A 71309-nucleotide genomic window follows, 5' to 3' on the forward strand; every position below is an offset into this window, starting at 1 on the left:
AGGTGGACCCCGGGGAGGTCCTCCCCAACCACGACGGGACCTTCCACGTCAGCGTGGCCCTGGACCTCACGGCCGTCCCACAGGAGGACTGGGGGAGGTACGAGTGTGTGGTCCAGCTGAAAGGCATCGAGGACATCCCCACCCCCCTGGACCCCGCCCTCATCAGGACCAACGGGGGTAAGACTGGTGTTGGAGGGGATGGAGGTGGTGGATTGTGGGTAAATGAGTTCCATGAATAGGGCTAGGCTCAGATCAGTCCCTGAGTGACCCTGAGCTCCAGAACCTATTTTAGAGGAATAGTTACACTGACGTTGTGTAGCATCACGTGACCGTAGACATGGGGTTCAATGATGGACGGATGGACGGGCAGGGTCTGTAATAACATCTATCATTACACACCTGATTTTATTTTCTTGATTTACCTTCAAGGCAAGAGTCACCTCCTTGATTTCATTCTCGTTGGTGTCGCTGTTGCTGCTGTTGTTGTTGCTGCTGCTGTTGTTGGAGTCTTTGTGTACCAGAAGAGGAACGGTGAGTGGATCAAACTCTGCAGGAGGACAAACACCTGATCTCCACCTGCTCTTACTTCCTGTCCCCTTCCTAGAATCTGATTGGTTGTCTTCATACACTGGAGGTCTGGTGGTAGAAACCTCTCCACCTCTGAATGATGAACCTTCTCCAATGTCCACAGAGATGTTGTGGCATTAAGAATATGAAAGTATAATAACATGAGGATATTCACCACTGATACAACACTAATCATTTCTCTTGATCCTTAGATTCAGACAAGCGTCACAAACCAGTTGGTGAGTAAAATATGTTTTATTGCAATTCTGCTCTTATGATTAATGCTACTACCAATACAGAGACCTTGGTGACTTGTCAAGCTCATTGGACTATACAGCTCTGTAGATCTGGAAACATCTAGATACATCTATCTCACTGGACTGTACAGCTCTATAGATCTAGATACATCTATCTCACTGGACTATACAGCTCTATAGATCTAGATCCATCTAGCTCACTGGACTATACAGCTCTATAGATCTAGATACATCTAGCTCACTGGACTATAGAGCTCTATAGATCTAGATACATCTAGCTCATGACCTCACCTCCTCCCATTCTGCTACATCCCAGGTTCTTCTGACAGCTGCTCTGAGAACACTGAGGGGCAGAATCCGGCTCCTGAGGCCCAACCTCTGACCACAGTCAGTACTTTACCACTTTACAATACTTATTCAGAGTCATATGTTCAAAGTTAGATATTATCAGCAGCCTACTTTATCACAGTAATAGTAATACTTTAACAATAATCCATCTCAGTGATAGATTAACAGTCATATGTTAACGGAACTTCATCATTGTAATAGATTAACATTCATAAATTAACGGAATTTAATCACAGTAGGCAAGGCAAGGCAAGGCAACTTTATTTATATAGCACTTTTCATACACAAGGCAGACTCAAAGTGCTTCACATATAAACATTGTCATACAATAAAATAAAATAATAGATAAGTAAAAGAAAAACATATGCAAAGAAATGGGTAGAATAGAAAAAGGCATTTTAGTATTAAAATAGAAAATAAAGGCAAAGTTAAAAAAGCTTTTTAGAAAGTGCAATGTATTTAAGATTTTAGCAGAAAGCTATAGCAAACATAAAAGTCTTCAGTCTTGTTTTAAAGGTGCTCAGAGTTGGGGCAAGTCTTAAATCCTCTGGGAGTTTATTCCAGCTATTTGTTGCATAGTAACTAAATCCTGCTTTCCCATGTTTTGTGTTTACTCTGGGGATAATTAACAGATTGGTCTCAGAGGATCTTAGTGGTCTAGAAGGCTGATGTAGTGGAAGCATATCAGTTAAGTATTTTGGGCCTAAACCATGTAGGGATTTATAGGTTAGCAACATGATTTTAAAATCAATTCTCTGACCTACAGGAAGCCAATGTAACGATTTCAGAATTGGTGTAATATGATCAAATTTTTTGGTCTTTGTTAGAACTCTAGCAGCAGCATTCTGAACAAGCTGAAGCTTCCTCAGAGTTTGTTTTGGGAGACCTGTGAGGAGACCATTGCAGTAATCAAGCTTACTAGTGATAAAGGCATGTACAAGTTTTTGTAAGTCTTCGGTGGACATGAGCCCTCTAAGTCTTGCTATATTTTTAAGGTGATAATATGCCGATTTTGTAACTGATTTGATGTGACTGTCAAAATGTAAATCTGAATCCATGATAACCCCTAGATTTCTGGCTTTGATTGAGGTTTTCAGGGACAGAGAGTGAAGGTGTTGGGTTACTTTAAGCCTTTCCGTTTTAGAACCAAATACAATTATCTCTGTTTTGTCCTCATTTAGTTGAAGGAAATTTCGGCACATCCATTCCTTCACTTGCTCAATGCACTGGCACAGGAGATCTATGGGCCGATAGTCATTTGGTGATAGCGATACATAGATTTGCGTGTCATCAGCATAGCAATGATGGTCAATATTGTTATTTTGCATGATTTGCCCTAGTGGGAGCATGTAGATGTTGAATAAAGAGGGTCCTAAGATCGAACCTTGTGGGACTCCACATGTCACATTGGTTGATTCTGATACAAAGTCGCCAATGGAAACAAAGTAGTTCCTATTTTGTAGGTAGGACCTGAACCAATTTAAGACAGTGCCTGAAAGCCCCACCCAGTTTTCTAACCTTTCCAGAAGTAATGTATGGTCTACAGTGTCGAATGCAGCACTGAGGTCAAGTAGCATTAGTATTGAGGTTTTGCCAGAGTCTGTGTTAAGACGGATGTCGTTTACAACTTTAATAAGGGCGGTCTCAGTGCTGTGCAGGGGTCGAAATCCTGATTGGAAGGTGTCATAGCAACCAGTTGATGCCAGGAAGTGATTTAGTTGCTGGAGGACAACTTTCTCAATGATTTTACTTATGAAGGGTAGATTTGATATTGGTCTGTAGTTGTTAATAATAGAGGCATCAAGGATCCGCTTTTTTAAAAGGGGTTTAATAACTGCAGTTTTCAAAGCTTTTGGGAACTTGCCTGACTGGAGAGAGTTGTTAACTATCTGCAATATGTCTACTGCTAGGCAGTCGAAAACATTCTTAAAGAGGTTGGTAGGTATAGTATCAAGGCAACAGGTGGATGGCTTTAGTTGTGTCACAGTTTCCACAAGATTTTGAGAGTCTATAACATTAAAGCATGCCATCCTTGCCACGTAATTTTTGCCTGAACAGGGTGGTAGTCCAACATTTTTGTTTGACGTGGAGATATTGATGGCTCGTCTGATACCTTCAATTTTATCAATATAAAAAGCTGCAAACTCATTGCATTTCTGCGTGGAATGGAGATCAGGTGGAATTTCTATTGGGGGGTTGGTCAGTCTGTCAACAGTTGCAAATAGGGTTTTTGCATTATTAGTGTTGGTTTTAATGATATTGGAGAAAAATGTTTCTCTAGCATTTTTTAAGTCTAAATTGTAGGCACGGAGGCTCTCTTTATAGATATCATGGTGAATATGAAGTTTTGTTTTACGCCAGATGCGTTCAACCTTCCTGCATTCCTTTTTCTGTGCTGTTACAGAAGCAGCTTTTCTCCAGGGTGCCTTTTGCTTTCCAGAAATCGTTTTAACCTTATAAGGTGCAATGACATCTATGACTTTCAAAATTTTCAAATTAAAGTTTTCTACAAGATCATCAGCAGAACATGGGTTTAGAGGTGGTAGCAAGGAGATGGCCTTTTTAAAAAGTACATTAGAATCTTCATTGATATACCGTTTTTTGACAGTGTTTGATTTTTTCTGTATGTCGGGAATAAAAGATATGTTAAAGAAAACACAAAAGTGGTCAGACAAGGAAGGATCAGTCACAGAGAGATCAGAAACATTGAGGCCCTTTGTGATAACCAGGTCTAGAGTGTGCCCCTTACAATGAGTAGCCTCTTTCACATGTTGAGACAGTTCAAATGTGTCCAAAATGGTAAAAAGTTTTTTTGCACATTTGTCATTCAAATCATCAGTATGAAAATTGAAGTCACCAGTTATAACTAGACAGTCAAATTCTGTGGAGATGCTAGACAATAATTCTGTGAATTCATCGAAAAAATTTGCAGAATATGTGGGTGGCCTGTAAATAATTAATAGGAGAACTCTGGGGGAGCATTTCAATACAGTACTAAGGTATTCGAACGATGGAAAATCACCAAATAACATCTGTTTCCCCTGAAATACATTTTTAAATATAGCAGCAACCCCTCCACCTCTTTTTCCAGATCTACATGCATCAAAAAAGTTATAGTCGGGAGGAGCTGTCTCTATCAGAACGGTTGCACTGTTATTTTGTTCCAGCCATGTTTCAGTTAAAAACATAAAATCCAGTTTGGAAGTGTTAATAAAATCATTAACTAAAAATGATTTGTTATTAAGAGACCTCACATTAAGTAGAGCCATCCTGATGGTGCTGTTGATAGGCTTTAAGGTTGTTTTTGGTTTGGAGGCAATAGATATGAGATTTGTGAGGTTAGCAGTGTGTCTAAGTTTCCCTTTGTTTACTCTCTTAGTGGTTACAGCATGAATGTGAAAGTTGCCCTGCTTTGACGTAGGCAACCTTGGGTTCAGCAGATTATGAGAAACTTCCTTTATACTGTGTCTACGGCTGAACCCTTTTTTGTCTCAGTAATACTCAGGACTACTATCAGTACGGTGGTGGGGGTGGGGCGCCATCCTCCTGGGTGATAGCAGCCTGCGGCCATGACGTGGCGATGCTATCATTGACACAGATGCAAGTTTGATGCCAGCATATTCCAGTTTCTTAAATTCGGCTGGAAAATCGCAAAGGGAGACATCGGAGACTCTATCCCAGCTGGAGTTGTTGTTGTGGCTATGGGAGAGATGAGGCTGGAGGTCATCGTCGATGGGGGAGTGCAGAGGAGGGGGGTGGCCGTTCCTCGCCAAGCCAGCATCAGCGATGGGGGAGGGCACAGTGTTGATGGCGTTGGGCGGGCTGTTGTCTCTCTTCAAGGTCTGTGGGCTGTCTGCTATCTGTGTGTCAGATAGTGGCAGAGTAGTTGTGTGGGGGAGGCTGTAGTCTCGCTTCTTCTCAACCTGTGCTCTGATTGTGGCCTGTGCGTCAGACCATGGCAAGATTGTGGCCTGTGCGTAAAGCGAGAAGAGAAGATTGTCCCTCAACAGTTTTGAGCCTAACCTGTTTGGGTGTAGGCCATCTGCTCTGAAAAGATATTTGCGCCCCCAGAATAAGTTGAAATTGTCAATAAAGTCCCTTCCTCTTTCATTGCAGACTCTGGAAAGCCATGTATTCAGTGCAAGTAGACGACTGAATCTGTTTATTCCCCTGTCAACTGTTGGTATGGGTCCACTGATGGAAGACTTGATGTGTATTTTGTCCAGTGTATCCAATAGATCAGTGTAATCCCTCTTCAGAAGTTCTGACTGTTCTCTTTGAATATCATTAAATCCTGCATGCACAATAATCTGTGAGATTTTTTAATCAGTAATAGATTAATAGTTATATTTTAATAGCATTTCATCACAGTAATAGATTAATAGTCATATTTTAACAGTACTGCATCACAGTAATAGATTAACAGTCATATTTTAAAGATACAAGATTATTTTACAATGTTGTGTTGCGCGTAATGAACTGTATTGTAAATTGCCTCCATCTTGTCTCCTGACTCCTGTGGCACAAAACAAACATACCCACAGTGCACACACACTCACTCTCCCCTTCTCTCTCTCTCTCTCACTCTCACTCTCTCGCTCACACACACACACACACACACACACACAAACGCAAAAACACACACACACACACACACACACACACACACACACACACACACACACACACACACACACACACACACACACACACACACACACACACACACACACACACAGACCACATCTACGTAGCTTCCTGGTACAAGAGGACCTACAGTGTGTATATATCCTGTCACATTAGACTTCAGCAGTAATTGATAAATGTTCAGTCTAGTAAACCGATATCCAGCCCGCGTCGCCTCGTCTGAACCCACGCGGAGGAAAGAGTCACTTTCTCTTTCAGACGACCACGGGATTTATTTGATATCAGTACTAATGACTCAGAAAGAATCAACAAACTCCATTCATAGACTATTGGTCCAGAGTCGCCTTGGCCAGAGCCACAATGATATGCGAATTTGAAGCGTTCATGAGCGACAACAATACCACAAAATAAGATCTCATAAAGACGCCACATTGTAACATGAGCAGCTATGACTCAGAGGAGATAACTCCTCCCACTCTACGGCTCAGAGGAGATAGCCCCTCCCACTTTATGGCTCAGAGGAGATAACCCCTCCCACTCTATGGCTCAGAGGAGATAACCCCTCCCACTTTATGGCTCAGAGGAGATAACCCCTCCTACTGTCACTCTGCATTCACAGGCCGTGACTGACCTCTAGTGGAGGAGGTGAGAGCAGAGGAAGACGGGGCAGGATGGGCCTACAACTGGTGTACAGTATTATGTATAAATGTTACCGTTTGAGATGATGCTTTATAATCTAATGTTGGTTTATAAAGTAACTAATGTACTGTTACTGAAATTTACTGATGTTATGATGCAGTTTATGCTGTTTCGGGTGGATAATTCTCCATGTAATCTACAGTTGGTTTATAAAGTAACCAATGTACACTTACAAATACATTTCAGATGTTATTAAGCAGCTGTTTTAGGTGGAGAATGAGATTGCAACCAAACTATTAAATAAATAAAGAATTTTTGTACAGTGAGCTTTGCGTTGAATGAATAGTTGTTTTATTTTCCCACTAACAGTTAACGTTAAAACATACAGACGCAGGCGTATCGCCTCCAAATGTATGCTGGGTAATAATGTGTTAATCCCATAGCTGCCCACAGAGTCGATGCGTCCTCATCAATCACTTGTCAACAGAGCAGAATTCGGCCAACAACCCGAGCAGGTTATTAAAGAGACACAGGGACTGTCCAGTCTGAAACAAGATTAGAATAGTTCACATTCTATGGATAAAATAACATTCAAATTGCTTAATTAATTTAAAAAAAGTCATTATGAATCTAAAATAATATGTGTGAAAGCAGAGCTGGAGACTTGAGGCTTGACATGACCTGTGAGACTGGACTCTGACTCCCTGCTGTGAGACTGGACTCTGACTCCCTGCTGTGAGACTGGACTCTGACTCCCTGCTGTGAGACTGGACTCTGACTCCCTGCTGTGAGACTGGACTCTGACTCCCTGCTGTGAGACTGGACTCTGACTCCCTGCTGTGAGACTGGACTCTGACTCCCTGCTGTGAGACTGGACTCTGACTCCCTGCTGTGAGACTGGACTCAGACTCCCTGCTGTGAGACTGGACTCTGACTCCCTGCTGTGAGACTGGACTCTGACTCCCTGCTGTGAGACTGGTCTCAAACTCCCTGCTGTGAGACTGGACTCTGACTCCCTGCTGGGAGACTGTTCTGGACTTGACCTACTTGAGACTTGACTGCTTGGAGACTCGGGTCTCTCTCTCTGGAGACAGAAAGTAAAGATGTGGTCATGTTCCATAAGGGCTGTTTTAAACGATCAGTGTATCATATCATCACTGCATGCATCGTTAGTCTGTTGCATAATCATTCCAAAAAAACTATGCTTCCAAATATATCCCTTCTTTAAACTGGTCTCACGTGCCAAGCTAAGGTAGGCCTAGTGTTGATGAACCGAACATCGGAATAATAAGAAATATTGAGAGAATGAAGTACAGACAAGAAGAAGAAGAAAATAAATCAGTGAATGAAAAGTGACAGGGAATTGTGTGTGTGTGTGTGTGTGTGTGTGTGTGTGTGTGTGTGTGTGTGTGTGTGTGTGTGTGTGTGTGTGTGTGTGTGTGTGTGTGTGTGTGTGTGTGTGTGTGTGTGTGTGTGTGTGTAAACCAAATAAACGCATCATCGCATGACTGTCACAGACTCGGACACTCTGTGATGATAAACTGTCACTGTCACTGACACTATGGGATAACCAACACAGTCTCACTTCAAATTCCACCTGTTATCAAGGGCACCTTAGCGTCTGTCACTGACGGTAAAGGTGCCCTTCGGAGTATTCTGCAGACGGAGAGGGGGTTCAACTCACTACAATGTAACGCCATCCCCGGCAATGTTTGGCGTTCAGAGCGGGTGCTCCAGCAGCCCATTCACTCCTGTTTTAACCCGACTACGGCTCTAATAGACGCTGGGAGCATCTTTCCTATTGGATCATTTTTGATTTTTTTTTCTGTGAAAATGGCGGACATACTTTTTATTCTGGGTGGAAAATATGATAATTTGGGTTAGTATAGTAACGCCATTAAAAGTGTTTATGCAAACATTTCTAGCGAGAAATGTGCATTTTACCGTCATAGTCTTCGCTCGGTGAATGTGTAGGAGGATAAATATATTATTATGAAATATAATGATTATATTATTAATTATTATCATTCCGATGATAGCAATGTGAAGATAGTTAAAATGCCGTCACCTATGGAAGTAAACCTGTCTGAACGGTTCGGCTCCTCTGAACAGGAGTTTTCTGGTGTCGTACGTTTTCATCCATATCAGTCACGCGTCTTTCTACAGTCCTGGAAGACACGTCTTTAATCCGGAGATGAGGGTGGCTCTGTTTGGTGATCCATTAAAGATAACCTCTGAACTGCTCAGCCTCCTTCATGTGTCCTCCATCGGAGATCAGAGAAGGGCTACAGACAACGATTTCATAGCAAAGTACGCACACAGCTCGGTCCTTCAGGGAACCAATCAGACTTACATCCATACACATCCTCTCATAAACAGTAAATCATGCGCATAAATACAAAATATTGGAATAAAAAGGAACACACTGCAATCTCAGAAGAACTCATGGGTAAAAAATGCAGGATGCCTTAATTTATAAAATGCGCAGACATAAAAATACAAAAACATAGCAAAAGCATGTTTAAGTATTAAAAACAAATAAGTGCTGGCAGATAATGTGCAAAATAGATTAAACTGAGTAAATAAATAAATAAATGGGTACATAAAATAAAGATAAATAAGGCATAGTGAAGCCATTCACACATTCATACCATCCTTCACATAAAAGAAGCCTCCAACAGAATAAAAGGAAGAGTGAAAGAGGTGGAAGGCCTCAATAGATCATGATGTGAAGGATCAACTGTAAGGATAAAAACGTGCAACATATTAAAACGCACAGTCGACCCGACGCCATGCAGGGAACCCCCCAGGAGGAGTCCCAGGACCCCCCAGCGCCCCCAGCAGCGTCCCAGTGCGGCCCCCACTCCCTGATGTTCAGGCCCAAGGGGGGGAGGGTCTTAAGCTTGGCTCTCCACCTCTGCTCCGCCTCCTTCCTCTGTCTGTCCGCCCAGCACGCCTTCACCTCCAGCCCGGTGATGAACAGTGAGGTGATGGGGTGAGTTTGGAAGCGTTGGACGATGTGAGTGTTGAGTGTGCCTACGTGTATAGTATATAAGAGCTGTTTAAGTCGGGTGAGTATCGTGTGCTTTGTTTCGCTGTCATATATGACGTGGCATTGGGAGCATGTGACGGCGTAGAGGATGTTTTCGTCCTGCATGGTGAGGTTTAGTGTGACAGGTCTGGAGGTGGAGGCGTGCTGGTTCCAGACGACCGCCAGCTGCTGAGAGGGGCTTTGGTGTGGAGGGGGGGGGCTTCTGATATCTGGGGAGAAGCGGCCCCCACCAGGACATCCTGGAGGTCCTGTTGTTCCTGTAGGCTGATAGTGTGGGGTTGGAGTGTGGGGTTGTTGTGTTGTGCGCGTGTGAATGTGTGTTTCAGTGTGGAGTGTGTGTGATGTGTTGTGTCAATGTGCTGATGAGGGGTACGATGTGTGTGTGTGGCTGCCCCCCCCCCCCCCCCCCCCCCCCCCCCCGATCGTCTCCGCTCCTGATGTCAGCGGTCCCCTCAGGGAGCCTGTCGGGGAAGACCCCCTGACTCAGGGATCCAGGCCCTCCTAGTGGGGGCCCCCCCTCAGCCGGCCTGTGGACGGGGGGGACCCTAAGTCGGCCCCTCCAGGGTGGGAGGGGAGCCGGTTAAGGGGAGGCGTAGAGGAGGGGAGGCTGGTTAGGGTTAGGGTTAGGGAGGTGGTGGGGGTCCACAGTGGAGTTACAGTGAGACGGGGGGGGGGGGGAGGAGAGGAGGAGGAGACGCACGGAGGGACGGTTGGTTAAGGTTAGGGCAGGCGGGGGCGGGGGGGCGGGGGGTCCCCCACCGTCTCCTCCGTTCAGAGTCTGTGCAACCCGATGATTGTGATTCAATAATAGCCGCCAACGTGGGCTGGGGGTGGAAGCTCCTTCATGGAGGAGTGTGTGAGGGTCACTGGGTTTGGAATAAGCTCTTGTGTGAAGGACTGTGTGGGGTGCGTTTGGGTCAGGGGAAAAGACAATCTTGGGCACCAATCCCTTTCTCCTCCACCTCGTGGTTCAGTCCACTTCAGATTGATGTGGACGTGGAAGAACCAGAGACGTCGGAGAACCCGACGCTGTCGTTTGAAAGTCATAATATGGTCTGGAGGCGCACACAGCTTTTGGCCGTGATAGTTAATATTATATGATATAGATATCTGCTTATAATGCTTTTGTGCTGACTTTCCTGCAAAAGTCAAATTAGTGTGTGTGTGTGTGTGTGTGTGTGTGTGTGTGTGTGTGTGTGTGTGTGTGTGTGTGTGTGTGTGTGTGTGTGTGTGTGTGTGTGTGTGTGTGTGTGTGTGTGTGTGTGTGTGTGTCAGTTTAACCGGAACTGTAAAGTAAGAGCGTCTGAGAGAGAGAGAGAGTGAGACTTTCCTGATCTACTCACTCACTCACTCACTCACTCACTCACTCACTCACTCACTCACTCACTCACTCACTCACTCACTCACTCACTCACTCACTCACTCACTCACTCACTCGCTCACTCACTCGCTCACTCACTCGCTCACTCACTCGCTCACTCGCTCACTCACTCGCTCACACACTCGCTCACACACTCACAAGTTCCGAACTATATATTGAGCCGGAACTATAGTGGTCCCGAAGCCGTGCTAAGTTTTGCTGTCTTTCCTTTTGATATGAAACTGGTTTTGTGTACAATCTCAAACTCGAACAATTAATCCACAGGACGATTAATCATTCATTTATTCTGATATTTAAACCGATTTAATCTCTCTCTCTCTCTCTCTCTCTCTCTCTCTCTCTCTCTCTCTCTCTGTCTCTCTCTCTGTCTCTCTCTCTCTCTCTCTGTCTCTCTGTCTCTGTCTCTGTCTCTGTCTCTCTCTCTCTGTCTCTCTCTCTCTCTCTCTCTCTCTCTCTCTCTCTCTCTCTCTCTCTCTCTCTCTCTACCTCTCCTCTCTCTTCTCTTCTGCGCTGTGAAAGAGAAACGCAATCCCAAATGACTTTTACAATAAGCAGACTCCGATCGTCGGGTTTGACTGGTGAGTGGCCCACAGTTCACCGTCCAATATGCTCATTTTTAAGTGAAAATTACCCAAAGGAAATTTAATCTACCTGAACTTTATTATTACAGTTCACAATCCATCCATATGATTATTCCTTCATCTAAACAGTCTTTTTTCTTTTCATCACTTTAGTGGTTCAGAAATGCATTATTTAGCTCACAGCGCCATCAATTGGCAGCATAGTTACAAAGAAAATAAAGGTCACAGAATCTTGGACAGGGCAAAAGAAAAATCATGGATAATATAATACTACATAATACTATATTAACAACAGTGTTGTCTATTACTAAGATAAAAAGGTTAAGTTATAAACAATTTATTTATTCTTTAAAGGCTAGAGACTTAGCCAAAATGTGTTAAATCCTTTCCTCTGGGATGAAATATGCATTGGTATTATACATTACATATCATACAAAATATCTGTGCTTTTCTGACAATAAATCAGCAGACTGTTCAAAAGTACACTCCACCAGGTCACCCTAAAATGCAGCAGAATGCAGGAATCACATCTACGATATTCGTAATCCCTCCCCCTTTGTATACTTCATATACCCCTGTGGCTTCCTGAGGGCTGAGCACCCCCAAAAGTCAGAACATAGAATCGCCCCTGGTCTAGCCAGAGACCACGCAGCGATATCAACATGGATCCGGGTCGTGGTCCCGGACCATGACCAGGACCAGGACCCGGACCCGGAACCAGACCTGGACCCATAGCGGGACCAGGACACGGACCGGGACCGGGACCCTTACCCGGATCAGGACCTGGTCCGGGTCCTGGACCTGGTCCTGATCCTGTGGTGGCATTAATAATAACGACTTATCTAATTCACTTCAACTAGCTATAAGCAAGAGGAATCGGGGAGTCCAGGTCAAGTATAGATGGAGAGTTTATTGCCACCCGCAAACGAGAGACAACAAAGCCGAATGGTATTCGCGAATACACACTAATGAATGACACCCGGACAGCTCCAAATATCCCCAATTCTTACACAATACAAAGTTGGACTTTCATCAAATATTGATGTGCATAGAATTTCCCATCAGGGTCATACTGTGTGGATGTCAGCATACTCTTATGTCTTCTGAATCCCAATGTGACCTTAGAACATATATTATCCTTATACAAACAGAGATGATGCACACGTGTGAATGTAAGCATTGTCTTCAGAGAGTACATCAAAAATGGGAGTAGACTGGACTCTCTTACTGGTGCCACATGGCAAATCAGATGGGAATGAACTGGACTTACTCACTGGTGTCACATGGCACATAACATCTAGGCTAAAGGTGATCAGCTCTTTTCCACCATTAAAGTATATAGATGATATGTAGGTCTAATAATAATCATAGTTTAACATAGAATGTACGGTTAATTTCTACCACAATCCGAGTCCTGGTCCGTGTCCTGGTCCCGGTCCTGGACCTGGTCGTGGTCCTGATCCGGGTCGTGGTCTGGGTCCCAGAGTTTCTGCTGTAACCCAGTGGACTGGAGGATCAGAGTTTCTGCCATAAATTGGCTCAGTGATCTGTGTGTGTGTGTGTGTGTGTGTGTGTGTGTGTGTGTGTGTGTGTGTGTGTGTGTGTGTGTGTGTGTGTGTGTGTGTGTGTGTGTGTGTGTGTGTGTGTGTGTGTGTGTGTGTGTGTGTGTGTGTGTGTGTGTGTGTGTGTGTGCGTGCGTGCGTGCGTGCGTGCGTGCGTGCGCGTCTTCGTTTCCCCGAAAACACGTTACCCGCGCTGAGAGGGGCGGCTGAGAGTCAATCCGGTTCAGCTCACTTCCTCATAAGTTTGTCGCAGCTTGGAGCCTTTCTTTCTCCGCTTTTTAAACCTTTCACCTGATTAACTTGTATAAGGTTAAAGTGTTTTATAAACACTTTAACCTCAGTTTCTTCCCTTACATCTATACTTGTATTACTTTATACCGTATGGACGCATTTTAATCACGGAATAGATACGATAAGGTAAGGTAGGCCGACAGTATCCTACCGTTTTTATTGTCTTTCGTTTATGTATATGATAATGAACAACCAGCTTACTATCGTTAATATTGACCTCATCTCGGTATATGTCTGTGTGTGTCGCTTATCAATTAAAGACAGTTTACTGTAGAGAATGCAACCTTGGTTCATGTTTCACTGCTTTTCTGACCCGTGTGGTAAATCGAACACTGCGTTCAATATTCAAGTGATTCGTTTGATATCTTTTTTGCGTTGTAGTTTAAGCACAGTTACAGTCTCAAGGTGTTTAATAATTCATCTGTTATCTGCTGTACACATCTGTACTGTAGTGAGGGTGTAAGTTCCATATTGGCTCGGCTACCAGATCGGCTCGGGGTCCGTCGTCTGCTGATTACGTCACACAATACGCTATCTACAGCAATAAGGTCTTTTATGGCTTAAATTAAAGAGCCTGTAATGATCTTTCATTTTGAACATAGACCATTCCCAACCTATTTGTATGGATAGTTTTCTTCTAAAAACAAAACATCCCTCGGAATCATCTTGGCTGTTAAGAAACAGCCAATCTGGCAACACGGAATCGTGTTGCCAGATTGGGCACATTTTCACCCTGATTTGGCTACTTTGAATCACGTTAGGCTAGAAAAACGGGATATATGCCCAATCTGGCAACACAAACCGAAACTAGACAGACCTATTCGCGCTCACACATGTGCTCGCTGTGGTTGCTATGACGACAGCCAGAGCTACAGCACAAAACAGCCAATCACAACTGTCCCTTAGCAGCCAATCACAATGTAGCCTACGCCCATTCAAGCGTACAGCCAATGATATTGTGTAACGTAATCAGCAGACGACGGACCCCGAGCCGATCTGGTAGCCGAGCCAATGTGGTACTTACAAGGGCAGTGCGGTTATGTTGTGGGGTTCATATCGATGGTCTATGACGTCCATAATGCTTTAGTGTGAAGCAGTCACAAAGATCTTCTCTCTCAATAAACAGCTAAAGTTCAAAAGGCAATTGAAGTGATGGATGAGTTGTGTTTGTGTCCAGGTCTCCAGTCTACTATGGATGAGGAGAGAGAAGAGGGGGGTCCTACCTCTAAGACCACTCTGTCTGGGGAACATGGCCGCCGGAGCAAAGCTAAGAGGTAAGAAGAGGATCTCTCTGTCTGTGACTGCTGTCACTCTCAGAGCTCAGCAGTGATGCATCATGACTCCATCATTAGTCTGAGTAAAAGGTGTGTGTGTGTGTGTGTGTGTGTGTGTGTGTGTGTGTGTGTGTGTGTGTGTGTGTGTGTGTGTGTGTGTGTGTGTGTGTGTGTGTGTGTGTGTGTGTGTGTGTGTGTGTGTGTGTGTGTGTGTTGAAGCCCAGAGAAGCAGGAGAGAACAGACCCCCCTGGACCCAGCTGTGTCTCCATGAAGAGTGGCTGGTCTATGGATAATCCTCTTAGTTTTAAAGATGGAAATCAGTCTATCAAGAAGAGGTGAGGATTTATCAGAGATCATAAAGATACAGCTTCCATCGAACGTCCATAAATCATGGTTCTTGTTTTTCTAGTAGAGTCCAGCAGGAGAGAGCAGACTCCCCTGGACCCAGCTGTGTCTCCATGAAGAGTGACCACTCTATGGATGTACCATTGTTGTTTAAAGATGGACGTCCCTCCAGCGAGGAGAGGTAGAGGTTCAAACAGACGATGAAAACAGAGCACTTGGTTGTTTTCAGACTACTGATATCTACAAGTGTGTGTGTGTGTGTGTGTGTGTGTGTGTGTGTGTGTGTGTGTGTGTGTGTGTGTGTGTGTGTGTGTGTGTGTGTGTGTGTGTGTGTGTGTGTGTGTGTGTGTGTGTGTGTGTTGTAGCCCAGAGCAGCAGCAGAGAGCAGACTCCCCTGGACCCAGCTGTGTCTCCATGAAGAGTGACCACTCTATGGATGTACCATTGTTGTTTAAAGATGGACGCCCCTTCAGAGAGGAGAGGTAGGGGGTTCAAACAGACGATGAAAACAGACCACTTGGTTGTTATCAGTCTCTACTGATACTCTACTGATCTACAAGTCTGGCGAAATAGAATTGTGTGTGTGTGTGTTGTAGCCCAGAGCAGCAGAGAACAGATTCCCCTGGACCCAGCTGTGTCTCCATGAAGAGTGACCACTCTATGGATGTACCATTGTTGTTTAAAGATGGACGCCCCTTAAGAGAGGAGAGGTAGGGGGTTCAAACAGACGATGAAAACAGACCACTTGGCTGTTATCAGTCTCTACTGATACTAGAGCTGTCCCAAACGATTATTTTTTCGATTAGTCGACTAATCTAACGACTAATTTTACCATTAATCTAACGGTTATTTTTTCAGTTACCGATTATTTCACATTGCTTCATCAATGTAACTTTTCACACAATATGGATGTCAAAACATTTGTTGTTAAAATATCAACATTTATTAAACATTTCTTTAACATGCCACTTTTTTGTGCAATAACATTGTGCAAACACGGCACTTAAATTGTGCAAAGTGCAAAGTAGTGCATTTTGATGCCATATGTAGTATCTAACAAATGAACAAAATAAGTCAATCAGGAGGAATATACCAAATATAAAAATACTGTTCTACTCCTTCCTCCCTCTCTCATTGTGCAAACTGAAAGATAATGCACTGCCACCTCAGAGACCCAACTTCGAAAAGGATTTCTGTAATTTAAATTGTCAACTTGTAGTGTGTGTTTACTACTTAGAACTTGTTGATCGATCGTGGAATTTTGACAGTCAACAGCTGGACTAGAACTACATAACATGACAAAAGTTCTCTTTTCACCAGAGTATAAAATCCGAACCCGACAAAGTCTATTCATAATATTGTAATGACCACGGAAGAGGCAGTGAATGAAGTGATTAGACAGCTTATTAGATACCTAATAAACCGTTGGAACACGCAAGACCGGTCACCATAGCAACGCTGGTAAACAAACCCTCGGAGCTCGGCTTTTGGCCGAGTTTTATACCACCCTCTGTGCTCCTGCTACTGCTTGCCGCCGCCATTGTTATGAATTTAAACGATTGGCATGAGGAATCGATTACTCGAGTACTCCTCGTTACAAATGAACTCGGTTGGTGGACAGGCAAACTCGAGTTTGCATATGCACGCAAACAAAGTTTTCTGTGTGTAAATGTGTGTGCGCCACTAACGCATGCCTTGGGCACAAAGTAAATGAAATGTATCAAATTTCTGTGTGGCCCGTGCCGTGCCGTGTGCAGGCACGCCAGAATTCAAAAAGTTAAGAGATGGCGGTTAAAGCAAAGCGCAGCGAAGAATTGAAATACTTTAAAGACATAGGAGATCATAAGGTGAAATGTAAAATATGCCAAGCGAAATCGAGCTACCAGAAAGTACTATGCGGCAACATATGCTCCTGAAACACAACGGTGAGTTCGAGAAAGCAGACCCGCAGCAACCAAGTGTGTCGGCTACTTTCACCGCCGCAAGACGCAGCTGTAATCCCGGACGTGTAGAGAAGATCACAACGCTGAGTATTTCCATAGTCCATTTGCTGCCGTTTTATTTGCAGCTTTAAATTATTTTCAATGGTTAGGCTACTTGTTTCGTTTTATTTTTTTTTAAACCGTTACAGGCCTTGGTTCGACGTGATTTAAATTGTGGGACGCATATTTATTTTTGTACGGAAAATGTGTTTTGAACATTTGCAAAAATAAATAATGAATACTCTAACTCTGACTGTTTTGATGGAGAATAAGCATTACATGTTTGGTTGGTAATATTGCCGGTCATCATTAGGCCTATTCCTGCTGCAGATGCGTTGCATTCTAAAAATAGAATCGATTAAACGAGTACTCGATTGATCCTCGAGGAATTCCTTCGATCACTCGAGTTTGGAATTTACTACTCGTGCCCATCCCTAGCGACTAGCGTTCTGGTGCATATTTACCGCCACGACTGGATTGGGGGGGGGGGGGGGGGGGGGGGGGAGGCGACGCGTCAACGCAAATCATTCATGTCAACGAATTTTTGAAGTCGACTACGTCGACTAATCGTCCTAGCTCTAACTGATACTGACATCTACAAGTCTGGCGAAATATAATTGTGTGTGTGTGTGTGTTGGTGTGTTCCCCAAAGACACCAGATGACGTCAAAGGTTACCAGTGCTCAGTCTCTACAGCAACATCAAACAGAGCTGATCAAGGTGTGTAAATGTCCACCGAGACGTTTGACTTCAGCTCTCCATGAACATTAGAAAGCATCTCTTGTCCAGCGGGATGTGAATCCAGGACAGATGCTTCTGATGTCCTCAGTGAGTTCAGAGTAAAGTTCTCCTTGATGTTTGTTCTGTTCCAGAGGGCTGAGGAGAACGCACACGCTTTTCTAGACAAGGAGCTGAAGAAGCTCTGGAGGGATCTCTTCTCAGATTACCCACAATGCTCAGAGAGTCAGAGGGAGGAGGAGGAGGAGGAGGAGGTGGATGATAAGAAGGAGGAGCAGAGGAGGCGCGCCATAGAGGGAGTGGTGGACATCACAATCCTCTGCCTGATGGAAATGAACCAGGAGGAACTGGCCGACACACTGTGGGGCGGTAAGAGGCTCTTATTTTGAAAACGGAAGAAATACACATTTTGATGAGCAGTAGGAGAATATTATTTGTTCTCTTCGGACTAAATGACATAATGTGAGACTTCAAACTTCAATGTGGAGACAATCTTTCCTCTTTGGTGTTAAATGGTTTGATCCAGTATGTAGGGTTGTTGTGGGGTATCAGGTTAAATGGTTTGATCCGGATATGTAGGGTAATGGTGGGGGTCTCAGGTTAAAGAATGTTAAACATCATCATTACAGCACCAAATCCCCCGACCACATCACCCCATTCTCGTCCAACTACACTGGCTCCCTGTCCAACACCGGACTGACCTTAAAACCCTTCTGCTCACCGACAAAGCCCCCCACAACGTGGCCCCCACTTATCTCCCCGACCTCCTCCAGGAGGACAGGCCCTGCCGCTCCCTTCGTCATCCTCAGCTGGTCTTCACCGTCCCGACCTCCCGCCTCAGCACCGTGGGTGCTAGGGCTCTCAGCACCGTGGGTGCTAGGGCTCTGAGCACCGTGGGTGCTAGGGCTCTGAGCACCGTGGGTGCTAGGGCTCTCAGCACCGTGGGTGCTAGGGCTCTCAGCACCGTGGGTGCTAGGGCTCTCAGCACCGTGGGTGCTAGGGCTCTGAGCACCGTGGGTGCTAGGGCTCTCAGCACCGTCGGTGCTAGGGCTCTCAGCACCGTGGGTGCTAGGGCTCTGAGCACCGTGGGTGCTAGGGCTCTCAGCACCGTGGGTGCTAGGGCTCTGAGCTGAACTGAAAGCAAACTCTGACTCATGCGTTCGCATGGTTTGGAGGATAAGGTGATTTGGCGACACAGACGGTGTGGTGGTGAACTGAAGTCAGAATTGTAGAGTGAGAAGAACGATTATGTTTTATCATCGCCCTTCATAAATTTAATTTCAACCCGTATCATGCGTTAAATCTATGTAATCAGAATAATTTAAGTCAACTGCGTTATTTCTCAGCTATAACTCCAGAAACATCTCCTTAGAATAGAAATAAAAAAAAATCTCTATGTTTAATCCCGTCACTCCGTCCACTGACGGTGCGACTGCATGGAATAAAGCATCTGTCCAACATGTGTCAATAACATAATATTTTTATGTGACACTGTAAACATATAATCAAATGCCAATTAAATCCCAAGTGTGGAATCCCAAGATCCACTCACAATCAGGCATTAAAAAGGGGTTAAAATGTAAAATGTTCAAGAACATTTTACGTGGGTGATGATTACAAACACATAATCCAAGGTGTTCTCGGTCAGTCTTATTACCGTAACCCTATAAATACAGAGGTGAGCGCCGTGGTAATGCTGCACCATCTGGCACTTCTGGCGGACCATGCAAATGGCAGTATTCGGAGGGAGAGGGTTTTTAGGGACCATAACGATTTATTGGTAGGCTACATAAAAATATGTAACATTATGTCAGACCACTTATTTTTTAATTCTGGGACTGTGCGCTCCGTGCTACTGACAGAGTTCACTGCTGCAGCAACATGTTGCCTCTCACTCTGCTTTTTGTTGTTGGCGATCCCAATCCCGTGACCGCAAAAAAAACTCACCCACAAGTGTCTCCACTTCAATCTCTGTGAAATTTCGCTTTTTTGCTTTTCTCAGTACTTCTGCCATTGTTTCCGACAAGACATAATACTTGCATCTGAGTCTGTTTTATATGCAGATCGCATTCATGAGGTTGTTTGCATTGACCATTTATGGTTAAAAAGGGGCGTGTACAGGGCGGAACGTGAAGCTGATTCAGCTGCGCACACTTGTAGACTTGGCTTTTGGGCGTACGTACACTTTTAGTAACGATCCCACGCACAGTTTTATAAATGAGACCCCTGAACATTTTGATTCTGTAACATGCAGTCTTTGTCACAACCAGCTTCTCTGACCACAAGTAATGAAGCCACTAAATATCATGAAATTGATTATTCAACAGGAAATATTGACATGTTCCAACTGATGCCACCATCCACTAACTGATTTTTTTCTCATTTAGGAGCTGCTGCTGTCGAGTGCCAACATAAAATCAAGACTCATTCGAAGAAGAAGTTCAAGTGTGTGTTTGAGGGAATCGCTAAAGCAGGTCATTCAACACCTCTGAATGACGTCTACACAGAGAACTTCATCACAGAGAGAGGCAGTGGAGAGGTCAACAAGGAACATGAGGTCAGACTGATTGAAACCGCTTCCAGGAAACCAGTCAATGAAGGAACACCAATCAAATGTGCCGACCTCTTTAAACCCTTACCTGGACACGATCAACCAATCAGGACAATAATGACAACTGGAGTGGCCGGTATTGGTAAAACCATCTTAACACACAAGTTCATCCTGGACTGGGCTGAAAAACAAGCCAACCACGACATCCACTTTACATTTCTCCTCACTTTCAGAGAGCTGAATTTACTGAAAGGGGAACATTTTAGCTTGGTGGAACTACTTCATCACTTCTGTATTGAGACCAAAGAAGCAGGAATCTGCAGATACGACCGGTTCCAAGTTGTCTTCATCTTGGATGGACTGGATGAGTGTCGACTTCCTCTGGACTTCCAGAACAACAAGATATGGAATGATGTCACAAAGTCCACCTCGGTGGACATGCTGCTGACAAACCTCATCAGGGGCCACCTGCTTCCCTCTGCTTGCGTCTGGATAACCACACGCCCTGCGGCAGCCAATAAGATCCCTGCTCATTGTGTTGACATGGTGACAGAGGTGAGAGGGTTCACCGACCAACAGAAGGAGGACTACTTCAGGAAGAGATTCAAAGATGAGACGCTGGCCAGCACAATCATCACCCACGTCAAGAAATCACGAAGCCTCCACATCATGTGTCACATCCCAGTATTCTGTTGGATCACTGTTACAGTCCTGGAGGACATCTTCAAAACATCCCAGATAGGAGAAGAGACGCCCAAGACCGTGACTCAGATGTACAGCCACTTCCTGAGGGTTCAGTCCATACAGGGGGACAGGAAGTACCATGGGAGGGCTGAAACGGATCCAGACTGGAGCTCAGAGAGCTGGGAGATCATTGTTTCTCTGGGAAAACTGGCTTTTAACCAGCTGGAGAGTGGCAACCTGATCTTCTACGAGGCAGACCTGGTAAAGTGTGACATTGATATCAGAGCAGCCTCAGTGTACTCAGGAGTGTTCACCCAGATCTTTAAAGAGTGTGGGCTGTACCTGGACAAGGTGTTCTGCTTTGTCCATCTGAGCCTCCAGGAGTTTCTGGCTGCTCTTTATGTCTTTTGGTCCTTCATCCACAATGGTGTCAATCTGCTCTCAGAAGAACCAGCAACCTCCAGTGAAGATGAACTCCTCCTCTACCAGAGTGCTGTGGACAAGGCCTTACAGAGTGAGAACGGACACATGGACTTGTTCCTCCGCTTCCTCCTGGGCCTCTCTCTGGAGACCAATCAGATTCTCCTACGAGGTCTGCTGGGACAGACAAGAAGTAGCTCACAGACCAACAAGGGAACAGTGTCTTACATCAAGCATAAGTTAGATGGTAATCTCTCTCCAGAGAGAAGCATCAATCTGTTTCACTGTCTGAATGAGCTGAACGACCGTTCTCTAGTGGAGGAGATCCAACAGTCCCTGACATCAGGAAGTCTCTTCGAAACGCATGTCTCTCCTGCTCAGTGGTCAGCTCTGGTCTTCATCTTACTGACATCAGAAGAGGAGCTGGACGTGTTTGACCTGAAGAAATACCAAGCTTCAGAGGAGGGTCTTCTGAGGCTGCTGCCAGTGATCAAAGCCTCCAAAAGATCACTGTAGGTTTACTTATAATAATGTATGACAATACACAACACAATATACCTGATAGTAGAATATATAAGTTATAACTAACAAAACATATCTGTAGATTCACTAATAACATGTATTACAATAAACCCACTGACCCACTTTTCTATTAAAGATGGAAGACAATAACTTAATTACGTTAAAAGTAAAAGTTACGCAGATTAATAAATTAACATTTAAGGATCTAATGTAGTTCAATTAATAAAACATATCTTATTAAAGCTTTTATAACTTTTTTGCCAACAATGTTATAACTTATTACGTTATTGGCTGGTTATTACGTTATTGGCCTTGTATAAAAAATATTTAAAAAATGTAATAACTGAGCCAATAATGCAATAAATTAGGTATCTCTTTATTTTATTTTCAATTTCTGGAGAGAATTTGTCACACTTAACCTTATTATTGCATCTGGCATCAAACGCTTAAATATCTGACCTAACAGTTAGCCCTCCACCGTCATACCCCCTCCAGAGGATGCCTTAAAGGAGCAAAGAGTGAATTTGGATTTATACGTTACTCTTAGGGTTCTGTTATAATAATAGTAAGCAGCCAATAACGTAATAAGTTATAACATTATTGGCAAAAAGTTATAACGGTATTGGCTCAATAACTTTATTACATTGTTGGCAAGTTATTAAGTTATTGGCTTTATTACATTTACATTTTTATGTTATTGGCATTTATTACTTAATTTGCCACTATAACATTATTGGTTGCTACACACAGCCTCCATTAAGTTTAAAGTAAAAGATGTGGGTCATTCTAATCACAGTCCCTAACATATTGTGTTATGTGTGTGCAGGCTGAATGGCTGTCGTCTGTCAGAGGAATGCTGTGAAGCTCTGGCCTCAGTTCTCAGCTCCAACTCCTGTAGTCTGACAGAGCTGGACCTGAGTACCAATTATCTGCAGGATTCAGGAGTGAAGCTGCTCTCTGCTGGACTAGGGAGTCCACACTGTACACTGGAAACTCTCAGGTCAGTTTCACTCAATATCTCAAACAGTTACACCACAAGTTCTACATCAGGGGACATTGAGCAGATTTTCCTGGACTGGGCTGAAGAACAAGCCAACCACGACATACACTTTACATTTCTCCTCACTTTCAGAGAGCTAAATTTACTGAAAGGGGAACAATTTAGCTTGGTGGAACTACTTCATCCAGGGCTCTACAGTGCGCCCATTTCACTCGCATTTGCGAGTGTGAGTTCACACCAAACGCGAAGGGGCGAAACGATTCCATACAAAGCAGCGATTCCATTTGCATCGCAACACTTTTGCCCGGCACTGGCGAGCGCGTTCACGTGGATTTCAGGTGGATTTGCAGCACGCCATTTTTGCTCGAGTTGAAACTTTGCCGCGACATTCGCGTGATGACAGCCAATCAGCGTTCAACAGCGTGGCCACTGAGTGACGTGTCTAACGTAACAGCCAATCAGTTTTCAACCTGCCAACCGTTCCCTGCAGTGCAGTCCGGGGTGAACCGCAGCATGGAGGAGAAAGTGATTGTTGCTGTTTGCGACTCCCCGAGCTCTATATAGAATGGTATATAATGTATTATAATTGTATTGTATATATAATATCACGGCCAAAAGCTCAGTGCACCTCCGGATGGCCGTAGCGCGGGGAGCGCTACGGGAGGGTTTAGCGGGTTTGTTTACCTACGTTGCTATGGTTACCAGTCTTGTGTGTCCCAACGGTTTATTTTATGATGCCAAGTCTGTACATTTTGTAAGGAAGCCCCATCGGCAATGGCAGGCTCCTCTCTGTTCATAATGGGGAACCCTAATCTGATACGCGATGCTGTGGTGAAACACATCGAGTCCACTAGGCATTCTCGCTGTCCCGATTTCTATATAAATCGAACCCAGTCCCAGCCCAATAACCCTGGTACGGTGGAAGCCGAAATTGGTGCTGTTTTGTGTAGCCTAAATGTCATCTCCCTATTTATTAGTCTTAATTTTGCTTTAGTAAATTGGTGCTGTTGGTGTGTGCAATTTCTGCAGGCTGATAAATGTTCGAAACAAAAACCTATTGTGCTCCTACATTTTTTAACTTGGGGGCACGAGTGCTCCTGAAAAAAAGTGAAAAATCCTCCATTAAGTTTAAAGTAAAAGATGTGGGTCATTCTAATCACAGTCCCTAACATATTGTGTTATGTGTGTGCAGGCTGAATGGCTGTAATCTGTCAGAGAGATGCTGTGAAGCTCTGGCCTCAGTTCTCAGCTCCAACTCCTGTAATCTGAGAGAGCTGGACGTGAGTTCCAACGATCTGCAGGATTCAGGAGTGAAGCTGCTCTCTGCTGGACTGGGGAGTCCACACTGTACACTGGAAACTCTCAGGTCAGTTTTACTCAATGGTCAAACAGTTCCACCACAAGTTCCACATCAGAGGACGGTTATATAACTCAGCTTATAACTCAGTACCTGTGATGACCACATCCGTGATTTTGTATCATTGGAGATTTAACACCTTTTGATAAGGTGGATATTGCAATACATCCATATGCCTGCAATCTATCAATTATACCCCTGAATCCCAACAGCGTGGCCACTGAGTGACGTGTGTAACGTAACAGCCAATCAGCGTTCAACAGCGTGGCCACTGAGTGACGTGTCTAACGTAACAGCCAATCAGTTTTCAACCTGCCAACCGTTCCCTGCAGTGCAGTCCGGGGTGAACCGCAGCATGGAGGAGAAAGTGATTGTTGCTGTTTGCGACTCCCCGAGCTCTATATAGAATGGTATATAATGTATTATAATTGTATTGTATATATAATATCACGGCCAAAAGCTCAGTGCACCTCCGGATGGCCGTAGCGCGGGGAGCGCTACGGGAGGGTTTAGCGGGTTTGTTTACCTACGTTGCTATGGTTACCAGTCTTGTGTGTCCCAACGGTTTATCAGGTATCTAAATCGCTGTCTAATCAAACTTCATTCACTGCCTTTTCCGTGGTCATTACAATATTATGAATAGACTGCGTGGAGAAAGTTAATGCTGTTACTGTAGTCGATAAAGTCTACAAATTCAACCCCCACTGGTTGAAGGATTTCGGGTGGCTAGTTTATGATGCCAAGTCTGTACATTTTGTAAGGAAGCCCCATCGGCAATGGCAGGCTCCTCTCTGTTTATAACGGGGAACCCTAATCTGATACGCGATGCTGTGGTGAAACACATTGAGTCCACTAGGCATTCTCGCTGTCCCGATTTCTATATAAATCGAACCCAGTCCCAGCCCAATAACCCTGGTACGGTGGAAGCCGAAATTGGTGCTGTTTTGTGTAGCCTAAATGTCATCTCCCTATTTATTAGTCTTATTTTTGCTTTAGTAAATTGGTGCTGTTGCTGTGTGCAATTTCTGCAGGCTGATAAATGTTCTAAACAAAAACCTATTGTGCTCCTACATTTTTTAACTTGGGGGCACGAGTGCTCCTGAAAAAAAGTGAAAAATCCTCCATTAAGTTTAAAGTAAAAGATGTGGGTCATTCTAATCACAGTCCCTAACATATTGTGTTATGTGTGTGCAGGCTGAATGGCTGTCATCTGTCAGAGAGATGCTGTGAAGCTCTGGCCTCAGTTCTCAGCTCCAACTCCTGTAATCTGAGAGAGCTGGACGTGAGTTCCAACGATCTGCAGGATTCAGGAGTGAAGCTGCTCTCTGCTGGACTGGGGAGTCCACACTGTACACTGGAAACTCTCAGGTCAGTTTTACTCAATGGTCAAACAGTTACACCACAAGTTCCACATCAGAGGACGGTTATATAACTCAGCTTATAACTCAGTACCTGTGATGACCACATCCGTGATTTTGTATCATTGGAGATTTAACACCTTTTTATTAGGTGGATATTGTAATGCATCCATATGCCTGCAACCTATCAATTATAAAAATAAAAATGTGCTCAGAATATAATTATATTGCCCCCCAACTGTCCCCCGTATACGGGACGGTGATAGTTTAGAGCAGGGGGTCTTCGGAGGGTCTTACCCCTAGTTGGACACCTCAGACCCCCTGAAAGCCTCAACAGAAATATTTTAGAGGGTCTCTGGAAAGATATAAAAAAAACGTGTTTTAAAGCTTAATATATCCAGTGGGGGTGTGCACGGGTACACGTGTACATGTGTAACAGGTTAGTAAATCATAAGAATAACGACTGTCTTTAAACTCGCAGATTAAATTGCTGCATTTAAAGCCAAGCTTGATTAGTGGGGATAACGAGTGGACAGGGGAGTATTCGATATGTTCCAAACATTAGTGGTGATTTTGGGAGAGACTGAGGCAGGGCCCATTCTCTCGCAGCTGGTGCGCGATCACCTTGTTGCGCTTTCAAATGAATTCGAACGTCACTTCCCATCCTCCAAAGATCCACGGCGAACGAATGAGTGGATCCGCAACCTATTTGTCAATGTCCCGAACCACTTGTCAGTGCAGGAGGAAGATCAATTGATCGAAACAGCAAATGATGGTGGTCTTAAAAGTGTGTTTGAGCAAACCTCTCTGGCGGGTTTTTGGATCAAAACCAAAGCGGAATATCCCGAGATATCCATAAAAGCGCTGAAAACGTTGCTTCCATTTCCCACCACGTACCTATGCAAGACCGGGTTTTCCGCAATGACTGCAACTAAAACAAAATTCTGCAATCGATTAGACATTACAAACACTGTCTTCCATCACCTCCAGATGGAACCTTCTTGTTGCAGGGAAACAAGCACAGGGCTCCCACTGATTAAAATGAATTGTAGCCTATTCTGTGGCCTCACAAACGCGCCAAACTGACATATTGTGCATGTTTACACTTGATAGATGTTACTTCAAGTTTAGTTCAATATATTATTATATATTATTAGTTAATTTTTCACTTGTTCAAATTCACGTTCTTTTTTAAGAGTTTGTTACCTTCACTGTTCATTGTGCACTGTTCAACACTAGATGAAAATATCAACAAATTGGTAACCCCTGCGTAACATAACCCAACACCCCCCCCTCTGTGCGCAATCTGTTTTCGTGGGGCCCAAGTTGCCCGGGCCGCGGTGCCCGTGGTTCCCGGGCTATTCATTCATTCGTTCACGGGGCACGGCGGGAGTCGCGGGAGTGCCGTGGTCCCGGTCAAGGATGACGGGAGACGAGGCCTCTCTCTCTCTCTCTCCGTCTCTCTCTCTCTGTCTCTGTCTCGTCTGTCTCTGTCTCTGTCTGTCGTCTCTGTGTCTCTGTCTCTCTAGTCTCTCTCTCTCGTCGCTCTGGAAGTTTAATTGGGTTTATTACAGTGATGGACAGTGCCGTTAGCCAATCAGAAGTGAGACATTTGCATGTCATGACTATTTTAATTTTTTTTTCACCAAAACCGACTCGGAGGGCATTCATTGCTATTAGTGACCATCGCAAAATCAATGAAAAAAGATGCATTAATAGCTTTAAGCAATATAACACGAGTGTGAGTGGGGTTGTTAGTTTATTAAAAATAAATGATCGGGGGGGGGGGGTTTGCTCAAAAAAGGTTGAGAACCACTGGTCTATAGCATATAACCGCGTTGTCTGACTACAGTTTAATTCATTTTTCCCAATTTACCAGCTCTCGTTTTGAAGAATAATCACCGCACCATTCGTTTCAATGGGAATAGCGACGGTCTATACTTTCAACATAAAGTGTACATATTTATAATTTGAAATCCGTCCCAGCCTTTATACCACCGATACTATAGGGTCTATACTAGCATATAACCGCGTTTTCTTATTACAGTTTAATGTAACAGTAAGCTGAAAACATCCTAATTAACACCGCAACTGCAAATGAACCACGTGGAGATAACCACGGCAACCGGTCAAACAAAAGTTATTTTTTGCGATCATTCTGCTCGCGCATCGATAAACAAATAATCCCCCTATAGCGCGACTGCGGTCCATTAATTAATAAAGAAACGGTTAACCGTGTACACGAAAAAGTAGGGGTCGTGTAAACGTTTACATTTTTTTGTAACCCCCTAACATCCAGTACTCATTATCTTAATTGCTAATTCTTTATCCTCAAATATGGTCCCTTCAATGGACCAGGAAGTGCTTCATAAAAGGACCTTCTACGTCATCAAGGCAACGCCACCTGTGTTTGGAGTAGGACGTTCACTAACTGGTTGGCAGACTGGAAAAACACAGGATTTTACACGTGTGTGTGTGTGTGTGTGTGTGTGTGTGTGTGTGTGTGTGTGTGTGTGTGTGTGTGTGTGTGTGTGTGTGTGTGTGTGTGTGTGTGTGTGTGTGTGTGTGTGTGTGTGTGTGTGTGTGTAGCTTGTCTGGCTGCCTGGTCACACAGGAAGGCTGTGCTTCACTGGCCTCAGCTCTGAGCTCCAACCCCTCCCATCTGAGAAAGCTGGACCTGAGCTACAATCACCCAGGAGACTCTGGAGCTGCGCTGCTCTCTGCTGGACTGGAGGATCCACGCTGGAGACTGGACACTCTCAGGTATGGAGAGGACAGCTCACCACTCAGGGACAAAGTCTCCTACTAGGATTCATGCTGCTAGATGAAGTGGTTTGAAGAGGCAGCTGTCACTCATGTTGTGTAGAACGTGATGAGACGGCAGATGATGAAGGTGAATGTTTCAACATGCTGCTCTCACTTTGTTTCCCCCCCAGTGTGGAGCACGGTGGAGTGTGGAGGCTGAAACCAGCTCTAAAGAAGTGTAAGTGTCTGTTTGATTCATCACATCACACACTCACTATTGAGACGGGAAGTCCATCCACACAGCAGGAAGTGAGGTCACATCCTACTGGGAATGAAGATGATGGCTGACCTCATGTATCTTCCGTATATTAATACTGTCGACCATCACAGTTAAACCTACTTGTATAAAACCCAGCAGGTATTACATTGTTACATTGAGGGGGGGGCAACCGGGCTGAGGGGGAGGACTAGGGGGGGGGGGGGGGGGGGGGGGTGACAGGGCTGAGGGGGGGGGGGAGGGGGGTGATCGGGCTGAGGGGGGGCTGAGGTGGGGGGGGTGACCGGGCTGAGGGCGGAGGGGGGGCTGTGGGGGGGAGGGGGGGTGAAGGGGCTGAGGGAGAGGGAGAGGGGGAGGAGGGAGGGGGGGCTGTGGGGGGAAGCGGGGGTGACGGGGCTGAGGGGGGAGAGAGGGAGGGGGGTTGGTGAGGGGGAGGGGGCTGAGGGGGAGGGGCTGAGGGGGGGAGAGAGGGAGGGGGAGAGGGATGAGGGGGAGAGGGATGAGGGGGGGGGGGGCTGAAGAAGGAGAGAGAGCGATCACAAAAAGAGTCTGAAAGAGAATAAAAAGAAGAAGAGCAGCCTGGATCCAAGGAGAGATGTTTGTTGTTGATCTGTTCATAATATTGTCGTTGTTTTCATAACGTTGTTGTTGAGGTGTGTGTATCTATGTATGTGTACATATGTATATGTATGTATGTGTTCATATCTATGTATATGTACATAGAGCGCAGGAGAACAGTACTAGTGATGATGATGATGATGAAGAGCGGTTCAGCAGCTCATCATGTCTGGTTCTCCCTCAGATGCCTGTGACCTCACACTGGACCCCAACACGGCCCACAGAGAACTCTCTCTGTCTGAGGACAACAGGAAGGTGACGGAGGTTGGAGAGGACCAGTCGTATCCGGATCACCCAGACAGATTTGACTACCAGCCCCAGGTGTTGGGTAGAGAGGCTCTGACTGGCCGCTGTTACTGGGAGGTAGAGTTGGAAGGAGTGGTTAGGATAGGAGTGACATACAGAGGAATCACAAGGAGAGGACGGGGTGGTGACAGCATGCTTGGAGGGAACAACAAGTCCTGGAGTCTTCATTGTTATGATGGTGGTTACTCTGTCTGGTACAACGGTAGAGCGACAGCCCTCCCTCTCCCCCCCGCTGGCTCCACCAGAGTAGGAGTGTATCTGGACCGGCCTGCTGGCTCTCTGTCCTTCTACAGAGTGTCCCCAGGTGGAGGAGGGTCCTCAGACACACTGACACACATCCACACCTTCTGCTCCTCCTTCACCCAGGAGGACCTCCTCCCGGGGGTGAGGGTAGTGGGGGGCAGCGTCTCTGTGATCCCTCCGCGGTAGAGGGGGGGGCGGCGTCGGTTGTAGAAAAAGAAAACGGGCGCGGGGGAGGAGGACACACACACACACACACACACACACGCGCACACACACACGCGCACGCACGCACAGAGAGGACTGATGACTCAGTGTCTGTGTTTACACACAATTACATTGTGTCTGTCTGTCTGTCTGTCTGTCTGTCTGTCTGTCTGTCTGTCTGTCTGTCTGTCTGTCTGTCTGTCTGTCTGTCTGTCTGTCTGTCTGTCTGTCTGTCTGTCTGTCTGTTCTTTAAAGTATAGCATGATAAACCATGAAAATACTTTTAAGATCTCCCATAGTTAGATAAGCACATTTATTATTTGTAATGTATATAAAATACCTATTGATGGTTCATCTTTGTATGTTTTCAGACTTCACCAGTTTTGGTCTTAAGGGCTCTTATATCATAATTGTTGTCATAATCCTGATTTACAACCTGATTTAAAGCAGATTTTATGTTTTATTCTTAATAACCAAGTGGTCTATGGGATAATGTTGCATGTTGTAAATTACTTTAGGCTGAATCTTGATTTTTTTGGGTTCTGTTTGGAACCAAGTGGCTGCAGAACATGTTCAGTTATTAAAGATACGTGCACACCTGTTGATGATTTGTAAAGTCTGCTGCTTCTATTGTTTTAGTCCTTGTGTTTATTGTGTACATGTAAGGGACTATTTTTCTGTCTCATAGTGAAGCATAATTGCAATAAACAACTCAGTGGATCCAACTGAATGTTCTCGTGTGTTCAGCCGATGATTTCTTGTTTTATTAGTGATTAATGCTTCCATCAGTGCCTTAAGAATAATAAGATATTAATCAGAAACTTTAAATAGAGCAACAAATGTTTTTCTGATATTATTCTGGGACCTCCTCCCTGGGTTTTGGTTTGGGGGGGGAGGGGGCTCTGTGTCGGTTGTAGAAAGAAACCACAGACAGACGACCGGACTCTCTCTCTCTCTGTCTCTCTCTCTCTCTCCCCCACCCGTCTCCCTCCCCCCCTCTCACAAATTCGATATACTATTACTATTTATTTTTGGTTTTGGTTTTGGTTTCATAATATCGTCTGGAGCTACTCACAGCTTTTGGCCATGATAATCTATATTATATGATATAGATATCTATGTATCGTCTGATATTATTGATAGATAGAGCTCCAGGACTCCCGTGTGTTCTAGAATATTTACAGAACACGGCCAAAGGCTGTGTGCGCCTCGCCATTGCGATACATCCACTGTAAACAAAGCTCATGGTACCGTGGCCGCAAGCTGCTCAGGGCCACACCCCCACCCTCCACCTTGACCCGCATCTAAAAACGGCCCGTTTGTGGGACTGGCTCGTAGTGGCTGTAATTCTGCACAAAGGCTGAATTTCTTGAACATCTTCAAATTACTGGATTAAGGGCCCACTAACACCTATATATAAGCATCCATAAAGTAGCATGCCGTGGGGCCTTTAATGTCTTCTCTTTCCTGCGCTTCTGAACTTTTCTGCAACGTTTACATTTTGCATTTAGGGCGTTTAGCAGACACCTGCATTAAGTCAAAGAAGAAAGACTACAGTATATCTCTGCTGGTACAGTAAGGATGTTCATAGAACCAAGTGCCAATGGCCGTGTTCTGTAAATATTCTAGAACACCCTGGGTGCTCCGGCGGGAGTCCTGGAGCTCTATATCTAAATAATATCACATCATTCGTAGATATCTATATCGTATAATGTATATTATCACGGCCAAAAGCTGTGTGCGCCTCCAGACGATATTATGAACCTCAAACGACTGCGTTGGGTTCTCCGACGTCTCTGGTTCTTCCACGTCCACGTCAATCTGAAGTGGACTGAACCGCGACATGGAGGAGAAAGGGATTGTTGCCCAAGATTGTCTCCCGCCGGAGCCCCGCTGTCGAGGCACCGACACCTCGGCGCTGCCCGCTGGTGGTGCTTTGTATTATGTCTCTCTCTCTCTCTCTCTCTGGCTCTCTCTCTCTCTGGCTCTGGCTCTCTGTCCGGCTCTCTGTCTCTCCGTCTCTCCCCAGTGGTGTGCCATGCTACAGGCTTCTACCCTGACAGGGTGGTGGTGTTCTGGAGGAGAGACGGCCAGGAGCTCCATGAGCAGGTGGACCCCGGGGAGGTCCTCCCCAACCACGACGGGACCTTCCAGGTCAGCGTGGACCTGGACCTCACGGCCGTCCCACAGGAGGACTGGGGGAGGTACGAGTGTGTGGTCCAGCTGAAAGGCATCGAGGACATCCCCACCCCCCTGGACCCCGCCCTCATCAGGACCAACTGGGGGAAGACTGGGAGGGACGGAGGTAGGGAACACACCTCACCTCACCTCCACCTCACCTCCACCTCACCTCCACCTCACCTCCACCTCACCTCCACCTCACCTCCACCTCACCTCCACCTCACCTCACCTCACCTCCACCTCCACCTCACCTCACCTCCACCTCACCTCCACCTCACCTCCACCTCCACCTCCACCTCCACCTCACCTCCACCTCCACCTCCACCTCACCTCCACCTCACCTCCACCTCACCTCCACCTCACCTCCACCTCCACCTCCACCTCACCTCCACCTCCACCTCACCTCACCTCACCTCCACCTCACCTCACCTCCACCTCACCTCCACCTCACCTCCACCTCACCTCCACCTTACCTCCACCTCACCTCACCTCCACCTCACCTCCACCTCACCTCCACCTCACCTCCACCTCACCTCCACCTCCACCTCACCTCACCTCCACCTCCACCTCCACCTCACCTCCACCTCCACCTCACCTCCACCCCACCTCCACCTCACCTCCACCTCCACCTCCACCTCACCTCACCTCACCTCACCTCCACCTCACCTCACCTCCACCTTACCTCCACCTCACCTCACCTCCACCTCACCTCCACCTCACCTCCACCTCACCTCCACCTCACCTCCACCTCCACCTCACCTCCACCCCTCCTCCACCTCCTTGGGGCCCTCCTCCTGACCTCCTGCTCTCTCTCCCCCTGAAGGGCTCCCGGGGCCCTTCCTCGTCGCTGGCTCTGTGGCGGGGGCCCTCCTCCTGGTTGGAGCTCTGGTCCTGGCGGGAGTCTGTTGGTACAGGAAGAGGAACGGTGAGTGAGCTGACCCCTGACCCCCAGCTGCCCCTACTTCCTGCCCCCTCGCTGCGTCCCTTCCTGGACTCTGATTGGTCGTCGTGATGCTCTAGCGGTCTGGTGGTAGAAACCTCTCCATCACTGGAGGAAGAACCTCCTCTAAGGTCCAGGCCCCAGTGATGTTGAGGCATTAAGAATATGAAAGTAGACAACATGAGGATGTTCACCACTGTCACACACTGATCATTTCTCCTGATCCTTAGGTTCAGCCCAACGTCCAGCAGCTGGTGAGTAACGTGTGTTTTTACTGCAGTTCTGCTCTCATGATTAACAATACTACCAACATGGTTACCATGGTGACTGGTCTGTGGACTATACAGCTCTGTAGATCTAGATACACCTAGCTCTGTAGATCTAGATACACCTAGCTCTGTAGATCTAGATACACCTAGCTCTGTAGATCTAGATACACCTAGCTCTGTAGATCTAGATACACCTAGCTCTGTAGATCTAGATACACCTGGCTCTGTAGATCTAGATACACCTGGCTCTGTAGATCTAGATACACCTGGCTCTGTAGATCTAGATACACCTGGCTCTGTAGATCTAGATACACCTGGCTCTGTAGATCTAGATACACCTGGCTCTGTAGATCTAGATACACCTGGCTCTGTAGATCTAGATACACCTAGCTCTGTAGATCTAGATACACCTAGCTCTGTAGATCTAGATACACCTAGCTCTATAGATCTAGATACACCTAGCTCTGTAGATCTAGATACACCTAGCTCTCAGGGGTTAAAATTAACTTTTTTTCACCACCGTCCCGGAAACGTCCCGAATAACATTTTGAACCGTCCCGAATCGTCCCAAATTTTTCCCATAAATATTTTTTACATTTTGAGTCGTTACTTAGGCCTACTGATAGTATAATAAAAACACAATACGTTATGTTGATGAAATAATATATTTATTTCCAGATGACAAGCAACACCCTCGCAGAACTGTGGTCTATCTACGTGACGTGTGTGTGTGTGTGTGTGTGTGTGTGTGTGTGTCAGTGTGTGTGTGTGTGTGTGTGTGTGTGTGTGTGTCAGTGTGTGTGTGTGTGTGTGTGTGTGTGTGTGTGTGTGTGTGTGTGTGTGCATAGAACAATGTGTGACGCAACGCCACAGAATCAACACCGAGCGCCACAAATTGATTCTGCTTTTTAAAACGTTTTAGCGATTTTGAAATATAAATGTCGTTCCGTTCCGTTCTCGTTCACAGACGCACAGAGACAAGCGCGCATAGGCCTACATGCCAATGGTGCGCGGGTAGACTACCACTTATTGGATAAACCTGCGTATCATGCACACGCACTGACAGCGGATTCACCCGCTCATCCTCTCAATGCACCTACAAAGGCAAACCCGAAGCAGCAGGAATGTAAAAAGGGATAGTGTGTAGAACGCCGGTAATTATCGGGAAAATAAGCCCCGACAGGGCGAACTTGCTTTTGCCCTGAAGGGGCTTATTTTCAATCATGACCGGCGATGTTCTCTACATATCCCGCTTATTACACGGCTACTTGCCAAAACGAAACAATAACTTCCCATGGTGTGTCTTTTTACAATTTATTTGATAGCACCTGCATTCGTAGTGTTGATCAGCAGAGAAATAGTCCGCCAAAGACGTTGACGTCGCTTAGCAACCGAAGACGCTGGGGTTGACAAGTTACCGGTACTTGCGGGACTTCATTAGAGGCGAAAAATCTGTTGTTTTCCTTGACAGCGGTCAATCATACTCATGATTATACTTAGCAACGGTGAATTATCAAATATAATTCACTGCCGGAAGTTTTGAAAGTCCCATTGCAAGCGAACGGAGCGTTCCATCACATGGCATTGAGAAGACCCATGTAATAATTGCGATTAATGTGAAATGCAGCTGCTATGTAGCCTATATGAAATTTAGATAAATGACTGTGTTAGACCCCCAGGCCGTTCTGCCGGCGATTTAAATTCGCTCTGCAGCATAGGTTGGAGATCGGGAAGTCTCACGGTGGGCCGGCCCACTTTTTTTTTTTGACTCCGTGCGCAGCCCCGCCTTCTCCAGTGAACCAAGAAAGCCTGACGAACGGGGGATTTTACCCCCGCTGTCTCACTGAACAACACAAACGCGAGCGAGCCAACCAATTGAACGAAGCCCTTTCCATTAAATAAGTCTTTTCCACCGATCGCGAACATCACAGAAAGTGTTGAAAACTTAAACAGAAACGTGAAGTCAGTGCCCGCAAAATTCTCTTCGTCCCGAAGTCGACCCGAGAGAGAATAAAAATCCTCCCGATGACAATTAATTACGTCCCCGGGACGACGGGACGTCGTTAATTTTAATCCCTGCTAGCTCTGTAGATCTAGATACACCTAGCTCTGTAGATCTAGATACACCTAGCTCTGTAGATCTAGATACACCTAGCTCTGTAGATCTAGATACACCTAGCTCTATCTAGATACATCTAGCTCTGTAGATCCGTTCAGCTCCTCACCGTCTGCTTCTTGCCAGGTTCTGACACCAGCTCTGAGAACCCTGAGGGACAGAAACATCTTCTGGCCCCGACCCCTGACCCCAAGGTCAGTATTCTGTGACATCACAACTCTTTGGAGGATGGGTGGGAGGGCACTAATGTCTTCACAGTACATTACTTCAGTACTTCATGAGAGGAAGAGTACTTCATCCCAGTAATATAAATAGTACTTCATCACAGTAATATATATTGTACTTCATCACAGTAACATATTTTGTGCTTCATCACAGTGATAGTAATATTGTGATAGTATTCATCAGTGATAATAAAATGTGGAAATATATTCATCTTTGATAGTAATAATATAACAGTATTCATCAGTGACAGTAATATTATAACAGTATTCATCAGTGATAGTAATATTATAACAGTATTCATCAGTGATAGTGATATTGTATTTGTATTAGTTTGGTCACAACTTGGTTTTTAACCCTAAAAAGATTTATGGATTTGAAATATGATTGTGATCGGGTGTTTGTGTGTGGGGACCCTGTTTATATGCTAGAGGCTAGCTGCTTCTTATGTGGTTTACTCACATAAGGTAGAAGCTAAACGCTAAAAGTAATGATTCAACAATCTCTTTAACCTCATGCTATCTACACAAACGATCTGCCATATGAAAGAGGCTCCAAGGAGTCCCACGGTACAAGCCCTATCATGTGGTGGGCTCATGATGAGGTAGTGAGCAGTGAGGTGCTGATAGATGGTTGGAGCTGACCTGTGCTCCCCTGGTGTTTAGAGCTGAATGATGAAGAGGCTTCTCGTTGGAGGATTGATCATCATTCATAATCCTGACCATCAGGCGTGGGGCTCAGATCGCCTCAGACTCAACGACAACACTCTGACTCACTTTGATCTGGAAAACAACAATTAATCCCTAAGAAAGCTTAAATAAAGGAAATCATTGTCTACTCTTATTACAGTATAACTAAGTGATTATTACCGACTATAATCACTGTCATATTCCATTAAGTTGTACATTTGATAATTTGTTGAGTCATTGGTTGACTCGCCGATCTGTAACTGATGATTTGAAACCATGGCAACATGATCTCCCTCATGAGCGGCCATCTTAGTTAGGATGCGGTTGCTCACCGCATAACGTTTGTTTAACGTGTGGGTTTATAATGTTTAAGATGTTTAATATGATATTATTAGGATTATTAAGGGGCCGTAATCCAGACCGTTGATTCAGACTGCCCTTGGCCCTAATTAATCCTTCTTTAATACTATGTAATATATATATATATATATATATATATATATATAAAATAATCATTATCAGTCTTTTTGGAAAATATTTTAGAGTTGCTGGAATACACTGGTCTTGTGGGACTTATAATTAAAATATTATAAGCTGTTTTTTCTTTTTGCTGTAAATAAAGTTTCAACTCCCAATTCCAGTCTGCTTATTTCATGTTGTGGTAGACTCTCTCTCTCTCTCTCTCTCTCTCTCTCTCTCTCTCTCTCTCTCTCTCTCTCTCTCATATTAGACTTCAGCAGTAATTGATAAATGTTCAGTCTAGTAAACCGATATCCAGCCCGCGTCGCCTCGTCTGAACCCACTCGGAGGAAAGAGTCACTTTCTCTTTCAGATGACCACGGGATTTATTTGATATGGCTCAGAGGAGATAACCCCTCCCACTTTATGGCTCAGAGGAGATAACCCCTCCCACTTTATGGGAGGGGTTAAGCCTGTAGGTATTCTCCCACGGTTTAGCGGGGCGGGGCCTGGAGAGAGCCCGTAGCCCCCTCCAGCAGGTCGTCCCTCTGGTGGATGCCCAGAGAGAGCACCTCCATCTGGGTGTGTGACTCTGGGGGGGGGGTTTCTATCTCAGACCCGTGTGATGTGTTGGTCCTCGGCACCGGGATACCTCTCCATCTGGACGTCATACGATGGCTCGGGAGGGGGGGTCGGGTACGAGGAATGGTTTGGTGGGGGGCTGAGGCGGTGGGGGGGGGGGAGAGGTCAGGGTGAGGAGGGTGCGGGTCTGGGGGAGGGTGGGGGGCCTGAACCGGTGCTCGTACCGGGTACGTGCCCCCCCCTGGCAGCCACGTCCAAAGCCCCCCCCCCCCAAACGGGAAGCCTGGAGGGAGGAGGGGGTTAGAACAGTAAAATAATGTCAGTTTAAAATGAGCAGGTTCTGCTGAAGCCAGCGGTCCGTGCTCTGCTGGACCCTGTTGGGGGGGGCCTGATTAGGGCCTGCAGGTTAACGACCTGGGCCAGCCTGCTCACCTGTCTGCTCAAGAAGAAAATAAAGGTCACAGAATCTTGGACAGGGCAAAAGAAAAATCATGGATAATATAATACTACATAATACTATATTAACAACAGTGTTTTCTATAAAAAGGTTAAGTTATAAACAATTTATTTATTCTTTAAAGGCTAGAGACTTAGCCAAAATGTGTTAAATCCTTTCCTCTGGGATGAAATATTCATTGGTATTATACATTACATATCATACAAAATATCTGTGCTTTTCTGACAATAAATCAGCAGACTGTTCAAAAGTACACTCCACCAGGTCACCCTAAAATGCAGCAGAATGCAGGAATCACATCTACGATATTCGTAATCCCTCCCCCTTTGTATACTTCATATACCCCTGTGGCTTCCTGAGGGCTGAGCACCCCCAAAAGTCAGAACATAGAATCGCCCCTGGTCTAGCCAGAGACCACGCAGCGATATCAACATGGATCCGGGTCGTGGTCCCGGTCCAGATCCGGGACCCGGACCATGACCAGGACCCGGACCCGGAACCAGACCTGGACCCCTAGCGGGACCAGGACACGGACCCGGATCTGGACCAGGACCCGAACCGGGAACCGGACCGAGACTCTTACCCGGATCAGGACCTGGTCCCGGTCCGGGTCCTGGACCTGGTCCTGATCCTGTGGTGGCATTAATAATAACGACTTATCTAATTCACTTCAACTAGCTATAAGCAAGAGGAATCGGGGAGTCCAGGTCAAGTATAGATGGAGAGTTTATTGCCACCCGCAAACGAGAGACAATAAAGCCGAATGGTATTCGCGAATACACACTAATGAATGACACCCGGACAGCTCCAAATATCCCCAATTCTTACACAATACAAAGTTGGACTTTCATCAAATATTGATGTGCATAGAATTTCCCATCAGGGTCATACTGTGTGGATGTCAGCATACTCTTATGTCTTCTGAATCCCAATGTGACCTTAGAACATATATTATCCTTATACAAACAGAGATGATGCACACGTGTGAATGTAAGCATTGTCTTCAGAGAGTAGATCAAAAATGGGAGTAGACTGGACTCTCTTACTGGTGCCACATGGCAAATCAGATGGGAATGAACTGGACTTACTCACTGGTGTCACATGGCACATAACATCTAGGCTAAAGGTGATCAGCTCTTTTCCACCATTAAAGTATATATATGATATGTAGGTCTAATAATAATCATAGTTTAACATAGAATGTAAGGTTAATTTCTACCACAATCCGAGTCCTGGTCCGTGTCCTGGACCTGGTCGTGGTCCTGATCCGGGTCCTGGTCCGGGTCCCAGAGTTTCTGCTGTAACCCAGTGGACTGGAGGATCAGAGTTTCTGCCATAAATTGGCTCAGTGATCTGTGTGTGTGTGTGTGTGTGTGTGTGTGTGTGTGTGTGTGTGTGTGTGTGTGTGTGTGTGTGTGTGTGTGTGTGTGTGTGTGTGTGTGTGTGTGTGCGCGCGCGCGCTCCCCCGAAAACACGTTACCTGCGCTGAGAGGGCGGCTGAGAGTCAAACCGGTTCAGCTCACTTCCTCATAAGTTTGTCGCAGCTTGGAGCCTTTCTTTCTCCGCTTTTTAAACCTTTCACCTGATTAACTTGTATAAGGTTAAAGTGTTTTATAAACACTTTAACCTCAGTTTCTTCCCTTACATTTATACTTGCATTACTTTATACCGTATGGACGCATTTTAATCCCGGAATAGATACGATAAGGTAAGGTAGGCCGACAGTATACTACCTTTTATATTGTCTTTCGGTTATGTAGGCTTATATGATAATGAACAACCAGCTTACTACCGTTAATATTGACTTTAGGTTACTGGTATATCATATGGACCTCATCTCGGTATATGTCTGCGTGTATCGCTTATCAATTAGGCCTAAAGACAGTTTACTGTAGAGAATGCAACCTTGGTTCATGTTTCACTGCTTTTCTGACCCGTGTGATAAATCGAACACTGCGTTCAATATTCAAGTGATTCGTTTGTCCTGATGCTACTCCGAATTAAAATAAGGACGTGACAGAAGTCCTTTCAATGTGCTGATATTTAAAAAAGTTAATATTTGTGCGTATTGACTATCGATGTGTTGAGCTTCACCAGTTGATAGATAGGGAATCTGTGGTTCAGTAAAGTGACAGAATTCAGACTTTGGTCCAGTGGAGAAATTATTCTAACCTTCTTTACTTTAATGGTAGGCCTACCGCAATGATTTTTTTAAGTCTATTGTATATATTTTTTGTGTTGTAGTTTAAGCACAGTTACAGTCTCAAGGTGTTTAATAATTCATCTGTCATCTGCTGTACACACCTGTACTGTAGTGAGGGCAGTGCGGTTATGTTGTGGGGTTCATATCGATGGTCTATGACGTCCATAATGCTTTAGTGTGAAGCAGTCACAAAGATCTTCTCTCTCAATAAACAGCTAAAGTTCAAAAGGCAATTGAAGTGATGGATGAGGTTTCTTTGTGTCCAGGTCTCCAGTCTACTATGGATAAGGAGAGAGAAGAGGGGGGTCCTACCTCTAAGACCACTCTGTCTGGGGAACATGGCCGCCGGAGCAAAGCTAAGAGGTAAGAAGAGGATCTCTCTGTCTGTGACTGCTGTCACTCTCAGAGCTCAGCAGTGATGCATCATGACTCCATCATTAGTCTGAGTAAAATGTGTGTGTGTGTGTGTGTGTGTGTGTGTGTGTGTGTGTGTGTGTGTGTGTGTGTGTGTGTGTGTGTGTGTGTGTGTGTGTGTGTGTGTGTGTGTGTGTGTGTGTGTGTGTGTGTGTGTGTGGGGTAGCCCAGAGCAGCAGCAGAGAACAGATTCCCCTGGACCCAGCTGTGTCTCCATGAAGAGTGACCGCTCTATGAATGTACCATTGTTCTTTAAAGATGGACGTCCCTCCAGAGAGGAGAGGTAGGGGTTCAAACAGACGATGAAAACAGACCACTTGGTTGTTTTCAGACTACAGATATCTACAAATCTGGCGGTGTGTGTGTGTGTGTGTGTGTGTGTGTGTGTGTGTGTGTGTGTGTGTGTGTGTGTGTGTGTGTGTGTGTGTGTGTGTGTGTGTGTGTGTTGTAGCTAGGGCTGGGCGACATGGCCTAAAAAAAGAATCCCCGATTTTTTCACAAAAAATCCGATTTCCGATTTAAATCGATTTACAGAAAAAGGCATTATGGCAGGCCCTGCCATTGTAAACAGTGTAACCTGTAACATTACATACAATGTAAAATATAACATAAAATATTTCTGTAAACATAAAATATTACTAATAATAAGAGGTAGTTCTGATAAAGTGCCGACATAACATTCAAACTTTCAACATGTGTTCATAAATATACAGTGTTTTGCAAACGGTAATTGCCTTTAAAAAAAAAAGGGAATAGTAACGGGAGAAGAATGAGAAAGACACACACGCAGCTCTTCCCTTCACTCTTCTGTATTGAATGAGGAAGAGGAGCGCGATCCCCCTACTGGAGCCCCGAGGCATTACCAACAGATCGACAAATTATTAAACCACACAGATATATTTCAAATGAATTATGTTTACCTCAAAATAGATTATACATACATGAATAAATTGGTGTATACAACTTGTCACACTCGCTGCCATGTTTGTGTATCACTTTGGTAAATGCCACTCTGTGCGGGGGGAGGGCTGAGCCCATTCCGAACTACGGCAGCTGAGAGGGAAGCGTTGGCGGATGTTGAAGATGTTTTATTACTGTATATCAATTGCTTTGTGATTTAATATGTTATTTTATTTTCAGCCACCATGTGCCTAGTATAACATCTTGCCAAAGGACTACAGTTGAAAATTAGCCTGCTGGCTAACACTGGCGCATTTACAGAAATGTTAATCAATGTGCACTGTCCTTTAAAAAAAAGAAAAAGAGAAAAAAGAGAAAAACGATTTTCATTTAAACAAGTCGATGTGAGCTACACACTCGAGTTAATCGATCAAATTGGTTTATCGCCCAACCTAACTTGTAGCCCAGAGCAGCAGCAGAGAACAGACTCCCCTGGACCCAGCTGTGTCTCCATGAAGAGTGACCGCTCTATGGGTGTACCATTGTTCTTTAAAGATGGACGCCCCTCCAGCGAGGAGAGGTAGGGGTTCAAACAGACGATGAAAACAGACCACTTGGTTGTTATCAGTCTCTACTGATACTGACATCTACAAGTCTGGCGAAATAGAAGTGTGTGTGTGTGTGTGTGTGTGTGTGTGTGTGTGTGTGTGTGTGTGTGTGTGTGTGTGTGTGTGTGTGTGTGTGTGTGTGTGTGTGTGTGTGTGTGTGTGTGTGTGTGTGTGTGTGTGTGTGTTCCCCAAAGACACCAGATGACGTCAAAGGTTACCAGTGCTCAGTCTCTGCAACATCAAACAGAGCTGATCAAGGTGTGTAAATGTCCACCGAGACGTTTGACTTCAGCTCTCCATGAACATTAGAAAGCATCTCTTGTCCAGCGGGACGTGAATCCAGGAAAGATGCTTCTGATGTCCTCAGTGAGTTCAGAGTAAAGTTCTCCTTGATGTTTGTTCTGTTCCAGAGGGCTGAGGAGAACGCACACGCTTTTCTAGACAAGGAGCTGAAGAAGCTCTGGAGGGATCTCTTCTCAGATTACCCACAATGCTCAGAGGGTCAGAGAGTGGAGGGGGAGGAGGTGGATGATAAGAAGGAGGAGCAGAGGAGGCGCGCCATAGAGGGAGTGGTGGACATCACAAAGCTCTGCCTGATGGAGATGAACCAGGAGGAACTGGCCGACACACTGTGGGGCGGTAAGAGGCTCTTATTTTGAAAACAGAGAAGAAATACACATTTTGAAGAGCAATAGGAGATTATTATTTGTTCTCTTCTGACTAAATTACATAATGTGAGACTTATACATTTCAAACTTCAACGTGGTGTTAAATGGTTTGATCCAGTATGTAGGGTTGTTGTGGGGTATCAGGTTAAATGGTTTGATCCGGATATGTAGGGTAATGGTGGGGGTCTCAGGTTAAAGAATGTTAAACATCATCATTACCAGCACCAAATCCCCCGACCACATCAACCCCATTCTCGTTTAACTACACTGGCTCCCTGCCAACACCGGACTGACCTTTAAACCCTTCTGCTCACTGACAAAGCCCCCCACAACGTGGCCCCCACTTATCTCCCCGACCTCCTCCAGGAGGACAGGCCCTGCCGCTCCCTTCGTCATCCTCAGCTGGTCTTCACCGTCCTGACCTCCCGCCACAGCACCTTGGGTGCTAGGGCTCTCAGCACCGTGGGTGCTAGGGCTCTGAGCACCGTGGGTGCTGGGGCTCTCAGCACCGTGGGTGCTAGGGCTCTCAGCACCGTGGGTGCTAGGGCTCTGAGCTGAACTGAAAGAGACACCCTGACAACATTGAATCCCTCCTCAAAACACATGTGTTCCCACTGGCCTTCTCACTGTAATGACCCCCTACTGGGGGTTCCCCTCGTATCCCCGTTGGGCTACTGTTCTTACCCCTCCTACCTGGGTCTCCTCACTGTTCTTACCCCCTCCTACCTGGGTCTCCTCACTGTTCTTACCCCCTCCTACCTGGGTCTCCTCACTGTTCTTACCCCCTCCTATCTGGGTCTCCTCACTGCTGTTCTTACCCCCTCCTACCTGGGTCTCCTCACTGTTCTTACCCCCTCCTACCTGGGTCTCCTCACTGTTCTTACCCCCTCCTACCTGGGTCTCCTCACTGCTGTTCTTACCCCCTCCTACCTGGGTCTCCTCACTGTTCTTACCCCCTCCTACCTGGGTCTCCTCACTGCTGTTCTTACCCCCTCCTACCTGGGTCTCCTCACTGTTCTTACCCCCTCCTACCTGGGTCTCCTCACTGCTGTTCTTACCCCCTCCTACCTGGGTCTCCTCACTGTTCTTACCCCCTCCTACCTGGGTCTCCTCACTGCTGTTCTTACCCCCTCCTACCTGGGTCTCCTCACTGCTGTTCTTACCCCCTCCTACCTGGGTCTCCTCACTGCTGTTCTTACCCCCTCCTACCTGGGTCTCCTCACTGTTCTTACCCCCCCCTACCTGGGTCTCCTCACTGCTGTTCTTACCCCCTCCTACCTGGGTCTCCTCACTGTTCTTACCCCCTCCTACCTGGGTCTCCTCACTGTTCTTACCCCCTCCTACCTGGGTCTCCTCACTGTTCTTACCCCCTCCTACCTGGGTCTCCTCACTGTTCTTACCCCCTCCTACCTGGGTCCCCTCACTGCTGTTCTTACCCCCTCCTACATGGGTCTTATGTCTTGTTTTGATCATGCTGTTGGCGATGCAGCTCTTGCTGTTTTTGACCCTAGATTGTTTTATGAATTGTAAGACGAACTTGGTTGTCATGAAAGGCGCCTTGAAATAAAATGTTATTCAATGTAATTATTATAATTATTAATAATAATATTAAACATAAGCTGCAGATCAACAGCAGAATAACTCAGTGGAAGAGATGCAACACTATCTTGTTATATCAGCATTTCATTTTACACTAATTCATTATCATTAGTATTATCATTCGACCAATCATATTGCTGTGGAAAAACGAAAATTCCTGAACAATTTGACTCTGTAACATGCAGTCTGTCACAACCAGCTTTTCTGACCACAAGTAATGAAGCCACTAAATATCATGAAATTGATAATTCAACAGGAAATATTGACATGTTCCAACTGATGCCACCGTCCACTAACTGATGTCTAATGTTTTTTTCTCATTTAGGAGCTGCTGCTGTCGAGTGCCAACATAAAATCAAGTCTCATTTGAAGAAAAATTTCTCGTGTGTGTTTGAGGGAATCGCTAAAGCAGGTCATTCAACACCTCTGAATGAGTTCTACACAGAGATCTTCATCACAGAGAGAGGCAGTGGAGAGGTCAACAAGGAACATGAGGTCAGACGGATTGAAACCGCTTCCAGGAAACCAGCCAATGAAGGAACACCAATCAAATGTGCCGACCTCTTTAAACCCTTACCTGGACACGATCAACCAATCAGGACAATAATGACAACTGGAGTGGCCGGTATTGGTAAAACCATCTTAACACACAAGTTCATCCTGGACTGGGCTGAAGAACAAGCCAACCACGACATACACTTTACATTTCTCCTCACTTTCAGAGAGCTGAATTTACTGAAAGGAGAACAATTTAGCTTGGTGGAACTTCTTAATCACTTCTTTATTGAGACCAAAGAAGCAGGAATCTGCAGATACGACCGGTTCCAAGTTGTCTTCATCTTGGATGGACTGGATGAGTGTCGACTTCCTCTGGACTTCCAGAACAACAAGATATGGAATGATGTCACAAAGTCCACCTCGGTGGACATGCTGCTGACAAACCTCATCAGGGGCCACCTGCTTCCCTCTGCTTGCGTCTGGATAACCACACGCCCTGCGGCAGCCAATAAGATCCCTGCTCATTGTGTTGACATGGTGACAGAGGTGAGAGGGTTCACCGACCAACAGAAGGAGGACTACTTCAGGAAGAGATTCAAAGATGAGACGCTGGCCAGCACAATCATCACCCACGTCAAGAAATCACGAAGCCTCCACATCATGTGTCACATCCCAGTATTCTGTTGGATCACTGTTACAGTCCTGGAGGACTTCTTCAAAACATCCCAGATAGGAGAAGAGACGCCCAAGACCGTTACTCAGATGTACAGCAATTTCCTGAGGGTTCAGTCCATACAGGGGGACAGGAAGTATCGTTTGTTAACTGAAACAGACACAAACTGGACTGCACAGAGCAGGGAGATCATTGTATCTCTGGGAAAACTGGCTTTTAACCAGCTGGAGAGTGGCAACCTGATCTTCTACGAGGCAGACCTGGTAAAGTGTGACATTGATATCAGAGCAGCCTCAGTGTACTCAGGAGTGTTCACCCAGATCTTTAAAGAGGAGTGTGGGCTGTACCAGGACAAGGTGTTCTGCTTTGTCCATCTGAGCCTCCAGGAGTTTCTGGCTGCTCTTTATGTCTTTTGGTCCTTCATCCACAATGGTGTCAATCTGCTCTCAGAAGAACCACCAACCTCCAGTGAAGATGAACTCCTCCTCTACCAGAGTGCTGTGGACAAGGCCTTACAGAGTGAGAACGGACACCTGGACTTGTTCCTCCGCTTCCTCCTGGGCCTCTCTCTGGAGACCAATCAGATTCTCCTACGAGGTCTGCTGGGACAGACAAGAAGTAGCTCACAGACCAACAAGGGAACAGTGTCTTACATCAAGCATAAGTTAGATGGTAATCTCTCTCCAGAGAGAAGCATCAATCTGTTTCACTGTCTGAATGAGCTGAACGACCGTTCTCTAGTGGAGGAGATCCAACAGTCCCTGACATCAGGAAGTCTCTTCGAAACGCATGTCTCTCCTGCTCAGTGGTCAGCTCTGGTCTTCATCTTACTGACATCAGAAGAGGAACTGGACATGTTTGACCTGAAGAAATACAAAGCTTCAGAGGAGGGTTTTCTGATGCTGCTGCCAGTGATCAAAGCCTCCAAAAGATCACTGTAGGTTTACTTATAATAATGTATGACAATACACAACACAATATACCTGATAGTAGAATATATAAGTTATAACTAACAAAACATATCTGTAGGTTCACTTATAACATGTATTACAATAAACCCACTAACCCACTTTTCTAATAAAGATGGAAGACAATAACTTACGTTAAAAGTAAAAGTTACGCAAATTATTAAATTAACATTTAAGGATCTAATGTAGTTCAATTAATAAAACATATCTTATTAAAGCTTTTATAACTTTTAGCCAACAATGTTATAATTTATTCCGTTATTGGCTGGTTACTACGTTATTGGCCTTGTATAAAAAATATTTAGAAAATGTAATAACTGAGCCAATAATGCAATAAATTAGGTATCATCATCATCGTCATGATGATGATACCTAATTTATTGCATAAATTAGGTATCTCTTTATTTTATTTTCAATTTCTGGAGAGAATTTGTCACACTTAACCTTATTATTGCATCTTGCATCAAACGCTTAAATATCTGACCTAACAGTTACCCCTCCACCCTCATACCCCCTCCAGAGGATGCCTTAAAGGAGCAAAGAGGGAATTTGGATTTATACGTTACTCTTAGGGTTCTGTTATAATAATAGTAAGCAGCCAATAACGTAATAAGTTATGACGGTATTGGCTCAGCAAGTTATTAAGTTATTGGCTTTATTACATTTACATTTTTATGTTATTGGCATTTATTACTTAATTGGCCACTATAACATTATTGGTTGCTACACACAGCCTCCATTATGTTTAAAGTAAAAGATGTGGGTCATTCTAATCACAGTCCCTAACATATTGTGTTTTGTGTGTGCAGGCTGAATGGCTGTCATCTGTCAGAGAGATGCTGTGAAGCTCTGGCCTCAGTTCTCAGCTCCAACTCCTGTAGTCTGACAGAGCTGGACGTGAGTTCCAACGATCTGCAGGATTCCGGAGTGAAGCTGCTCTCTGCTGGACTGGGGAGTCCACACTGTACACTGGAAACTCTCAGGTCAGTTTTACTCAATGGTCAAACAGTTACACCACAAGTTCCACATCAGAGGACGGTTATATAACTCATCTTATAACTCAGTACCTGTGATGACCACATCCGTGATTTTGTATCATTGGAGATGGAACACCTTTTGATTAGGTGGATATTGTAATACATCCATATTCCTGCCACCTATCAATTATAAAAATAAAAATGAGCTCAAAATATAATTATATTGCCCCCCCACTGTCCCCCGTATACGGGACGGTGATAGTTTAGAGCAGGGTGAAGTACATGGGGTCTTTGGAGGGTCTTACCCCTAGTTGGACACCTCAGACCCCCTGAAAGCCTCAACAGAAACATCTTAGAGGGTCTCTGGAAAGATATAAAAAAAATGATTTGAAACTTGCAATTGTCACTCAAAACGTGTTTTAAAGCTTAATATATCCAGTGGGGGTGTGCACGGGTACACGTGTACATGTGTAACTTGTTAGTAAATCATAACTATTTAGGAAAAATAAGTAAGCGAAAAACCGTAAAAATAAATTAATAATCACCGCGCCATTGTTTCAATGGGAATCGCGACGGTCCATACTTTCAACATAAAGTTTACTTATTTATAATTCGATATTCGTCTCAGCCTTTATACAACAGATACTCTAGGGCAGCGGTCCCCAACCACCGGGCCGTGGCCCGGTACCGGGCTGCGGGACATTCCTAACCGGGCCGTAGGTTAGTAGGCTACGACATGAATAAATAAAATAAATAAAAAAGAAACGAAAAAAAATAATGCAAAATACATGCACACTTAATAAATTCAATTTACTTCGCAATACTGTCACTCTTTTACATGCCATAAGTCTATATGCAGTAGTTAGATTGCATATAACATGTTTGCATTTTTGGCAAGGTTATAAGTTCTTTTCTTAGGCATAACTGTCTGTCTGTCCCGTCCTCAACACGTATTGGCTTCAGCGGCTGCACGCGCAGCCTAAGCTCACTTCACTTGTTCAGACCAGCCTGTAAGCTAGCCTGTAGCTCAGACACCCAGCTAGGTTGGTCGGGATTGCTAGCTACCTCTGCGCTAGCCCGGAGCACCTGTTCGCCTCTACCTCGTTGTGCATATCTCCCGTCTGCTTTCTTCTTTTTCTCTTGTACCTTTCCACTTTGAGAAATACTCATGATCTATATTATTCAAAGTTCAAGTTGTAGCTTTAGTTTTCTTTTTTGTTTCTTTGCTCAATTGGTCGCGAGCGCCTTTCGTTTGCTACCTATCGTCTCATTAGCATACCGGAAGTCAGAACTGCCTCTTTTTATGGACATTTTCAGGAGTTATGTTAAATATTTAGTTATCTGAACTCTAAGTAAGTCATATTTTGATCAAGATCTACTGTATTGAAATTTAATTAAACTAATAAAACATGTCTTATGACAAATTTCAAACAAGAAATGCATCACTGTTCCTAACATGTTTTTTTTTTTTTATTGTTTGTTTGAAGGATGAATGCCTGCCATCTGTCAGAGAGATGCTGTGAAGCTCTGGCCTCAGTTCTCAGCTCCAACTCCTGTAGTCTGAGAGAGCTGGACGTGAGTTCCAACGATCTGCAGGATTCAGGAGTGAAGCTGCTCTCTGCTGGACTGGGGAGTCCACACTGTAGACTGGAAACTCTCAAGTCAGTTTCACTCAATATCTCAAACAGTTACACCACAAGTTCTACATCAGAGGACATTGAGCAGATTTACCGGGTTAGGGTTAACGGGTCTAAATTATTCAGTAGAATATGTCCTCTCAGGGGTTAGGCACATTTTCTACTGGTGCCAATAACTTTTTAATTGGGTGGCACCCTAACAAATGTGGTCGGAGCCCTTTATTAGACTTGAGAATGTCCTTGGTCACGTACCATCCATCTGTGTCCATACATGTGAACAGATTCACTCACTTTTAATAAGTTTTTAATGTTTTGATTGCATAGGGGGTATTTTTCAGTTTTTACCGCCAGCGCCTCAGCATCAGGGGTCTTTGAAGGGTCTTACCCCTAGTTGGACACCTCAGACCCCCTGAAAGCCTCATCAGAAACATTTTATAGGGTCTCTGGAAAGATATAAAAAAAATGATTTGAAATTTGCAATTGTCACTCAAAACGTGTTTTAAAGCTTAATATATCCAGTGGGGGTGTACACGGGTACACGTGTACACGTGTAACCGGTTAGTAAATCATAACTATTTAGGAAAAATAAGTAAGCGACAAACCGTAAAAAAAAAATAATAATCGCCGCGCCATTGTTTCAATGGGAATAGCGATGGTCCATACTTTCAACATAATGTTTAAATGTTTATAATTCGATATTCGTCTCAGCCTTTATACCACAGATACTCTAGGGCAGCGATCCTCAACCACCGGGCCGTGGCCCGGTACCGGGCTGCGGGACATTCCTAACCGGGCCGTAGGTTAGTAGGCTACGACATGAATATATAAAAAAATAAATAATTATAATCATGCAAAATACATGCAAACTTAATAAACTAAATTTACTTCGCAATACTGTCACTCTTTTACATGCCATAAGTCTATATGCAGTTGTTAGATTGCATATAACATGTTTGCATTTTTGGCAAGGTCATAACTTATTTTCTTAGGCATAACTGTCTGTCTGTCCCGTCCTCAACACGTATTGGCTTCAGCGGCTGCGCGCGCAGCTTAAAGGGGACTTATTATACCACCAGGTGTGAGTGTGATTAGCCTTACAAGCCGTTTCGAAAATCTGCCTAATATGACATCACTAGTGGGTGTGTCCACCTAGATCTGTGCTGGATAGATGAGCAATGTTTACTTCAGTCCACTGGGTAGGCTGGTAGATAGATCTATCCAGCACAGATCTAGGTGGACACACCCACTAGTGATGTCATATTAGGCCGATTTTCGAAACGGCTTGTAAGGCTAATCACACTCACACCTGGTGGTATAATAAGTCCCCTTTAAGCTCACTTCACTTGTTCAGTTCAACAGTAGTGTCACACTATGAGCTCAGCTCAACCTGACACTCCAGAGGGGAGAATGACGACTGTCTTTATACTGGCAGATAAAATTGCTGCATTTAAAGCCAAGCTTGATTAGTGGGGACAACGAGTGGACAGGGGAGTATTCGATATGTTCCAAACATTAGTGGGGATTTTGGGAGAGACTGAGGCAGGGCCCATTCTCTCGCAGCTGGTGCGCGATCACCTTGTTGCGCTTTCAAAGGAATTCGAACCTCACTTCCCATCCTCCAAAGTTCCAAGGCGAACGAATGAGTGGATCCGCAACCCATTAGTCAATGTCCCGAACCACTTGTCAGTGCAGGAGGAAGATCAAAACAGCAAATGATGGTGGTCTTAAAAGTGTGTTTGAGCAAACCTCTCTGGCGGGTTTTTTAATCAAAACCAAAGCGGAATATCCCGAGATATCCGTAAAAGCGCTGATAACGTTGCTTCCATTTCCCACCACGTAGGCTTACCTATGCAAGGCCGGGTTTTCCGCATTGACTGGAACTAAAACAAAATTCTGCAATCGATTAGACATTACAAACACTGTCTTCCATCACCCCCAGATGGAACCTTCTTGTTGCAGGGAAACAAGCACAGGGCTCCCACTGATTAAAATGAAATGTAGCCTATTCTGTGGCCTCACAAACGCGCCAAACTGACATATTGTGTTGTGCATGTTTACACTTGATAGATGTTACTTCAAGTTTAGTTAAATATATTATTATATATATTAGTTCATTTTTCACTTGTTCAAATTCACGTTCTTTTTTAAGAGTTTGTTACCTTCACTGTTCATTGTGCAGTGTTCAACACTAGATGAAAATATCAACAAATTGGTAACCCCTGCGCAACATAACCCAACACCCCCCCCTCTGTGCGCAATCTGTTTTCGTGGTGCCCAAGTTGCCCGGGCCGCGGTGCCCGTGGTTCCCGGGCCATTCATTCATTCGTTCACGGGGCACGGCGGGAGTCGCGGGAGTGCCGTGGTCCCGGTCAAGGATGACGGGAGACGAGGCCTCTCTCTCTCTCTCTACTGTTTCTGTCTCTGTCTCTGTCCCTCTAGTCTCTCTCTCTCGTCGCTCTGGAAGTTTAATTGGGTTTATTACAGTGATGGACAGTGCCGTTAGCCAATCAGAAGTGAGACATTTGCATGTCATGACTATTTTAATATTTTTTTCACCAAAACCGACTCAAGAGGACATTCATTGCTACTAGTGACCACCGCAAAATCAATGAAAAACGATGCATTAATAGCTTTAAGCAATGTAACACGAGTGTGACTGGGGTTGTTAGTTTATTAAAAATAAATGATAGGGGGGGGGGGGGGGGGGGCAGAGGATCAGGGTAAGTTCAGGTTTGCTCAAAAAAGATTGAGAACCACTGGTCTATAGCATATAACCGCGTTGTCTGATTACAGTTTAATTCATTTTTCCCAATTTACCAGCTCTCGTTTTGAAGAATAATCACTGCACCATTCGTTTCAATGGGAATAGCGACGGTCTATACTTTCAACATAAAGTGTACATATTTATAATTTGAAATCTGTCCCAGCCTTTATACCACCGATACTATAGGGTCTATACTAGCATATAACCGCGTTTTCTGATTACAGTTTAATGTAACAGTAAGCTGAAAACATCCTAATTAACACCGCAACTGCAAATGAACCACGTGGAGATAACCACGGCAACCGGTCAAACAAAAGTTATTTTTTGCGATCATTCTGCTCGCGCATCGATAAACAAATAATCCCCCTATAGCGCGACTGCGGTCCATTAATTAATAAAGAAACGGTTAACCGTGTACACGAAAAAGTAGGGGTCGTGTAAACGTTTACATTTTTTTGTAACCCCCTAATATCCAGTACTCATTATCTTAATCCACAAATATGGTCCCTTCAATGGACCAGGAAGTGCTTCATAAAAGGACCTTCTACGTCATCAAGGCAACGCCACCTGTGTTTGGAGTAGGACTTTCACTAAGTGGTTGGCAGACTGGAAAAACACAGGATTTTACGTGTGTGTGTGTGTGTGTGTGTGTGTGTGTGTGTGTGTGTGTGTGTGTGTGTGTGTGTGTGTGTGTGTGTGTGTGTGTGTGTGTGTGTGTGTGTGTGTGTGTGTGTGTAGCTTGTCTGGCTGCCTGGTCACACAGGAAGGCTGTGCTTCACTGGCCTCAGCTCTGAGCTCCAACCCCTCCCATCTGAGAAAGCTGGACCTGAGCTACAATCACCCAGGAGACTCTGGAGCTGCGCTGCTCTCTGCTGGACTGGAGGATCCACGCTGGAGACTGGACACTCTCAGGTATGGAGAGGACAGCTCACCACTCAGGGACAAAGTCTCCTACTAGGATTCATGCTGCTAGATGAAGTGGTTTGAAGAGGCAGCTGTCACTCATGTTGTGTAGAACGTGATGAGACAACAGATGATGAAGGTGAATGTTTCAACATGCTGCTCTCACTTTGTTTCCCCCCCAGTGTGGAGCACGGTGGAGTGTGGAGGCTGAAACCAGCTCTAAAGAAGTGTAAGTGTCTGTTTGATTCATCACATCACACACTCACTATTGAGACGGAAAGTCCATCCACACAGCAGGAAGTGAGGTCACATCCTACTGGGAATGAAGATGATGGCTGACCTCATGTATCTTCCGTATATTAATACTGTCGACCATCACAGTTAAACCTACTTGTATAAAACCCAGCAGGTATTACATTGTTACATTCAGGGGGGGGCAACCGGGCTGAGGGGGAGGACTAGGGGGGGGAGGGGGGTGACCGGGCTGAGGGGGGAGGGGGGGTGACCGGGCTGAGGGGCCGGTGAGGGGGAGGGGGGGCTGTGGGGGGGGAGGGGGAGGGGGGGCTGTTGGGGGGTTGAGGGGGAGGAGGGAGGGGGGGGCTGTGTGGGGGGGGGGGGGGTGACCGGGCTGAGGGGGGGGGGGGGGGGGGGGGGGGGGGGGGCGGTGACCGGGCTGAGGGGCCGGTGAGGGGGAGGGGGTGCTGTGGGGGGGGTTGAGGGGGAGGGGGAGGGGGGGTGAAGGGGCTGAGGGGGGAGGGGTGTGACCGGGGTGTGACCGGGCTGAGGGGCGCAGTGAGGGGGAGGGGAAGCGGGGGTGAGGGGGCTGAGGGGGGGAGAGAGGGAGGGGGGTTGGTGAGGGGGAGGGGCTGAGGGGGGGAGGGGCTGAGGGGCTGAGGGATGAGGGGGGGGGGGGGGGCTGAAGAAGAAGAGAGAGCGATCACAAAAAGAGTCTGAAAGAGAATAAAAAGAAGAAGAGCAGCCTGGATCCAAGGAGAGATGTTTGTTGTTGATCTGTTCATAATGTTGTTGTTGAGGTGTGTGTATCTATGAATGTGTACATATGTATATGTATGTATGTGTTCATATCTATGTATATGTACATTAGGGCTGTCAAAATTGCTCAAAAATGACATTCGAAAAAATCACGAATTCGAACTATTCGAATATCTGGTTGCCTATTTTACGCAGTTGCCGTCAATATGTCAATAATGCGACAAAACCATGGTTCAAATTAGTGGGATATATATATATCCTATATATAGGGCGGCGGCTTCCTGCTGGGCATTTCCTTACTTTAAAACGAGGGACATCGCGAACAGACGGAGGCTCATTCACAAAGCAGTTAGGCGCTTGTACCGCGGGAGTGTTTTTTCACATTTGAATATTATGAGGGACATCGCGAACAGACAGAGGCTCACTCACAAAGCAGATAGGCGCTTGTGTAACCGAGCGTTGGCACTTAGATATTTATATGACAAGAATGACACAAGCGTGGAAGGGAAAATAGTCTCGTTTACTTAGTGCCTATCAGAAGTCACCCAGTCACAGCGTGAGAGCTGGGATACCTATATCCAAGTACGGAAACCCCGAGGGGATAAAATACATTCGCTCTTCACAATACTAGTCTGTTACACTTGTACCGCGGGAGTGTTTTTTCACATTCGAATATTATGAGGGACATCGCGAACAGACAGAGGCTCATTCACAAAGCAGATAGAGGCGCTTGTACCGCGGGAGTGTTTTTTCACATTTGAATATTAATTTTCACGTTCGAATTCGCGTTTTTGGATACATTTCGAACGAATATTCGAACTTCGAATATTCGTTGACAGCCCTAATGTACATAAAGCGCAGGAGAACAGTACTTGTGATGAGGATGAAGAGCGGTTCAGCAGCTCATCATGTCTGGTTCTCCCTCAGATGCCTGTGACCTCACACTGGACCCCAACACGGCCCACAGAGACCTCTCTCTGTCTGAGGACAACAGGAAGGTGACGGAGGTTGGAGAGGACCAGTCGTATCCGGATCACCCAGACAGATTTGACTCCCTGCACCAGGTGTTGGGTAGAGAGGCTCTGACTGGCCGCTGTTACTGGGAGGTAGAGTGGGAAGGAGTGGTTAGGATAGGAGTGACATACAGAGGAATCACAAGGAGAGGAGAGGGTGGTGACAGCAGGCTTGGAGAGAACAACAAGTCCTGGAGTCTTTTTTGTTTTGATGATTGTTACTCTGCCCGGTACAACGGTACAGAGACATACCTCCCTCTCCGCCCCGCTGGCTCCACCAGAGTAGGAGTGTATCTGGACCGGCCTGCTGGCTCTCTGTCCTACTACGAAGTGTCCCCAGGTGGAGGAGGGTCCCCAGACACACTGACACACCTCCACACCTTCTGGTCCTCCTTCACCCAGGAGGACCTCCTCCCGGGGGTCTGGGTAGTGGAGGGCAGTGTCTCTGTGATCCCTCAGCGGTAGAGGGGGGGGGGGCCCGGCGTCGGTTATAGAAAAAGAAAACGGGCGCGGGGGAGGAGGACACACACACACCCGCACACACACGCAGGCACGCACAGAGAGGACTGATGAGTCAGTGTCTGTGTTTACACACAATTACATTGTGTCTGTCTGTCTGTCTGTCTGTCTGTCTCTCTGTCTGTCTGTCTGTCTGTCTGTCTGTCTGTCTGTCTGTCTGTCTGTCTGTCTGTCTGTCTGTCTGTCTGTTCTTTAAAGTATAGCATGATAAACCATGAAAATACTTTTAAGATCTCCCATAATTTATTATTTGTAATGTACATAAAATACCTATTGATGGTTCATCTTTGTATATTTTCAGACTTCACCAGTTTTGGTCTTAAGGGCTCTTATATCATAATTGTTGTCATAATCCTGATTTGCAACCTGATTTAAAGCAGATTTTATGTTTTATTCTTAATAACCAAGAGGTCTATGGGATAATGTTGCATGTTGTAAATTACTTTAGGCTGAATCTTGATTTTTTTGGGTTCCGTTTGGAACCAAGTGGCTGCAGAACATGTTCAGTTATTAAAGATACGTGCACACCTGTTGATGATTTGTAAAGTCTGCTGCTTCTATTGTTTTAGTCCTTGTGTTTATTGCGTACATGTAAGGGACTATTTTTCTGTCTCATTTGTTAGAGAAGCATAATTGCAATAAACAACTCAGTGGATCCAACTGAATGTTCTCGTGTGTTCAGCCGATGATTTCTTGTTTTATTAGTGATTAATGCTTCCATCAGTGCCTTAAGAATAATAAGATATTAATCACAAATTAAAAATTGAGCAACAAATGTTGTTCTGATATTATTCTGGGACCTCCTCCCTGGGTTTTGGTTGAGGGGGGGGGGGGGGGGGGGCTCTGTGTCGGTTGTAGAAAGAAACCACAGACAGACGACCGGACTCTGTCTCTGTCTCTCTCTCTCTCCCTCCCCCATCCCCCTCTCCCTCCCCCCACTCTCTCCCCCCACCCCTCTCTCCCTCTCCCCCCCCCCCCCTCCAGAGCGTCCGCGGGTGTCTCTGCTCCAGAGGACCCCCTCCTCCCCAGTGGTGTGCCATGCTACAGGCTTCTACCCTGACAGGGTGGTGGTGTTCTGGAGGAGAGACGGCCAGGAGCTCCATGAGCAGGTGGACCCCGGGGAGGTCCTCCCCAACCACGACGGGACCTTCCAGGTCAGCGTGGCCCTGGACCCCACGGCCGTCCCACAGGAGGACTGGGGGAGGTACGAGTGTGTGGTCCAGCTGAAAGGCATCGAGGACATCCCCACCCCCCTGGACCCCGCCCTCATCAGGACCAACTGGGGGAAGACTGGGAGGGACGGAGGTAGGGGACACACCTCCACCTCCACCTCCACCTCCACCTCACCTCACCTCACCTCACCTCCACCTCACCTCACCTCCACCTCACCTCCACCTCACCTCCACCTCACCTCCACCTCCACCTCACCTCCACCTCCACCTCACCTCACCTCCACCTCCACCTCACCTCACCTTACCTCCACCTCACCTCCACCTCACCTCCACCTCCACCTCACCTCACCTCCACCTCACCTCACCTCCACCTCACCTCCACCTCACCTCACCTCCACCTCCACCTCCACCTCACCTCACCTCACCTCCACCTCACCTCCACCTCACCTCCACCTCCACCTCACCTCACCTCCACCTCCACCTCACCTCACCTCCACCTCCACCTCACCTCCACCTCACCTTACCTCCACCTCACCTCCACCTCCACCTCCACCTCACCTCACCTCACCTCACCTCCACCTCACCTCCACCTCACCTCCACCTCACCTCCACCTCACCTCACCTCCACCTCACCTCACCTCCACCTCACCTCCACCTCCACCTCCACCTCCACCTCCACCTCACCTCCACCTCACCTCACCTCACCTTACCTCCACCTCACCTCCACCTCACCTCCACCTCACCACACCTCCACCTCCACCTCACCTCCACCTCACCTCCACCTCCACCTCACCTCCACCTCCACCTCACCTTACCTCCACCTTACCTCACCTCCACCCCTCCTCCACCTCACCTCCACCTCACCTTACCTCCACCTCACCTCACCTCACCTCCACCTCACCTCACCTCACCTCACCTCACCTCCACCTCACCTCACCTCCACCTCACCTCCACCTCACCTCCACCTCACCTCCACCTCCACCTCACCTCCACCCCTCCTCCACCTCCTTGGGGCCCTCCTCCACCTCCTTGGGGCCCTCCTCCTGATCTCCTGCTCTCTCTTCCCCTGAAGGGCTCCCGGGGCCCTTCCTCATCGCTGGCTCTGTGGCGGGGGCCCTCCTCCTGGTTGGAGCTCTGGTCCTGGCAGGAGTCTGTTGGTACAGGAAGAGGAACGGCGAGGAATATATATAGTACTTCATCACAGTAATATGTTTTGTACTTTATCACAGTGATAGTAATATTATAACAGTACCTATTCATCAGTCATAGTAATATTATAACAGTATTCATCAGTGATAGTAATATCGTGAAAGCCCTATCATGCTGTGGGCTCATGATGAGGTAGTGAGCAGTGAGGTGCTGATAGATGGTTGGAGCTGACCTGTGCTCCCCTGGTGTTTAGAGCTGAATGATGAAGAGGCTTCTCGTTGGAGGATTGATCATCATTCATAATCCTGACCATCAGGCGTGGGGCTCAGATCGCCTCAGACTCAACGACAACACTCTGACTCCCTTTGATCTGGAAAACAACAATTAATCCCTAAGAAAGCTTAAATAAATGAAATCATTATCTACTCTTATTACAGTATAACTAAGTGATTATTACCAACTAAAATCACTGTCATATTCCATTAAGTTGTGCATTTGATAATTTGATGAGTCATTGGTTGACTCGCCGATCTGTAACTGATTCTTTGAAACCATGGCAACATGATCTCCCTCATGAGCGGCCATCTTAGTTAGGATGCGGTTGCTCACCGCATAACGTTGGTTTAACGTGTGGGTTTATAATGTTTAAGATGTTTAATATGATATTATTAGGATTATTAAGGGGCCGTAATCCAGACCGTTGATTCAGACTGTCCTTGGCCCTAATTAATCCTTCTTTATTACTATATATATATATATATATATATATATATATATATATATATATATATAAAATAATCATCATCACATCAGTCTTTTTGGAAAATATTTTAGAGTTGCTGGAACACACTGGTTTTGTGGGATTTATAATTAATATATTACAAGCTGTTTTTTTCTTTTTGCTGTCAATAAAGTTTCCAACTCCCAATTCCAGTCTGCTTATTTCATGTTGTGGTAGACTCTAACTCTTCAGGGCTCATTTTACAGGCTTAACGGAATCTTCTCCACTTTATCCAAGACTGTGTTTTATGTCCCACCACCTCTCTGTGGTCATGTGATGCTACAGACCTCTCTGTGGTCATGTGATGCTCCAGACCTCTCTGTGGTCATGTGATGCTACAGACCTCTCTGTGGTCATGTGATGCTCCAGACCTCTCTGTGGTCATGTGATGCTACAGACCTCTCTGTGGTCATGTGATGCTGCAGACCTCTCTGTGGTCATGTGATGCTACAGACCTCTCTGTGGTCATGTGATGCTACAGACCTCTCTGTGGTCATGTGACGCTACAGACCTCTCTGTGGTCATGTGATGCTACTGACCTCTCTGGTCATGTGATGCTACAGACCTCTCTGTGGTCATGTGATGCTACAGACCTCTGTGGTCATGTGATGCTGCAGACCTCTCTGTGGTCATGTGATGCTACAGACCTCTCTGTGGTCATGTGATGCTACAGACCTCTCTGTGGTCATGTGATGCTACAGACCTCTCTGTGGTCATGTGATGCTACAGACCTCTCTGTGGTCATGTGATGCTGCAAACAGACCTTTCTGTAAGTTCTCAGCTGCGTCGGAACATACGAGTTTCTATCGTACCTCCCTTAATGCTGATTGGTCCTATCGTACTTCCCTGAGTGCTGATTGGTCCTATCGTACCCCCCTTAGTCAGTAGCGTGCAGTGACCCTAAATTTCAGTAGGGCAGAAACTACTGGCGTCTGACCACAACCACAATTTGTTTTTGTAATTTGTATTATTATATGCATACATAATATATTGCATTATACATCATTATATATACACAGTATACATATACTTTGTTGAGAGGTTAGGTTTATTATTAAAGGTTGTTAGGTTATAGGTTAATCCTTACGATTAAATTGACAAGTAGATACTCTAATTGATTTTAAACTAATATGAAATTGAATTAAAAAATACTGAAATTAATAATACAGAAATATAATATAAAGTTATAAAAACTGAGAAGCAATGTGATACATATACATTCACAAAAACATTTATTAACTGGCGGGAGATTCCAGAGATACGAGAGCCTCACTGCCCACGGTGTCCATGGTTACGCACAAACTTCACTCTTAAATCGTCCCAGTGTGTGTGTGTGTGTGTGTGTGTGGTCGGTCAGCATGAAACATCTGATATCAGGACGCAGTAGAGCAGGAGAGTCTCTCTGACTTTCACTTTCCTTTGACTCCTCTGGCACAAAACAAGCATACTGCACACACACAAACTCTCTCTCTCTCGCGCGCACACGCACACACACACACACACACGCAAAGTCTCTCTCTCACTCACTCACTCACTCACTCACTCACTCACTCACAGACTCAATAGATCATGTTGTTACTTTATGCAGGAGTGCGTGAGGGTCGCTGGGTTTGAATTCAACTCTTGTGTGAAGGACTGTGTGGGGTGCGTTTGTGTCTGTAAAAAAACTGTTGTGTATATTTAACCTTCATAGTAGGGTGATGTGTATTGAATATGTGTATGAATTGCAGAAAGAGATCTAAGCTATGTGGCCGGACCCCGAAGATGTCCTCCAGGAACGGACAGTTCACCTGTGGCAGCAACGGGGAAGACTGCAGAGCAGAATGATGTAACCACGCCATGTAGACGTTCTCATAGCTGGGAGGGAACTTCTTGCCCATCGCCGTCCCGTGCGTCTGGAGGTAATGCTTGTTGTTATAAAGGAAGTCCTTCCTGCAGGTGGATGGTCAGTGACTCCAACAGGTGGCTGTCGCGGTCTGGGTACCGGAGGAGGGCAGAGCGGACAGCCCGCAGCCCAGATCCATGTCCATGTTGGTGTACCATGAACCTAGATCAACTGTGAATAAAAACGCTTGTGTGGATACCGGTGTGTTATTCAGCGTTTGGATGGAGTGGGAGGTATCTTTGATGCAGCCGGGGTGTTTCCGGGAGATGGGGTTGAGGTGGTGTTCTATAAGATGGAGGACGGTGGATAGGTTCAGAGTATTAGATTCCTGGGGACGGGGGGGGGTCCCTGTTGGGGCTTAGCCCCCGCCCCTAGTTGAACTGATCCAGCCGCTGTAGTAATGTCAGACCCGTCGCTATGGGCGGGCCATAGGGGGCTGGGCCCGCCCCCCACAATGCTTGTGCCCCCCCACTTGAGGCAAAGATCTCAAAAGAAATAAAAAATAATGATAATAATATTTTATATTATTAACGCTCCGTTCACTTGCATGGGCCCTTCACAACTTCCGGCGGTGAATTACATATGATAATTCACCGTTGCCAAGAATAATTGACCGCTGTCAAGGTAAACAAAGGCTTTTTTGCCTCTAATGGCGTCTTTTTGGTATCACTCCACAAGTAGTCCGATAACTTGTCAAACCCAGCGTCTTCGGTTGCAAAGCGACATCAACGTCTTTGGCGGACTATTAAATCTGCTGGCTACGTAGGCCTACGACGTCAATGTAGCCGCTAACAGTTACCGCGCATTTTTGAAAAGTGAAGCTGGATGAGTTTTCACTAGCTTATTTTCAGTGGCGAAGCTAGACCTTTTTTGGGTGGGCTCAAGCTCACCCAAAACTTGCCTTAGACCACCCTATAATTTCGTCCTCAAATCTAATATTCTACCTTTTTTTTTTACACAAGCAATGAGAGAATATAGGCTGTACACTAATGAACAGGCACAAATGGGCTAGTAAAATCGAGCGCAACCTTCCTGCAGGAATCTCTAACCTCTGATTGGTGGGTGGGCGTCTCCTGTTTGACAAAACCAAAAACGCAGCACGAACAAACTTAACATAGTTTCAGCTGTTTTGTCTGTCAAAAAGGCTTGTTAGTCTTTATCAGAAAATCCACGATTTCCAGCTGTGTTATAACATGACCAGCTAATAATAATAATAATAATAATAATCATTTTAAAGCCTTGACATAATCTGTCAGATGACTATTAAAAGACAGTTGACCACAAGGCGATTCTATCTACGTCTCCTCTTGAATTGCTTCATGTTTTAGTCGAAAGGGGCTTGTAATGCTGCGTAGCATGATAAGGTGCCAGGAGGAGAAAAAGTTGACATGGGTGCTAATTTTCAGTTGAAAACCGCTGGCATTATTTTATCAGCTGAGGGCGTATTCATTGCCATAACAACGTGAGCTAATCAACAAGTACAACATGTTCGAATATGAGACTCATGAAAACGCCCTCAGCTTATAAAAGGTGCTGGGGGGGGGATCAGCACGAGCGGCAGACGGGACTGTGTCTTATTTATTTTAATAAGTTACTTATTTTATTTTATTTTAAATAAATATAATAAGAAGGGCCAAGTTTTACAAGAATTTTGATCATACAAAGTCATGACAGAGGGACTTGCTGTCTTTATGCATGCTTGAAAGATGAACATATATTACTTTTTTTTTAAAGGGAATAAGCTGATGAAGCTGACTGTTTAAAAATATTTTTAATTAAATGCAAACCCCAGTGAATCATATGCTCTTGTTTCTCTGTTTTGAGATTCACACAGACTTAGCAGTGTTGTTTAACTGTTACCAATTGAGTTAATAAACTGAACTTCGAAATAGTTATACGTTTTTGCAGATGTTATCTCCGCTAATTTTATTAATCTAAATAAATAAATATTAGCAGGTTCTCGATAGTAGGCTATTTCAATTCAGGGAGGGCGCAAAAAAATATCTGTCTCCTAGGGTGGGAATGACAGAAAATAATTGAGAGCCACTGGTCTAGAACATGTTGTACTTGTTGATTAGCTCATTGTTATGGCAATGAAAACGCCCACAGCTGATAAAATAATGCCAGCGGTTTTGTGTTAACTGAAAATTAGCATTAGCATTTTGCATCAGACCAAGATTTTTTTGCATCAGAAGTTTTATAAAAATGTATGGGTCCCTGAAAGTGAGACAACGTAGTTTATTGCACCCGAAATAGTGCTATGTTTCTCATATCATTAATCTCGTACATGTTGTACCAATGTGTTTCAGTAACTGTGTAAATAAAAACAAAAGGGGGAAATATGGTCAGTTTTGAGTGGAACCTACACAAAGGAGATTTAATATACCTCAAATTTGTTATTACAGTTCACATGCATGGATTATTCCTTCATCCAATTAGTATTTTTTCCTTTCATCACTTTAGTGATTCAGAACTGCATTATTTAGCTGACACTGCCAGCTTTTGGCTTAGACATACAACAGCATAGTAACTAATACTAACTAATAACTAAATCACCCGAGGGGCTCTAGGGGGCTCCAGGGGGGGGGCTTCTCTTACGGTGGCTCGGGAGGGGGGGTCGGGTACGAGGAATGGTTTGGTTGGGGGCTGAGGAGGTGGGGGGGGGGGCTAGGGGGTCTGGGAGGGGGGGAGGAGAGGTCAGGGTGAGGAGGTGAGGGGGGGTCAGGTCTGGGGGAGGGTGGGGGGGCCGGAACCGGTGCTCGTACCGGGTACGTGCCCCCCCCTCGCTGCCACGTCCAAAGCCCCCCCCCCCCAAACGGGAAGCCTGGAGGGAGGAGGGGGTTAGAACAGTAAAATAATGTCTGTTTAAAATGAGCAGGTTCTGCTGAAGCCAGCGGTCCGTGCTCTGCTGGACCCTGTTGGGGGGGGGGGCTGATTAGGGCCTGCAGGTTAACGACCTGGGCCAGCCTGCTCAACTGTCTGCTCACTCCCCCTGGGGGGGGTTGGTGGTACTGCCGTGTGTCACCACGTTGCGGCGATGGACTGCTTGTGTGATTTTGAAATATGTTTTGGTGATGCGGGGGAGTGGAGGGAAGTCTTGCTGTGGGTGTGCGTGTGCTTGTGTATGTGTGTGTCCATGTCTGTGTCGGTGTGTGTTTGGAAGGAGAGATTGGACTCATGGAACATGGTGGCCCCCTGGAGATATAAAAGCTAGGAACAGAGGAGAGAAAAAGTAATAAAATAAAATTAAAAGTAGTTAATATAAATTAAGTGGGGGAGGAAGGGGTTAAGGAGATTAAAATTAAAATAAAATAAAAAAGCAGGGGGAATCTGTGGAAGGTGAAGGCTGAGATTAGGCCCGAGGCTGCAGTGTAGACCGGCCCCCCACAGGTAAGAGCAGGTCAGGGGGGGGGAGTCCGCTGGTAGATCCAGGTGGTCCTCTGGGGCTCGCTGTCCCCGAGGGTGGGGGCTCCGGCGGGAGACAATCTTAGGCACCGATCCCTTTCTCTGCCACGTCGTGGTTCAGTCCACTTCAGATTGATGTGGACGTGGAAGAACCAGAGACGTCGGAGAACCCGACGCAGTCGGGTTCATTGAGGAAAGACCAGAGACGTCAGAGAACCGACGGGTTACGCGCCATAACACCAACAGCAGAACGGTTAAGCAAATAAAGAAGTGTACAACACGTGCGTTACAGTGTGTGTAATCACACACACACACACACACACACACACACACACACACACACACACACACACACACACACACACACACACACACACACACACACACGTGGCGCTCGCACGGTCGTAGCTCATTGTCTGATTGGTGGGCTACATTCTCTGGGCGGTTAAGGCAGAGGAAGGGGAGGTAACTTGGCCCCTTATGACGACATATGGGGCCACTTTCTAAATCGGGGCGTCTGAGCTTTCATATTTCAAAGGCGGAGCAGAATACCTGGTGCTCTTTTCACACCTAACGCCATTCCTAGCTACTGGGGGACCACAGGCAGGCTAGGGGAACTCATATTAACGTTAGAAAACCCCATAAAGTGAAATGTTCCTGCCATCTCTTAGTGGGTTATATTCACAAATTTACAATACAATATTAACATTTTGTTTTATGTGATGAAAATTAAGAGTGAATGAATAATTAAATGATAGCTTGTTTATCTTAAATAGTCCTTTGTCAGATTATCAGAGGGAGGAGTTCTAGAGTTTAAAGGCCACAGGCAGGAATGACTTCCTGTGGCGCTCAGTGGTGCATTTAGGAACAATGAGGCTCACTGAAGGAGCTCCTCTGTTTGACCACAGCGTTGTGGAGAGGGTGAGAGCCATACTGCAGGATCGCACGCAACTTCAACAGCATCCTCCTGTCAAATATAAAAAAACAGACACAAACCACAGAGATAGAGGAACGTCTACGGTACAGGACTCTAGAGAAGAGGAGTGCTGAGTAGAATAGAATAGAATTTAATCGAATGCAGACAGTAGAGTAGCCCTTTGAGGCTGTGACTGTGATTAAGGGATCTACTAATTGGATTGACTCGAGAAGAATAATAGAAGTGTGTAGAATTGTATCAAATAATAGTTTGAAAGTATGCACACTACCTCTAGGCCCACAACTCACTAAAAACACTCGGAGGCTAAAAGTCATTTATAACAAAATTGACCTGGTTTGTGATCTGATTCCTATAGCTACTCAGCAATCCAGGTTATTATTATTGCAATGACCAACTTGATTTTGGGATGACAGGGGCGGCCAAATCACCTGATACACAGGTGTACTAAAATATGTTTTACTCATGCAGAGACATTCTAAAGGGCATTGACTTCCGTAAGCATCCCTAGACGAAATCAACAACTGGGCCCAAGCCGAGCAGCGCGTACCTTACCCTGCGTTCACACCAAAAGATGCATTTGCTGCCCGAACGCGTTGTCGCCGAAGTTTTGCGGCGCAGCAAAAGTTTTGCGGCACGGCAAGTTTTGCCCGCGGTGCTTCTGAATTCATTCACAACCATGGCCGACATTACGAGCATTGCATGTCTTTACCTGTTGGGGAAGAGGGAGAGACGTCGGAATGCCCGTCGTTTATGGGTTCATGAGACCATTCGGAGCCGGGAAGGCTGGTGCTGCCTGGCACCCAACTGGGTTTTGTTTGGGGTTGTTATTCTAGCCCTTTAGCATACTCATAGTTTAGTTTAACTGTAAACACAACTACACTACAGAATGCTGATTTGTGGGGTTTTTCGAGTTACTAAATAAATGTAACGGTAGTGAACTCTAGGTCACTCCAAGGGAGTAACACTGATTGGCTGTTACGGCATGTCACTCAGTGGCAACGCTGTTGAACGCTGATTGGCTGTCATCACGCGTTTGCTGCCGAAAAGTTGAAATATTTAAACTCGAGCAGCATTTGTCGCGCCGCAAAATACGTGAACGCGCCCGCCGCCCGTGCCCGCTGCGCTGCAAATCAAATTTTGCCGCGCCGCAAATCAGATTTTGCTGCCGGTTTTCTCGGCAGCAAGTGGTCTGGCAGCAAACCCGCAATGCGTCTCTACATTCACTTTGAATGGGATCGTGCTGCGCGGCAACTTTTTGCATCTTTTGGTGTGAACGCAGGGTTACAGCTCCACGATCTGGGTGAGGGGCTGACACTCGTAGTGAGCGGAGGACACCGAGCACTCCGCCCAGGGACCCTTGATTTTGCTCTCTTCGGACTTCTTGTAGGCGTTCATGCCGTATTTACACATGATGACTCAGTTGTTGGTGGAGGTGGCGACCAGGATGCACAGCCACCCGAGGCATCCCATAAGGAAGCCGCCAACTTGCGGACAGGCCATGGATTATAGAAGATCGTTCACTAAATACACGAAGTGAGAACAAAAACAAACAAGCAAATCCTAACCTCGAAAAGGAGAGAAAAAATTCTATTGTTGATGTAAGAAATTATGTAAACATTTTTTAAAAATGTTTACAATCCAATCCAGTACTGTGTGATCGCAGTGTCCAGTTGACAGATTAATGATCTAGTTACAGATCCGTTGCGACTTTCTCAAGGATGATGGCTGCATTCCACCGGCCCAATACTTTTGTAGAAGGGACTTGGTTGATGAAAAAAAATAATCAGAGACTTGGGAATAACTATCCAAAAGAAGAAGGACGTCGCTCTATAAATCTCTCTGGAAAGTGGTCTGCACTTACCCTGCCTCGGGCCCGATCATTCTCAACCTTTTGGAGCAGTTTGTCGGAGACGAAGGAATCTAAGGAGATCTGGCTCCATCTACTGGTCATGACGGGTAACGTCAGTGAAATATAAAGTATGCAAACAGTAAATGTTGACACATGTAGCTCTAAACCTAACCCCTCACCCCCCCTGGGGGGGAGGGAGAAACGGAGTTATATTTCATTACTTGCATCTGTTTTCTTTTACTTATCTATTATTTTATTTTATTGTATGACAATGTTAATATGTGAAGCACTTTGAATCTGCCTTGCGTATGAAAAGTGCTATGTAAATAAAGTTGCCTTCCCTTGCCTTGCCTACTTTAATAAGCTCATATGTATTTGATTCTTTATATAGTTTTGTGTCTGTTTTTACTACTGTCCTGTACTTTCGATTATGACGACGCCTTTTACATGTGAGGGCGTTGTTTTCCTACTATCATCTATTCATAATTCAACCAAAGGCGGCTGCGGTCAGCAACCCCCTGTTCACCGGGCGGCCACCCGGGGGCGCTGCTGTCCTGTCCATGACCCTGTCACAACAATAGACCATGGAGTCACCCTATATGTCTACCGAAATACTCAATATTTACATGTATGTAAACAGTATACTATGTTTATATTTTATATTCTTGAATTGTGTGTGTGTGTGTGTGTGTGTGTGTGTGTGTGTGTGTGTGTGTGTGTGTGTGTGTGTGTGTGTGTGTGTGTGTGTGTGTGTGTGTGTGTGTGTGTGCGTTTGTGTTTAATCTGTTGAACACTGAGGTCTACTCGGCCTCTCTGGAGGTTCGGTTGCTACACATATTTCCACTTCAACTGTTGTTGTCCACCTGGTAACTAATGACGCCACCGCCTTTCTGAACTCCCATTGGTCGAGCGGGTCCCCCTCCTCCCTCCCCTCGAGTCCCGCCGGTTCAGAACTTCAGGAGACCAGACGACCATCCTCCACACTCAGCATGGGGGCGTTGGGACTGCTGCTGCTGCTGGGGCTCCTCTCCGGGGGGTCTGCAGGTAGGACCCTTCAGAGCGTCTCGGTCCGAACTATATATAGACCCGGAACTAGAACTATAGTGGTCCCGAAGCAGTGCTTAGTTTCGCTGTCTTTACTGTTGATATGAAACTGCGTTTGTGTACAATCTCAAACTCGAACAACTAATCCACAGGATGATTAATCATTCACTTGTTCCGATATTTAAACTGAATTTTCAGAAACCAGTTTGCGTTTTGTTTCGACTGCGTTTCATTTTGTGTCCGAGCTGAGAAAACGAAAGTTAGTCTGAGACTAAACCGGATGATGATGTTGGGTTTCTGAATCTGTTCTTAAAGTCAACAGATGTGTTGGTTTATCAGAACCACTTTCATACTGTTCGACCCTACTCACTTTAATTCTTTATCAATTCATGTCATCATATCAACCTAGCTATCAACACAGATAGCTAGGTTAACCCATTCCCTGTATATAACACAGATAGCTAGGTTAACCCATTCCCCCTATACAACACAGATAGCTAGGTTAACCCATTCCCCTTTACAACACAGATAGCTAGGTTAACCCATTCCCCCTATACAACACAGATAGCTAGGTTAACCCATTCCCCCTATACAACACAGATAGCTAGGTTAACCCATTCCCCCTATACAACACAGATAGCTAGGTTAACCCATTCCCCCTATACAACACAGATAGCTAGGTTAACCCATTCCCCTATACAACACAGATAGCTAGGTTAACCCATTCCCCCTTTACAACACAGATAGCTAGGTTAACCCATTCCCTGTATAGAAGAAATCCTCCATAATTGTTCTGTAGACAGGGGGCGGAGCCACATGCTGGGGGGGAGGGGGCGGGGCCACATGCTGGGGGGGGGGGGGGGGTCTGTCTGTCTGTCTGTCTCAAGTGATGTACAGCATTAACCTGTCTGTCTGTCTGTCTGTCCACAGTGATTCACTCTCTGAGGTATTTCTCCACGGGGTCGTCTGGCCTCTCATCCTTCCCAGAGTTTGTGTCTGTTGGGATGGTGGATGAGGTTCAGTTTGTTCACTATGACAGCGTCAGTAAGAGAGCCGTACCCAAACAGGCCTGGATGGACCAGCTCACCAGAGAGGACCCAGACTACTGGGAGAGGAAGACTGGAAGATATCAGGGTCACCAGCAGGTCTTCAAGGGCAACGTAGAGACTGCTAAGAAGCGCTTCAACCAGACGGGAGGTATGTTCATACATTATATATGTCCACACACACACACACACACACACACACACACACACACACACACACACACACACACACACACACACACACACACACACACACACACACACACACACACACACACACACACACACACACACACACACACACGTTTCCATGAGTACCAACACACCAACATGTCCAGAGGCCACGGTACTGACCACAGGGGGCATCCCATAATACCTCTAGAGCAGCACCCAGACAGACAGACAGTTAACCTACAGACAGACAGACAGTTAACCTACAGACAGACAGACAGTTAACCTACAGACAGACAGTTAACCTACAGACAGACAGACAGTTAACCTGCAGACAGACAGTTAACCTTCAGACAGACAGACAGTTAACCTACAGACAGACAGACAGTTAACCTACAGACTGACAGACAGTTAACCTACAGACAGACAGACAGTTAACCTACAGACAGACAGACATTTAACCTACAGACTGACAGACAGTTTACCTACAGACAGACAGACAGTTAACCTACAGACAGACAGTTAACCTACAGACAGACAGACAGTTGTCTGTCTGTAGGTTAACTCTCTCTCTCTCTCTCTCTCTCTCTCTCTCTCTCTCTCTCTCTCTCTCTCTCTCTCTCTCTCTCTCTCTCTCTCCTCTCTCTCTCTCTCTCTCTCTCTCTCTCTCTCTCTCTCTCTCTCTCTCTCTCTCTCTCTCTCTCTCTCTCTCTCAGGTGCCCACGTGTTTCAGAGGATGTCTGGCTGTGAGTGGGATGATGAGGATGATACTACTGATGGTCATGAACAGTATGCCTACGATGGAGAGGACTTCATAGCGTTTGACCTGAAGACCCTGACCTGGGTCGCTCCAGTACGTCAGGCTGTCCCCACCAAACTGAGATTGGATCAGGATAGAGCTGGTAATCAATACAGGAAGAACTACTACACCAAGGAGTGTGTTGATTGGCTGAAGAAGTACCTGGCCTATGGGAAGAGCACTCTGCAGAGAACAGGTAGAGTCACATGACCTGGTGGGTGTGACCGACTCATGTCTGGTGGATTAACTACAGTAGTAGTGGCACCTGTGCACTTTACGTGAACAACATATTCACATCACCTGAATAATCAAGTGAATAACAGTTAACTATCAGACCAATCGCTAAACAGATCACCAGACTTAGCCATTAATAAAGCTATATTGTAAGACGCCAACATCCCGCTTTCACTTTGATTGACGTTCCGGGCGAACAGGATGTTGATTGTAGGACGCCTTGAACGGTGATCCCTCAGAGACTGGAGTAGGCCGGATCTTTGGATGCCTTGTCAGGATGTTTTTTAAATGAATGTTCCTGTAACCGTGAGGGTTTCATGGCCTCATTAGAGAAAACGTGATCTCAGAGCAGGCACATAGGTAAACCACTGTTGATCGCTGAAGGAATAAATCCATCATTTATGCAATTGACATTTTACTGTCTGCCCTTTTTCTTGCTATCCGCCATGTTTCATTGTGTTGTGTTGGTTATTGAACTGTTAAGCCGTGAACTTGGGTTATGTTTATCAGCGTTACTATAGAGATCATGACGATAGCTGCTGTAACGGGAGTCCGGGCGTGTGCAGGACCGAACCGCGCTGTATGATCACTGTTACACTGAGCACAGAGAGTGAAGAGTAGCTGAGACGGTAGAGACCCATCAATGGAAATAGGCTATTTATTTCAGGTACCCTATTTTTGCACCAAAAAGATTTGAAAACCTTGAAGTTTAAAATCAAAAAGATTTATTTTTCTCTCTCTCTCCCCCCCCCTCTCTCCCCCTTCTCTCCCCCCCTGTCTCTCCCCCCCCCCCCCCCTCTCTCTCTCTCTCTCTCTCTCTCTCTCTCTCCCCCCCCCCCCCCCCCCCCCCCCCCCCCCCCCCCCCCCCCCCCTCTCTCCAGAGCGTCCGCGGGTGTCTCTGCTCCAGAGGACCCCCTCCTCCCCAGTGGTGTGCCATGCTACAGGCTTCTACCCAGACAGGGTGGTGGTGTTCTGGAGGAGAGACGGCCAGGAGCTCCATGAGCAGGTGGACCCCGGGGAGGTCCTCCCCAACCACGACGGGACCTTCCAGGTCAGCGTGGCCCTGGACCTCACGGCCGTCCCACAGGAGGACTGGGGGAGGTACGAGTGTGTGGTCCAGCTGAAAGGCATCGAGGACATCTCCACCCCCCTGGACCCCGCCCTCATCAGGACCAACTGGGGGAAGACTGGGAGGGACGGAGGTAGGGGACACACCTCACCTCCACCTCACCTCACCTCCACCTCCACCTCACCTCCTCACCTCCACCTCACCTCACCTCCACCTCACCTCCACCTCCACCTCACCTCCACCTCACCTCACCTCCACCTCACCTCCACCTCACCTCCACCTCACCTCCACCTCCACCTCACCTCCACCTCACCTCCACCTCACCTCCACCTCCACCTCCACCTCACCTCCACCTCACCTCACCTCCACCTCACCTCACCTCCACCTCCACCTCACCTCCACCTCCACCTCACCTCCACCTCACCTCACCTCACCTCCACCTCACCTCACCTCACCTCACCTCACCTCCACCTCCACCTCCACCTCACCTCACCTCCACCTAACCTCCACCTCCACCTCACCTCCACCTCACCTCACCTCCACCTCACCTCCACCTCCACCTCCACC

At 45.9% G+C, this 71309-nt stretch overlaps 5 protein-coding genes across 9 annotated transcripts in view; all 5 read left to right on the top strand.

Annotated features, from left to right (window-relative positions):
• Positions 1-6935, top strand: part of LOC130382198 (class I histocompatibility antigen, Gogo-C*0101/C*0102 alpha chain-like) — an 8015-nt gene extending 1080 nt beyond the window's left edge. Inside the window, exons 2-6 of the mRNA XM_056589806.1 lie at positions 1-177; positions 430-531; positions 780-806; positions 1141-1211; positions 6439-6935. The exon at positions 1-177 is cut by the window's left edge and continues 120 nt beyond it. Coding sequence (XP_056445781.1) covers positions 1-177; positions 430-531; positions 780-806; positions 1141-1211; positions 6439-6456 — 395 coding nt within the window. The 3' untranslated portion in view covers positions 6457-6935. The remainder of the gene's footprint in view (positions 178-429; positions 532-779; positions 807-1140; positions 1212-6438) is intronic.
• A 7412-nt stretch (positions 6936-14347) lies between these two features.
• Positions 14348-29931, top strand: LOC130382199 (NACHT, LRR and PYD domains-containing protein 12-like). Its single transcript, XM_056589807.1, has 14 exons — positions 14348-14599; positions 14819-14935; positions 15010-15126; positions 15311-15427; positions 15542-15655; positions 17580-17646; positions 17799-18033; positions 20052-21831; positions 22668-22841; positions 24034-24207; positions 25393-25566; positions 28146-28319; positions 28493-28539; positions 29381-29931. The coding sequence occupies exons 1-14, from the start codon at positions 14478-14480 to the stop codon at positions 29929-29931; spliced, it is 3963 nt and encodes a 1320-aa protein (XP_056445782.1). The 5' UTR covers positions 14348-14477.
• Positions 29932-30048: 117 nt separating this feature from the next.
• LOC130382200 (BOLA class I histocompatibility antigen, alpha chain BL3-7-like) lies at positions 30049-36994 on the top strand. The gene is made up of 6 exons (XM_056589809.1): positions 30049-30058; positions 31967-32254; positions 32954-33055; positions 33301-33324; positions 35582-35649; positions 36343-36994. Exons 1-6 carry the CDS (start codon positions 30049-30051, stop codon positions 36346-36348), a joined length of 498 nt encoding a protein of 165 aa, XP_056445784.1. The 3' UTR covers positions 36349-36994.
• Positions 36995-55251: 18257 nt separating this feature from the next.
• LOC130382201 (BOLA class I histocompatibility antigen, alpha chain BL3-7-like) lies at positions 55252-58288 on the top strand. Its single transcript, XM_056589810.1, has 3 exons — positions 55252-55255; positions 56189-56506; positions 57446-58288. The coding sequence occupies exons 1-3, from the start codon at positions 55252-55254 to the stop codon at positions 57562-57564; spliced, it is 441 nt and encodes a 146-aa protein (XP_056445785.1). The 3' UTR covers positions 57565-58288.
• Positions 58289-67306: 9018 nt separating this feature from the next.
• Positions 67307-71309, top strand: part of LOC130382363 (H-2 class I histocompatibility antigen, Q9 alpha chain-like) — a 66770-nt gene continuing 62767 nt past the window's right edge. The window contains exons 1-4 of one of the 5 annotated variants that reach the window (XM_056590058.1): positions 67312-67423; positions 68354-68620; positions 69357-69635; positions 70555-70856. In XM_056590058.1, coding sequence (XP_056446033.1) covers positions 67369-67423; positions 68354-68620; positions 69357-69635; positions 70555-70856 — 903 coding nt within the window. In that variant the 5' untranslated portion in view covers positions 67312-67368. Of the gene's footprint in view, positions 67424-68353; positions 68621-69356; positions 69636-70554; positions 70876-71309 lie in introns of all 5 variants that reach the window. The other 4 variants (XM_056590056.1, XM_056590059.1, XM_056590054.1 and 1 more) reach the window with 4 other exon arrangements.

Source organism: Gadus chalcogrammus, chromosome 5, assembly GCF_026213295.1.
Source record: "Gadus chalcogrammus isolate NIFS_2021 chromosome 5, NIFS_Gcha_1.0, whole genome shotgun sequence".
Classification (NCBI taxonomy): Eukaryota; Metazoa; Chordata; class Actinopteri; order Gadiformes; family Gadidae; genus Gadus; species Gadus chalcogrammus.

Bases quoted from the DNA above. Each gene is read 5' to 3' on its own strand.
- LOC130382200 (XM_056589809.1), top strand. The intron at 32,255-32,953 runs GTAGGGAACACA...CTCCCCCTGAAG, and splicing joins GAAGACTGGGAGGGACGGAG to GGCTCCCGGGGCCCTTCCTC. The intron at 33,056-33,300 runs GTGAGTGAGCTG...CCTGATCCTTAG, and splicing joins TTGGTACAGGAAGAGGAACG to GTTCAGCCCAACGTCCAGCA.
- LOC130382201 (XM_056589810.1), top strand. The intron at 56,507-57,445 runs GTAGGGGACACA...CTTCCCCTGAAG, and splicing joins GAAGACTGGGAGGGACGGAG to GGCTCCCGGGGCCCTTCCTC.
- LOC130382199 (XM_056589807.1), top strand. From the start codon at position 14,478: ATGGATGAGTTGTGTTTGTGTCCAGGTCTCCAGTCTACTATGGATGAG. The intron at 18,034-20,051 runs GTAAGAGGCTCT...TTTCTCATTTAG, and splicing joins GGCCGACACACTGTGGGGCG to GAGCTGCTGCTGTCGAGTGC. The intron at 22,842-24,033 runs GTCAGTTTCACT...ATGTGTGTGCAG, and splicing joins TGTACACTGGAAACTCTCAG to GCTGAATGGCTGTAATCTGT.